This window comes from Limanda limanda, chromosome 17 (genome assembly GCF_963576545.1).
Source record: "Limanda limanda chromosome 17, fLimLim1.1, whole genome shotgun sequence".
Taxonomy (NCBI): domain Eukaryota; kingdom Metazoa; phylum Chordata; class Actinopteri; order Pleuronectiformes; family Pleuronectidae; genus Limanda; species Limanda limanda.
This window is the reverse complement of record NC_083652.1, coordinates 19,485,194-19,557,282: the sequence shown is the minus strand read 5'-3', so window position 1 is coordinate 19,557,282 and position 72,089 is coordinate 19,485,194. Positions and strand designations below refer to the sequence as shown.

Genomic DNA, 72,089 nt, shown 5'->3' with positions numbered 1-72,089 from the left:
AACATGTAAGTACAACAACTTGATTACATTATATTCACCAGTAAATGTATTATGAAGATACTACATCAAACAGTGTGTGTAGAAACGGGCTGTACTCTTTTGTCACTGCTTTGCTTTGACAAACGAATCAATAACTAATGAAACATAAAACCTAGTTCTGTTTTAGGTGAGTAACAGAAGACCACCCTGTCTCCTCCTGTATAACCTGTATAGTTTAACATTATTAATTAATATAATTATTTCCCCTCTGAACTACACGTATAATGTATCTGATTTAACTGATCACCGTGATGCAGCTCTTCACTGTAAACGAAAGTTAAGTATCATGCGATGTTGATGGATGACCAGTAGGGGCTGCTCAAATTAACTGAGTGTAGCTGTTTTCAAGGTGTTTAGGTTCTGTTCTGTTTGCATGCTATATCCTCTAAGTTATGTCCAACCTTTCTGGCGATGGTCTAGTTGTGAGTATGATTTAAAATATGTTGAAACCTCACAGACAATATCACACACAGGTGCAGTTTAAACAGTTGGTTATTTGGGTTAATGTACTTTCCAATGGATTTTGTTTTCACTCATCAATATTTAATTGGATACGTTTCAGTAATGTCAAACCAACAATGACCGATTCACTATTTGTTTTTCCTTTCAGTATCTTTTCTTGGACATGGATGATTTTGTTCGTAACATACTCAGTGAGTGGGGTCTCAGCACATTGATAGAGACTTTTAAAGGTAAAGTATAACCATGTATCTTTGGGGGGCACAGATATATTAATGAATCACCGACTAACACAGACATAAAAATGCTGCACCTTTGTTGAGGAGTTTAAAACATATTAAGACATATTAATCTCAGTGCACACATAGTCTGTGTTCACAACGTATGAGAAGTTCCAGCAGTAAAAACCCTTTTAATTTTCACACACTAAAGGACACATTCATTCACTTGATAGGAATGATTGTTCTGTAGGTGTGTGTGGAATTGAAAGAATTGTCTGACTACAATAAGCTATTAAATCAAGTCCAACAAGAATTCAAATATGCAATGACCTAATCCAACCATGTTAACTCTGTGGGACTGACATATCCTTTAAGATTAAACCAACAAATGTGCCAACACCTGTTTCGCCCCTAATGAAATAATATCAATTTATTTTTATTTCCAGATAATGAAATCGATAAGGACGAATTTGACAAACTTGAGGATGAAGAGATCAAAGAATTGATCCCAAAAATTGGACCAAGGAGAAAATTCAAGCGACATTTCAAGTTGTTGAAGGTAATAATCCGCACTGTAAAGACGATTTAAACTAATACCAGTGGATATGACAGGAAAAGGAGCATGAACTTGTGTTAAAGGTGCTGATGCCACTAGATGGACACAAAGAGTTTTATGAAAATGTCTCTGCTGTTATCGATTAGCGAATGTTTCCTATAATTACTATAAAAAATATAACACATCTGCAACAAATCAGGAAATCGTGAATTCAGCTACTCAAGTATGTTACGTACAGTTTTGCACAGTTAAATGTAATGTTTATTGCAGTCAATAATTATTTTACAAGTAAAAATAAAAAAATTCTTCTTTCTGTTGGATGTTTCATGATTTATGTTATAAGAGTCAAATATATTTGTTCATTCTCAGGTTTTGCCATCCGCCAGTGAAGCAAATGATACAAGTGAGCTATATTAAATCTTATCGTATTATTATCAACACAGACACCACATTTCAATATTTTGAGAACCTTGTGACAACCTTTTTCTTGCTTCCTTTCTTATACATGTATATACAAAACAATGAAACATAGATACAGATCCTAGAGAGGGGTCCAGCCAAATCCAGGCACCAAAACTTAAACGTAAACGGCCGAACTCTGCAGCAGGTATTTATGTTATATCCTCAACATTAGCAACCTTCAATATGCAAAATAAAAATATGCAAAAATATCTTTGATATGAAAATGTCCTTGTAGAGCAATTACCTGTTTTTAAATCTTTACCACAAAAAAACTTTGTCAGACTGCACTGCAAAAAAATTATCCTGTATCAAGCCGACAAATAAAAGAGGAAAGATCCTTTCAGACTTGAAGGAAGTTGCCTCTTTTGTAGAGGAGGAAATGTTTGATAGTTGTTGACTGTACTTACATCTATTGTTATTAAAAGGTGTTTCGGAGTTTCTAAAGAAACAATTATCTCCAGCGAACTTCTTATTTCTTAATACCTAAAAACATTTTTTTCATTACTGTTAAAAAGTTATGACTTGTTTTTATTTAATACTCAAATAATATATTTTTTTCTCATTGAATCAAAACTGTATTCTTGTAATATTATGCTATTATTCACGAAATCTATTAAATTTAGGTCAAGTAAAGTTAAATCAAGATGATCTAGTGGGAACCCCAAGAAACAATATAACACATTTTAAAATTTATTTTAAGGCTTTGGTAAGAATATATATTCCTGAAGGAGCAGAATTAAAAAATATATAACTGATGTAGGATTCAGAATCTGCCTAATAAGTCTTAAAATAAGACACAATTTCTTCAAAGACAACAACTTTGTCTTAAATTAAAATCAAAGAAACATTCTTACTTTAGTTTTTTTTTTTAATTAAAACATAACAAAAATTCAGCTTCTTTGAAAAGTCAGAACCATCTATCGTCTCTCATTCAGGATGATACCACTTTCTACATTGTCAATCATTGACAGACTAAGAAGCAATTTTTTGACAGAGTAAGGGCTTTTTCAAAAACAGTCAAAAAATGGTCAAAAAACAAATACTCCAGTTATTCTAACCGTATAACATAACAATTATTATTTCTATTTTGCTCTGCATGAATTACGTTGACCTGACCTCGCCCTCCGGTTTGAAATGTGGCAGTCTGGCAGCACTCATTTTCAATGAATAGAAAAATATACAATTATTTGATGTTTGATTTTAAAATGATGAATTTGTTCAAATGGCCTTACCCCTAAAATAAAGGAAACAAAGGAGTTTGTGGTAAAAATTTGCTCAATACTCGCTGGATATCTTTTTAAATTAAAGTTATCATTCTTAAAATAAGATTACTTTTCTAAAGCAATACATGCTAAACAAGATAACTGTTCTTTTTTTAAATTCCTTTTTTTGCAGTGTGGCCCGTGTCAAAGTCTGATGAGGCACTTTGTTTTCTCATTGTGCACATTTTGGAAACAATAGTTCATGGGTCCTGCTTAATAGTTATTTACTTTGTATTTGGCAGAGGAATCCATAAAGTGTAAAGTGAAAAAGATAATGGAAGATGTCGAAAGGAAACTTCAAAAGGAAAAGAAGACGGAGCTCAATGATTTCCTGAAGTAAGTAATTTATATCTCTTACAACTGGAATGAAATGGACACCAAAAGTAGCAACTCAACAGGCACAGGCAGCACTCCAGCATGTTGACATTGTGGGGCATGTTCAACAAGGAAGGGGCGGTTTAGGCCTAGGCCAGAGTAGTCCTTTTTGGTACCAGGTACCACCATCAGAATGCCAAAAGTTGGTAGGACTGGTGGTCCGGCAGGAGGAGGCAACAAGATGTGCTCAGGCTGTCACTCAGGCAAAACAGGGGCAATGGGAAATGGAAACAGGCAGAAGCTTCCTGCTTTCTTTCCAAAACCTCCAGCAGTGGCTGAATGAAGATCCATCCTGCTCACTATGCTCAACCAGATCTACCCTCAAACAAATCCTCACAAGTTATAGAGCTGGTAGTCTGGTCCAAAACCATCCGTGTTGTCTACTTAATAGAATTGACAGTACCATGGGAGGATGCTGTTGATAAAGCGAATGAGATGCCAGATTCCATACATGCCAGAAATGGCATCTATGGCAGAGCAACGAGGCTGGAAAGCAATAGTTCGCCTTGTGGAGGTCGGCTGCAGTGGTCGTAATGCAACATCCACCATCACGTTGCTCAAAGATCTGGGAATCCTCGAACAGCTTGTGCAGAAGACCTTCAAACACACAAGGGATATTCACAATTCTGTCCTATGTTCTAAAACTATTGTCCAGTACAGTAACCCATTAAATTTAAAGCAGTAAGAATATTATCTTTCATTTTCATTTGGTCGTGAGTAGAACTATTGAGCACGTACTGAGTCAACACACATCCATGATTAATTAAGACAATGAGTACTAAGTACTACTTTTTTGAACTATGTGCTTGGTGCTGCAATCATTTTTGTGATGGTAGTAAAACTGGATTCCCTCTGGAACTCTCTCCCTTTCCATCATCCGATCCTCCCCTGAAACTTGTAATAGTAATCTGAAAACACGTTTTTATTCATTAGCCTTTCAATGTGCCTAAATGGTTGTGCATTATTATTGTTACTGGTGTAGGTGGTGATTATTAAATTGACAATATTTTTGTTCTTGTTTTTAATTTCACTGTTGTTTTTTGTGTTGTAAAGCACTTTGGATCAATAATGTTGTGTTTCAGGTGCCATTTGATTAAAGTTGAAGTTATATCTAGTAAAGCCAATTAACCCATAATTAAATTTATGTACAACAGGAATAAAATCTCTGATTTGGAGACAAAAAAAAAGGATGCTGGTCGGTGTCTTTGGAAAAACCGGGGCTGGAAAGAGCTCTTTGATAAATGCCATCGTTGGAGAGAAGAATCTTCTGACCTCTGGAAGCGTCTGTGCATGCACCTCAGTCATGTTCAAAGTGGAGGCAAACAACAACAGTGAAGAGTATGAGGCAGAAATTGAGTTCATTAAAAAAGAGGTGAGTATGTTAATCTTTACTTTTTACAATTTGAAAATGTACAGTGTAGCTGCAAATATCCAGTTGCCAGACATTATATGCCATTTAATTCAACTATCCTGATAATGAATGTCTTTATTAGGACTGGAAAAATGAGTTGTGGAATTCCAAGAATCTTCTGGATGATGATGATGATGATGATACTCGTAAAAAGATGAGAGCACTGTACAGAGAAGATTGGAAATCAAAATCTGTTGAAGAACTCATGGACAAGAAATATTTCAAAGGAATTCCTGAATTCCTCAGTTCGGAAAAGAAAACGTTGAAATGTCAATCTGTAAGTAACATGAAAAAGTATTTATATTGATTTACAGGTGTGTTCATAATCACTTAAAATGTTACTTTTGTCTCGTCTTCAGGTTTAATTATCAAATTTGAGACCTTTACTTTTATTTATTTCAATGATAGTGTTTCACTGTTCTTCATACTTTGAAGGTGTGTATAAATGTAATTATTTGCATTGTTTTACTCAATTTTTTTACATCAGGCTGAAGAGCTACGTGACAAATTTGTCAGATATGTAAGTGCATCAAACCAGGAAGAAGATGGAGTGAGACAGTACTGGCCCTTAGTGGAATGCGTGACTGTCAGGTTGCCTAACAAGGAACTTCTCCAGCATGTCACGCTTGTGGACCTTCCAGGAAATGGAGACCGTAACAAGAGCAGAGACAACATGTGGAAAAAGGTCACTTATTCACATTTACTACTGTTTGTTGTATTTAATATTGCATTTATGTATTATCTGGAAACTGTCAAATGTATTCCAAAGCACTGATAGTTAATTGTTCATAATTAACTTGATATTATGCCTCGTCAGATTGTTGGAAGTTGCTCTACTGTGTGGATTGTGGCTGACATTAATCGACCAGTAGCAGAGAAAGACGCTTGGGAGATCCTGCAAAATGCCAGTAGCCTGATAGAAAATGGTGGCGAGTGTCAGCGCATTCACTTCATCTGCACCAAGTCTGATAATGTTGATGATTCCGATGATCAGTAAGTCATTTAAGATTCCAAAAGTATGACTTTCTTTTGACCTCGTGCTGCTGTTGAGCAGACCCTGGTGTCGGCATTGAGAATAACTGTAAACGATAAAGCAACAGAGTAGTTCAGAATCTACCTTGCAGATAAAATCCAGAGTTTATATCCAGATGGTCACAAAGCTCTTAACAAAAGTTCCCCAATTCCAAAGACTCAATTCATTTACTCAAACTTTTCTTGTAGGTCAGTTTGTGATCTTGTGCTCAAAAGAAACCAAGAAGCCAAGCGTGCAGTGAACAGAGAATTCCAAAATGAATACCCACAATGCAGCGTGAGTTTCTGCAGAGCAACAGAAAATCTGATCAACAAAGATTGTCCTGAATCCAAGCCTGCCTCATCATCAAACCCTTATTCTTTGCAGGCACAATTCTCCTTCGAAGTGTTCACTGTGAGCCGCAAGGAGTTTCATAATGGCGTAAATCTACAGCCAGATGACACTGGTGGGTAAAGTGTTTCTTCATGTCATGACAAGTGAATGACGAGTTTAAAGTATGATCCAAAACTGTGGGTTTTTTTTAATAGAAATTCCCAAACTTCGGGATGTTCTGCAAAGTCTGAATAACAATCACTCAGAGGCATTAAACTATGTGTCTGGAGCTCGTGGGATTCTCTCTCTGATTCAAGGGACAAGATTCAGGGACGTGGTAAGATCGAGTAACGAAACCTCTCTCCTTGTGTTAAATCCTCCTCATTGGCATTTATGTTCCCTGAAAATAACATTGACATCAAATAGGTATATGCTTAAATCCAGTTTAAACATGTAAAAATTAAATAACTTTGTTTGATGCCAAATCAATATTGAAAGAGTCTACAGGTCCTTCCTACCCCAACTGATTTTTGTTTTCTTCAAAAATTGTCAAAATCAAGACTACTGTAAATGTCATCAATTCAAATGAATTTGTGTTTTATTTAAGGCTGACAGTAAAAAGCAGGCTTGCACAGACCTTGAAAAAAAGATGCAGCATGAACTCGAACAGCTCCAAAAAACAATCAATGAGATTTACTCGACATTTGAACGATGCCTCACTGAGGGGGTTGGAAAATCACAAGATTCATTCAAAGAACAGATGGACTCCATTTTAGATCCTGTATGTATTTATAATTATATTTAACAACTTAATTCACAATTTATATCTATTTTAATAATATTTATAATAAAATATTTGTTCTCCTCTCAGCGTGGAGAAAATGGTAGTGCCTTCCACAAGAGATTGAAGTTTGCTGTTAACAACGATGGCGTATTCAAAGCAAAGAATGGAAGGAAAAAGAACATCAACACGACTTTAAGTTCAGAACTGACTGGCAGCATTGATGAGGAATTCAGGATGACCTTCCCGTGAGAAATTACTGAATGATGACATCAATTTTTCAAAGTTTAATTGACTAAAGGGTGTATTATATAATGTAAGCATTTCAACTTCTTCAGAAATGAAGATAAAAGTGGACCATTCAAGGGCGCCATTGAATCGTTTTCACTGGACACAGAGGGGATGATTAACGCCTACAAAGATGTTCGTCTGCAACTGCATTTTCTCAAGACAGAGGTGTGTGTGTGTGTGGGGGGGGGGGGGTGAGACACTTGTGTCGGGTTAAAGGCTATCAATTTTTTTATTGTGCTGAGCTCTACTTTTTATTTTTATATTTTTTTTGAGGTTTACAATAACACTCTGTCTCTCTCTCACTCTGTCTCTCTCTATCTCTCTCAGGAGGACAATCTCAAGAAAAAACTAAAAAAAATCATCCGGGAGGATAAGAAAACAGTCTACAGCAGTCTGACAGAGACAATCGAGGAAAACATGCAGAAATGCTATACAGGTGATAATGAAGATCACAGCATGTACAACCTGTGGTTAAAATAATGCACATTTGCATCATGATTGTACAGAAACATGGGTTTGACAACAGTGTTCTATTGTAGACGCAGCTAAGATTACAGGAGAAGGCTCCTTGGAAAACATGAGGCGCACTATTAACGACCATGTGCATGATCAAAAGGACACCATGTTTAAGATGGCAAAAGACAACATGCTGGGGCAACTAAATGAGTTGAGGGTATGTCAGATTTCATATCTTTATCTACAATTCAAGGTAAAAATATTGAAGTGGTGTGTGTATCATTCAGAAAGATGCTTTTCCTCCAGTCACTGTCTGAATCTAAATACACATCTAAACTGTTAATGCATGTATGAGTCAGCAAATCTTCAACACATAATTTGGCTGTGTGAGTGAAAAGTAATACCGATGGTTTTGATTTAGGGGAAAATCTTGAAAACGCTAAAGGAAACCCTGATGGAATCAATCCAGCTGTCACTCGGGACAGATGACTGCTCATTCCCAGGTAGAAAACATATCATGATAGAATTATTCATCATAGCGTCATTGATAATGTGCATATTTTACACAATAAGCTTTTGTTTGTTTGCTTTTTAGATGTTTCAGTAGAGCTTGCCAGGGTGGGGAAATTCTACAATCAACTTGAAGCCAACACAAATCCATACTGAGCTTTCAAACAGATGTTCCTTACTGTCAATGAAAAACAATGACAACACATTACGAGAATAACACAACAAACATACACATTACACAACTATAATACACATTTTCATCAAGATATTATTCTTGTTCTCTTTGAGTGTACTTTTGACTTTTTTTTTTTGTTCATTTAATGCAGCGATTTTAGTGTTTGTTTTGGCATCGGGCGTTTTCATCATGAACTCATCATAGTCCAAAGGAAGGTGGCTGACATGCAGAGGTCCACAGTCTCGTTCAAACCAGGAACATTGTGGTGAAAGTGCTACAGATCTTTGCCACTTGGCCCGAATGGCTTTGTCTTTTCAATGATAATAATTGTAGTGAAAAATTTCTAAGTGTGGCTAAAACCTATGCTTTAGTTGAAAAGTAAGTTTTATGATCTATATCTAGATATATATGTAACCTGTTTAATTGCTGTATGACCTATGTCTACATACATATACAACCTGTCAAAATACTTTATGACTTGAACTGTTTCAATGGTCTGAATTGTGTATGACCTGAAAACGGTCAGACCCTTCTTTATCGTTTGTTTATTCTCCAAGTAACTGAATGTATGGTTGCTTATCTTCAAAGGAAACATACTTATGTTTAGATTCCTCGCCTCTCCGTCGCCTACTCGGAGAGACAGCTTTTAGTCCTCCTAAATAAGATACTTGCATTTGACTGTTCTGCATCTTCACTCTGAGATCCTTGATTAGTTTGTTTGAATTGTCTTTGTTTGACCAACCGGGTTACACCATTATTGGTTATATCGTTTACAGATATATATATGGTTATATTCTTAAATTTCCATATCATTTGTTTGAGTGCAGCTTAGTGCCACACTGTTGTGAGGCTTGGCACTCCGGGCGAGGTCACCACGTAATGCATGTGAGTGAGAGCACTGGGACTAGAGTGTTGTATCATTGTTGCTGTGATACACCTGAGGTGAGTAACTGTTGGCACCCCTGGGCCCTCCTTCGGTTAGACTGCCTATGTGGTCTCATCTCACAATCTATTGTTTGTTATGCTGGCTTTTATAGTTAACAGATTTGTTATGCAGATTTTTAGAGTAATGTAATTAAGGTGGTGATTGTGATATTATTAGATACAAATTTGACTGTATTCACCTGTAGTGTCTCTACATTAAGCACAACAAGTTAGTAAATCATGTGTGTACATTAACAAAAGGAAACTATATTTGTGTTTGTGTTTGGCCGAATTAGCTGTAAACTTGATGCCCCGGTACCTTAGTCCTTTGAAAATCACCACTCAGCTCCACCAAAGAGAAGAAAAACCAGCATAACTAGCACAGGAGCTGGGAGATGCTGCCATCCTGTCTGACATGACTGTGATGACTGGCTGCTCACTAGTGCACCTTCACTAGCCTCACGATTACATTACGATTCAGCAGTCAATGATTCAAATGCACAACGATGCATCTCGGTGTAGCACATCCACAATTTCCTAGATTATTGGTTGCGTTTTCATCAGTTAATAAAAGCAAAATTGACAAAATAAGGTTATGAAAAAAAAAATCTGACTACAACAGAAAGTCTATGAGTTTGTCAGTGCTCTTCACACTGATTTGACATTTATATAGTTTAGACTTGTGTGCTGCACCTGAAGTTTAAAAGGACAAACTGTGATTTAGCCTTTACTGTATCAAAAATCAAAAATATAAGGTAAACAGAGGTTTTTTTTACATGCTTTTATCTTGAAAGTGAAGTTCTTGTATAGACGGGGACTTACTTTTATTAATCTGTAACTTCACAAAGGAAACTTTTGATATTTTAGCGCCCTATGACAGGGCACAAGCTCTTACGGTGTTGTTTAGGACAGTTTCAAATAAACCTGAAAACAACAGTTGAAAGTCTTGAGCATTTTTTGGGGGAATATGCTACAGATTGATAAAGGATAGTTTTAATTTTTGTCCATTATTCAAATATTCCGTTAGTGTAATCTATTTTATTTCGTGGCTTTATTATGGCAGATACATGTGTAGTTCCTGTTATAAGAAGGGTGTCGGTTAGGACTCTTGTTTTGAAAGGGGTTCTAACGGAAGAGGGATCTGACAATAGCAATATTTTGAGGTGTGACTGAGAGTAAACGGTTGTGATGCTCGACTCAATAACCATCTCTCTTCCTGTTTCCTCCTCCTCTCGCCTGCTGACCTGCTCTCACGTTAACTAATGAACACTCTTCACCCGTTATCAGGATCTGATCTGAACATGGAGTTTATTTAGTGTTTGATTCGCTCCAGAGTTTATGAGGCTGCAGTTTTTTTATCATCCTGAAAAATAGATAGATAATGAGTGAATTTTCATTTTTCAGTGAGCTCTTCCTTTAAACTTGCTGAATCTGCTTTGTGGGCGGAGGGGCGGAGACTGAGCTTGAAGAGTTGTTCAACTGGAATCCTATCGGTGCATTAAAGAGGATCTGGGAACATGTAAGTACAACAACTTGATTACATTATATTCACCAGTAAATGTATTATGAAGATACTACATCAAACAGTGTGTGTAGAAACGGGCTGTACTCTTTTGTCACTGCTTTGCCAAACGAATCAATAACTAATGAAACATAAAACCTAGTTCTGTTTTAGAAGGTGAGTAACACAAGATCAGCCTGTCTCCTGTATAGTTTAACATTAAATAATATAATTATTTCTCCTCTTAACCACACGTATATGGTATGATTTAACTGATCACTGTGTTGCAACTCTTGACTGTAAACGAAAGTTAAGTATCATGCGATGATGATGGATGGCCAGTATGGGTTAGTCAAATTAAATGAATGTAGCTGTTTTAGTTCTGTTTTGTTTGGATGCTATATCCTCAAAGTTATGTCCAACCTTTCTGGCGATGGTCTAGTTGTGAATATGATTTAAAATATGTTGAAACCTCACAGACAATATCACACAAAGGTGCAGTTTAAACAGTTGGTTATTTGGGTTAATGCACTTTCCAATGGATTTTGTTTTCACTCAATATTCAGATACGTTTCAGTAATGTCAAAGCAACAATGGCTGATTCACTATTTTTTTTCCTTTCAGTATCTTTTCTTGGACATGGATGATTTTGTTCGTAACAAACTAAGTGAGTGGGGTCTGAGCGATTTTATGGAGACTTTTAAAGGTAAAGTATAACCATGTATCTTTGGGGGGCACAGATATATTAATGAATCACCGACTAACACAGACATACAAATACTGCACCTTTGTTGAGGAGTTTAAAACTGACATATTAGTCTCAATGCACACAGTCTGTGTTCACAACGTATGAGAAGCACCAGCACTAAAAACCCTTTTCATTTTCACACACTAAAGGACACGTTCATTCACTTGATAGGAATGATTGGTCTGTAGGTGTGTATGTAATTGAAATAATTGTCTGAGCTTTTCATTCAAGTCCAACCAGAAATCAAATATGCAATGACCCATCCGACAAACATGTCAACACCCAAATGTGCCAACACCCCTTTTCTCCCAATGAAACAATAACTATTTGTTTCACCTGAATATTTGTACAGATCAAGGAATCAATAAGGACCACTTTTACAACCTTGAGGATGAAGAGATCAAAGAATTGATCCCAAAAGTTGGACCAAGGAAAACATTCAAGCAATATCTCAAGTTGTTAAAGGTAATATTTCACTGTAAAGACGATTTAAACAACCACTAGGGGATACAGTGCATCTGGAAAGTATTCACAGCGCTTCACTTTTCCCACATTTTGTTATGTTACTGCCTTATTCCAAAATGGATCAAATTATTTTTTTCCCTCAATTCTACAAACAACCCGTACTGATAAAAAATTTAGCAAATTTATTCAAAATAAAAAGCCTTGTCCATGACACTCAAAATTGAGCTCAGGTGCATCCTGTATCCACTGATTATTCATGAGATGTTTCTACAACTTGATTGGAGTCCACCTCTGGTAAATTCAGTTGATTGGACATGAATTGGAAAGGCACACACCTGTTGATATAAGGTCTCACAGGTGACAGTGCATGTCAGAGCACAAACCAAGCCATGAAGTCCAAGGAATTGTCTTTAGACCTCCGAGACAGGATTGCATCGAGGCACAGATCTGGGGAAAGGTAACGAAAAATGTCTGCCCCATTGAAGGTCCCAATGAGCACAGTGGACTCCATCATCCGTCAATGGAAGAAGTCTGGATCCACCAGGACTCTTCCTAGAGCTGGCTGCCCGGCCAAACAGAACGATTGGGGGAGAAGGTCCTTAGTCAGGGAGGTGACCAAGAACCTGATGGTTACTCTGACAGAGCTCCAGTGTTGCACTGTGAAGAGAGGAGAACCTTCCAGAAGGACAACCAGCTCTGCAGCACTCCAGCACTTCAGGCCTGTCTGGCAGAGTGGCCAGACGGAGGCCACTCCTTAGTAAAAGGCATATGACAGCCCTTCTGGAGTTTGCCAAAAGGCACCTGAAGGACTCTCAGACCATGAGAAACAAAATGATCTGGTCTGATGAAACAAAGATTGAACTCTTTGGCCTGAATGCCAAGCGTCATTTCTGGAGGAAACCAGGCAACGCTCATCACCTGGCCAATACCATCCCTACAGTGAAGCATGGTGGTGGCAGCATCATGCTGTGGGGATTTGTTTCAGGATCAAGGGAAAGATGAATGCAGCAATGTACACAGACATCCTTGATGAAAACTTGCTCCAGAGCGCTCTGGACCTCAGACTGGGGCAAAGGTTCATCTTCCAACAGGACGACGACCCTAAGTACACAGCCAAGATAACAAAGGAGTGGCTTCAGGACAACTCTGTGAATGTCTTTGAGTGGCCCAGACCTGAACCCGATTGAACATATCTGGAGAGATTTGAAAATGGCTGTGCACTGATGCTCCCCATCCAACCTGATGGAGCTTGAGGTCATTATCGGGTATTGTGTGTAGAATTTTGATGATAAAAATTAATTTAATCGATTTTGGAATCAGGCTGTAACAGGACAAAATATGGGAAAAGTGAAGTGCTGTATGACAGGAAAAGTAGCATGAACTTGTGCCAAAGGTTCTGATGATGCCTCTCGATGGACACATAGTTTTATAAAAATGTCGCTGCAAAATGTTTCCTATTATTACTAGAAAAAATATAGCACATCTGCAACAAAACAGGAAACCATGAATTCAGCTACTCAAGTAAGTTACATACAGTTTTGCACAATTAAGTGTAATCTGAACCGTTAATTTTAGTCATACAGATTATATTTATCGTGTTTGCTGAATAATGTCTTTACAAATAGATTGCCTCACTCAATTTCAAGTAAATATATATAATTTCTTCTTTCTGTTGGATATTTCCTGATTAAATGTTTTAAGAGACAAATATATTTGTTCATTCTCAGGTTTTGCCATCCACCATAGAAACAAAGGATACAAGTGAGCTATCTTAAATCTTATAATGTTATTATCTACAAAGAGTTCTAATTTCAATGTTTTGAGAACTTGTACCAACTTTTTTCTTGCTTCCCTTTATATACATGTATATAAAAAACAAGGAAACATGGATATGGATCCTAGAGAAGAGTCCAGCCAATGCCAGTCACCAAGTGTTAAACGTAAATGGTACAACTCTGCAGCAGGTATTTATGTTAGATCCTCATTGTCACACCCCGCCTCGGGTGAAGGTAATGTAACCTTAAAAAGACTGGACTTTCAAACCCAAAGATGGCAAGGCACACAGTTGCAAATTGGTTTATAACAACATTTATTCTCCCAAAGTGTCAAAATAAGTGCACAACATACATAGGAGGCCAAAACCCAAACATCTGCAAATAGTCAAATAAAAACATATTCAAAACCAATTCCACAATCAAATAATTCAATCAATTCAAATAATCAATAATCAAATATTCTCTATAATAAATCAAAGCATATTCAAAATCAAATACCGGTACTTCAAATAATCAATGTCAATAAATCAAATAATCCATTAGCAAAATAAATGCAAATTAAACTCAATTACAACATAATAGAATAATCACCTCAGTAGATATTCCGTGGAGAGCTGAGCACCCTGCTGAGCACCCTGCTGAGCACCCTGCTGAGCACCCTGCTGAGCACCCTGCTGAGCACCCTGCTGAGCACCCTGCTGAGCACCCTGCACAACACCGACAACCTCCTCCGGCAACAGCATGCAGCAGACTGTCAGAAGGACAGCAGCTCACCCCTTATATACCCCATGGCCCCTCCCACTAGACAGGCCCAATCAACAGGGGGATTATAATACTGAGCATTTTGCCAACCAACCATGAATACACTCATCAAAAAATACAGCATGCATGTTAATGTTACTTTCATTTAGCAGATTAGTGATTTTCACTAGTACATTTAAAATTGTCACTCATTAATGTCCAATGTCAATGTCCAGTGTCCCTCTTTGACACAAGGGAAAATGGTTTGGCCCAAACATGGCCAATCAGTCCAATCAGTTGCAGCAGGTATTTCCTGACACCATATTTAAAGCCCTCAGCCCCGCCCTGACTCTTTTAGTCTGCAGTACAGAGCCGTGGTGAGCGGGTAAGATTGTTTGTGAGTGTTTGAACAAAGAGAATGTATGCTTGAGGGCCTTGCCGCTCACACCATCCATCAATGCGCGCCGCCGACAGGCAGCCGAACAGGGACAGTGGTCTAAACTGTCACACTCATTAATAGTAACCTACGATATGCATATTAAAAATATGCAAAAATCTTGTACCCTTTTTTAAATCTGTCACAAAAATACTTTGTCATTGGTTGCAAAAAGATGTTACGGCCAGGCTTTGGACACAGAGTCAAAGGCTGAGACAGAAGTAAAGTCTAAACTGAGGTTTAGTGGAATTTCCAATAAAGCACGCAGGCAGGCAGGCAGGTAGAACTCTGGAGCTGGAGTCGGGGGAATTATTCAGCTGCTGGTCCCGAGCAGGGAGACAGACAAAGTCAGGACACGGAACCAACAGGATCAGAATCTTAAATGTTACGATTCTTTGGCTGCTAGAACTAACATGAACTTAGTCTATAGTCCGGCGCAGACTGAGAGCAGGAGTGAAGCTTTTAAAGGCAGCTGGACAATCAAGGCCCCAACTCCAGCAGACCAGGTTCTCATCTGCAATTAGTCACGTCACCTACACACACAACAAGAGAGAGAGAGAGAGAGAGAGAGAGAAAGAGAGAGAGACTAGTAGGCAGGTGAGGCAGAGGGCATGACAAAAGAGCCCTGTTGGAAATATATCAAATATTGTTACATTTAATCCAATAATCCTGTATCAACAACTAACAAATAAATACAAGAGGAAAGATCCTCTCAGACTTGAAGGAAGTTGCTTCTTTTGAAGAGGAGGAAATGTTTGCTGGTTGTTGACTGTAAGGTATCATCACTTACATCTATTGTTATTAAAAGGGGTTTCGGAGTTTCTAACGAAACAAAGAAGTTCCAGATTTTAGATGTTAAATGAGTCGATCTCCAGCGAACTTCTTACTGCTTGATACCTAAATACATTTTTTTCACTACTTTCAAAAAAGTTATGACTTTTTTTTATTTAAGTCTCAAATATTATGTTTTTTTTCCTCATTAAAGCAAAACTGTATTCATTTCATATTATGATATTATTCATGAAATATATTAAAATTTAAGTAAAGTAAAGTTAAATCAAGACTGAGGAAAAAATACCAGTTGATCTAGTGGGCACCCCAAGAAACAATATAACACTTTTTCAATTTATTTTAAGGTTTTCTGAAGAATATCTATTCCTGAAGGAGCAGAATTAAAAAAATATAACTGATGTCAGATTGAGAATCTGCCTAATAAGTCCTAAAATAAGACACAATTTCTTCAAAGACAACAACTTTGTCTTAAATAAATAGATCAAAGAAACATTCTTACTTTAGAAACATTCTTACTCTAGGTTTTTTTATTTAAATTTTTTCTTTCACTTGGTCCTCCATGAGTGCGACCAAAGGAGAAACCACAATGACCACTGGGTTTTCATTGTGTCCCATCTTCTTCGCGACCATAGGGGCCAGCTGATAAATTAAACTTTTTCCAAATCCCGTAGGGAGGACGGAAAAAACGTCTTTTCGATCTACAAATGCCTTGATCGCGTTTCTCTGTTACTCTTTCAAAATGAATGCGCTGTCGATGTCTTCTAAAACAGACTCAATGGCAGCATCTACACATCTCAGCTCTCCAGACAATTTGATTGGTCCGAACAGCTTCTGTTCGGGCATAGCTTCTCTCCAACGGAGCAATGCCAGACCGAACTTCCCGACCTCAAATGTTGTGGGCGGGGCTAAGTTCGTCTGGCACCCAGGCTAGGCTTTTTGAAAAACAGAAAATCAAATACTCCACTTTTTCTAACCATATAACATAACAATAATTATTTCTATTTTGCTCTGCATGTATTATGTTGACCTGACCTCACCCTTCTGTTTGAAATGTTGCAGTCTGGCAGCACTCATTTTCAATGAATGGAAATACATACAATTATTTGATGTCATTTTAAAATTATGAATTTTTTCATATGGCCTTACCCTTAAAATAAAGGAAACAAAGGAGTTTGTGGTTAAAATTTGCTCAACATTCGCTGGATATCTTTTTTAATTAATGTTATCATTTTTATAAAAAGATACATTTTCTAAAATCAAAACATTTTTTTAAATTCCTTTTTTTGAAGTGTGGCCAGTGTCAAAGTCTGATGAGGCATTTTGTTTTCTCATTTAGCAAATTTTGGAAACAATACTTCATGGGTCCTGCTTAATAGTTTTTTACTTTTTATTTGGCAGAAGAATCCATAATGTGTGAAGTGAACGACATAATGAAAGACGTCAAGATGAAACTTCAAAATAAACAGAAGACAGAGCTCAAATATTTCCTGATGTAATTATTTTCTATCTCTGACAACAGGAATGAAATGGACACCAAAAGTAGCAACTCAACAGGCAAAGGCAGCACTCCAGCATGCTGACGTTGTGGGCCATGTTCAACAAGGAAGGGGCAGTTTAGGCCTAGGCCAGAGTTGGCGTTTAGGGAACAAGGTACCACCATCAGAATGCCGAAAGTTGTGCGGCCTGGAGGCCCGGCAGGAGGAGGCAACACGATGTGCTCAGGCTGTCACTCAGGCACAACAAGGGCAATGGAAAATGGAAACAGGCAGAAGCTTCCTGCTTTCATTCCCAGACCTCTCGCATTGGCTGAATGAAGATCCATCCTGCTCACTATGCTCAACCCGAGCTACTCTGAAACACATCCTCACAAGCTGTGGAGTAAGTTTCACACAAGGTAGGTATACGTGGAGACACGACCACGTACTCAAATGCCTGGCAGGAATTATTGAAACAAAGGTAATCGCCACCAATGCCTTGCCATCCAAAACACAGAGCCCAGTTCCAAAGACACCTTTTGTCCAATCAGGGGAACAGGGACAGCGAGGGCCTCCTCCACTCACCAGGAGTGGGCAGTTGGAGCATGCCCGAGACTGGGAAATGCTGGTGGATTTAGACAAGCAGCTAAAAGTCCCATCACACATTGTGTCCACCACCCAAAGACCAGACCTGGTACTCTGGTCCAACACCATCCGCATTGTCTACTTAATAGAATTGACAGTACCCTGGGAGGATGCTGTTGACAAAGCAAATGAGAGGAAAAGGCTTCGGTATGCAGAAATGGCATCAATGGCTGAGCAACGAGGCTGGAAAGCAATAGTTTGCCCTGTGGAGGTTGGCTGCAGGGGTCGTAATGCAACATCTACCCTCACGTTACTCAAAGATTTGGGAATCCAGGAACAAGCCCTGCACCAGACCATAAATGAAACTGCAGAACGCTGCAGCCAATGTCTCTGGACCAGTAGGAACGATCTTAACTGGGCCCCAAGATGGTAGGAACATACAACCAGGTCTGGTCAACCTGTGGTAGGCTGCCTTAGAAGATAGGCTCTTGTGATTTTAAGGCCAAAACAGCTGTTGATGCTAGGTACACTACTGACGATCTGTCCCTGACAACTGTTGGTGGTCACTAAAGGCCGGAGCATGCTTCTGCATTTTCACGGGCCCGGAAGCGCAAGAGCCGTGCGTCGGCCAATTTTTCTAACTAGACGGCAAAGCCCCGCAAGCGTCACCCGCCCGCAAGGGCTGTGATTGGTCTGCTAACTACATTATTTCCGTAGTCGCGTTTCCGGTTCATGCCCGGAAACCACGGAAGATTTAGACGAACGAATATGGACCAAATAGAAGAGCACTTGGCTTTGACAAAAAACATTACTCCGCCTAGTGTTCTGGCGGGGAATTGCATGGCAACACGCGCAACGGTTGGAAAACCATGAATGAGAACGAGTCCTGCGTTACAACTGGGTGCTTGCGGGCCCCTGACAACGCAGACGCATGCTCCGGCCTTAACATCTGCTTGCAACTTCTGGCAGTTGGTTTCTTCACTTGTGCAGAAGATCTTCAAACATACAAGGGATATTCTCAATCCTGTCCTATGTTCTAAAACTATAGTCCAGTATAGTAACAAATTATATTTAAAGCAGTAAGAATATTATCTGTAATTTTCATTTGGTCCTGAGTAAAACTAATGAGCACGTACTGAGTCATGTTTTTTATGACAATTACATGATGGCAATCCACCAAGGTACAAGTGCATGAGTCCTTTTAAAGGAATGTGAGATGGTAGTCTAACTGGTTGATGTTCCATCCAAAACACGTCCATGATTATTTCCGACACTGAGTACTAAGTACTACTCTTTTGAACTATATGCTTGGTGCTGCAATTATTTTTTGGCGGTAGTAAAACTGGATTCCCTCTGGAACTCTCTCCCTTTCCATCATCCGATCCTCCCCTGAAACTTGTAATAGTAATCTGATAACACGTTTTTATTCGCCTTTTAATGTGCCTAAATAGTTGTGCATTATTATTGTTACTGGTGTAGGTAGTGGTTATTATAATGACAATATTTTTGTTCTTGTTTTTGATTTCACTGTTGTTTTTGTGTTGTAAAGCACTTTGGATCAATAATGTTGTGTTTCAAGTTCCATTTGAATAAAGTTGAAGTTATTTCTAATAAAGCCAATGAACCCATAATTAAACTTATGTAAAACATGAACAGTGTTGCCACAGTTACTTTGAAAAAGTAACTTAGTTACTTTACAGATTACTTGATTTTTAAAATGAACTTAGTTAGATTACAAGTTACTTGATTTTAAAAGTAACTAAGTTAGATTACAAGTTACTTTATTAGTTACATTCAGAAGCTGCCGACAACACCCCCGTCGCCTCAACTTAAAAAGGACAACTGGGTTAGCCAACACTCACTTTATTAGAAGTGCATTTTTAACAGTAATGTACACAACAACAATGTACAATGTATCTCCTGACATTTGAGGTTGAACTTAAAAGCTATTTCCTGAAAAAATACATGTTTTTATAAAAATAAAATAAATACAGTCTTTCTTGACTTCACTTAACATAGATACTTGTTTTTCTAAAATAAAATAAAGACAGAATTTCTTGACCTGACATATTCAACTGTTTACACTGTAATGGCAAAACTAACTATTTATGATCTATATTGTTTATAAATGTAACTATTAAATTCTTTTCAACATGTTTTATGAACATTGTACCTGTTGTTCACAGCATTAGCGAAGCAAGGAGTGGTTTTGCAAAACAAAACAAGAGTATAACACCACATGTAGGCTGATATCATGTCTACATGTGTAACTTTGGCCTAATCTTATGTAGTAATCGCATGTTATGAGTGAAACAGTGGAGTGGGGCGAGTGGTCCGCACCAGTTCTCAGTCAGCTGCTAGGCGCATCGCCGGGGGGGGAGGCCCCACGCGAAGGGGGGGTTCTCCCAGCGGGTTTTCGTAGCTGAGGTGATCCGCGAGAAGGGCCCGACACACGGCCAGAGTCGCCGCCGCCGACCGCAGTACCCGGTCCCCTCCAACCGGTCCCCGCCTATCGCACCGGCGACGGACACAACCCCTCGGTCCAAGAGAAAGAAAGCCCTGCACCAGAGACGCCGTGAGGCGCCGCGGACGAGGACCTCCTCCCCCAAAATACGTCGAGGCGAGCCGCACACCGAGCCCCCGGCTGCGTGGAGAGGAGAGCGCCGGGGCGACTGCTCCCCCAGCCGCGATAATAATTTGCCACGGCACACCTGACGATCTCTCAATCAAATATATATTTTACAATTAATGACAAAATAGTAACGCACAGTGACTTGGACAAGTAACTTTAATCTGATTACTGGTTTGGAAATAGTAACGCGTTAGATTACTCGTTACTGAAAAAAGTGGTCAGATTAGAGTAACGCGCATTACCGGCATCACTGAACATGAATTAAATCTCTGATTTAGAGAGGAGAAAAAGGAAGCTGGTCAGTATCTTGCTCGTGAAAAGCTGACAGCACTGTACAGAGAAGTATGGGAATTAGGGATGGGACTTTACAGGAGTTTTCATGTTCGACTATTTATAACGTTATTGAACAATGAATCGATTATTTGCTAAGGCATGACGCCAGATTCAAGTGTGTTGCGCTCTCCACTCTCTTTCCCCTCCTCCCCTCGTGTCTCCTCCCGTGAGTACTCTGCAGCTGACTTTCTCCATGGCAGCACTGGGCTTGAAGTTAGCTACAGCTACAGCTACAACGAAACATCTCCCCTACCGGGTGCCTGATAAGTGAAATGGACACTGTTGACTGACTTTACAGAGCGAAGTGCGCAGCACGAACTCTAGGGACAATTCCATTGCGCTTTCTGGACTTCATGCCCACCGTGGTGCAGTGCACTTAAATGACGTGTTGAAGTAATATTTGGTTAGTCTCTGTTCGCTGATACTAAATTCAAATATATACTGAAGTTCTATTTCGTTGCTTGAATTGAATTGTGTTAAAGAGGCTCACTGTGAAAATATATGTTACATTATCTGAATGATAAATGTGAAAGGTGATTATTATTATTATTATACTGTCGGGGAAAATAAGTTCTGGGTCTAGCTAAAATAAATGTTTATTTTTCAGTTAAGGAACCCTGGTCTGTGAGTTTACGGGAAGGGATGGGGCGGTTAGAATGAATACATATTTTCTTTAGTAGATGTACACATCACTGACCTGAACTAATAGTCCTTTAAGATATCTGACGCGGATTTAGCAACCGTTACACTCATCTGCTGTAGGAAGTCGCGCTCGCGTAAGATACTGGAGGATGTTGTTCTCATAATGTGCGGGACTAGAACGATTATTCATTAGGCTTGGATTTTTATTCGAATGAATTCTTAATGACGAATAATCGATCAGCGATTATTCATTACCAACCGTCATGGAAACAAAATCTGTTGAAGAACTAATGGACAAGAAACATTTCAAAGGAATTCCTCAATTCCTCAGCTCGGACGAGAAAACTTTGAAATGTGAATCTGTAAGTAACATGAAAAAAGTCTTTACATTCATTTATATGTATTTTATTTATATTTTGCCTAATGAATCAGAAGTTTGGATTTTTTGTTGGCCTTTTAACAGTTAAGTTATTAAGTCAGGTCATTACCTTTTAACTAATAAAAAGTGTATTCTTAGTTCTACTCAAAAGCATTAACGCAATTAAAACCATTAAAACTGTTAAGGTTGTGATAATGTTTGGACCCCAAAGCAGACATGGACGAGTAGTTGTAGAATGAAGGAACAGAGTTTATTGGCAGGAGAAGCAGATGCAGGCTGGTGCGGCAGGGTGCTGGCTGGCTTGGAGATCCAGGATGAGATGAGGCTGAGAAGTCAAGCAGTAAGGCACACAGAGGTTCTGGGTAGATGAAATGAAACACAAGAGTTTAGCAGCACTACAAGTAGACACAAGGGTCGAGAATAACTGCGCGCAAGATCTACCGGACTAGACGGAATAATCTGGCGCTGTCGTGGTGAGCAGACCAAGCTTTTAAGGCTCCAGTATGCTTCTCCGTGTCCGTGGCGCGGAGAGGGACGCACGGATACCACAGACTCTTTTGGATTCATGCTTCTCGGACAACTTTTCACCGCCAGAACAGCAGGTGGCGCAACGGCAACAGGAAGCCTGCTATTTTGCATTTAGTGGCCATTTTGGCCATATTCCACATTTTTACTTTGATGTACTTGTACCAGGGCTTTCATCGGATCAACTTAAACTAAGATGAGTGTCATCACAACAAGATGGAGATAAAAACTGACTGAGGGATTTTTTTTTGGTCACACGGTGTGACCGTGGCGTGGCGTCAAAGTTTGATTACACGCCATTAAAACACGATGTTCTGTAACGCGGACATACATGGACCATGAATCCTTTGATGCTGAGCCGTACACAAACAACTCCACTCCTGCAGTGTCAGTCTTCCTAGATCAAAGGAAACTTTATGCAACGCTTCAAAATGCATGTGCTCGGGCCCGCCCAGTGCTGCTTTGCAGCCCTAGAAATTTTAGTTATGGTTATTTTTTATCATATATTTTAAAGTGTCCTTATCTAGAAAGGTGCCATTAAACAAAATGTTATTTTATTATTTTGCTAAAAAGCCAAATTGAGTGAACACATGCTAGAGATGAGTGGTTACCTGAAAATCTCCAGCATCTTCTCTTGTTAAAATTGTTTTTGTAATAGAGCTTATGTGTAACTTAAATAAATTATGTGTGTGTCAGTAAAGAAAAGTTCTGATCTATATTTGTACACTATAGATTTGTGAGAGAAGCCTTATACAATTTTATTTTACCTGAGTATAATGACAATAAAGATCTTTGAATTTGAATTTAACTGAATTTTTAAACACAGTGCTCCTCAAAGGAACAGGGGGATTTGGATATGTCCTCCTCTACGGTCCCTAAACTTCTTTAAAGTGTTGTGAAAAGGAATGGCAACATTACAAAGTGTAAATGCTTTACTGTCCCAATTTTTTTAGAAATATGTTACAGTGTTTATTTTGAAAAAAGCAATTAAAAAATAACATTTATGAGGTCCAACATCAAATAATGTGCTTTTAATTTTAAGTGTAACATACCGTTCCAACTTTTCTGATTTGGGGTTGTATGTTTCAACATTATGCTTAAACTAATAAAAGTCACAATGACGAGATTATAACCAAGTATTATCAAAATGTATCGAAAGGAAAAACTTTGCAGAAGCAGGTCTGTCATTATATTTTGACATTTTCAGGTGATCCTGTAATGGCTGCAAATCAGAAAATCTTTAGTGAGTTCATCGTGATGGTGAAGGTTCTTCCTCCTGTGGGGTCAGCACTGAACAGGACTGGCTACATGCGACAGGCATCTACTGCCTTACCGCCTGGAGCAGAGCACTCGATTTGATTATACAAATATCCATGGAAATTAAGAGGCTCTGTGCATGTGCTGACTGCTCCAGCTGACGTGGAGACATGCCATCAATGCAAATGATGTTTGAACACAAAGTCTGGAAATCATTCTTTCCCAAAACAAAGCCCCACCCCAAAAAACGCACACATGCACACACACTGTCCATTCTAACCCAGCCCCTCTGATCTATGTGCCCACTTACCTTCATTAAATACTTGATATTTGTATTATTCAGCTGCAACATGTTTCACCACTAGATGTCACTAAATTCTACACACTGAACCTTTATGGCAAATTCTGACCAGAAAGATGGGCTTGTTGGCTGCGGAGTGGGACAAAGAGCTGGTTCCATTGAGCATGGAGTGGACGAGGTTGTGAAGGTTGTTGACCGAGTCGTCCGGTTCTCCGTCGGGTTTTTCGTACCCTTCAAGTGCATTTCTGTGGGTTGCAAGGTGCAGCGTGTCGTCAGGGTGAAGGAGCAGGTATGAATTTTAATTAGGGCCCGAGCACTGACATAAAAGGTCATTATTATTATTATTCAGGCAAATGAATTGGCTTTTTGAGGGCTTTACCATGCTCAAATTCTTACCAAAATTTGCAGAAAGTTAGAAAGTGGTGAAAATGTACGTATTCTGAAGGAATTTTCAATGGGTGTCGCAAAATGGCTAAACGGTGCCCCCCGAGACCCCTGGAACGTGTTCACATTGACCGATCTACAAAACACAACAGAAAGCCTGCTATTTTGCATTTAGTGGCCATTTTGGCCATATTCCACATTTTTACTTTGATGTACTTGTACCAGGGCTTTCATCGGATCAACTTCAAATTGAGATGAGTGTCATCACAACAAGATGGAGATAAAAACTGCCTGAGGGATTGCTTTTTCGTCACACGGTATGACCGTGGTGTGGCATCAAAGTTTGATTACATGCCAATAAAACACGATGTTCTGTAACGCAGACATACATGGACGATGAATTCTTTGATGCTGAGCCGTAAACAAACAACTCCACTCCTGCAGTGTCATTCTTCCTAGATCAAAGTAAACTTTATGTCTTGCAAAGGTCACATCTCTTTCTCTCTCAGAACTGGGACATTTCCTCAAACTGTGTCAACGGCGAAGGTTCATCCTTCGCCAAAGGAGACGATGTTGTCATAACTCCACCGTGCATTGTCCTATCACCACCAAACTTCGGTCTCATGATCAGAGTCCAAGCCTGAACAGCTCTATTTGTCAATATTTTTCATTATTTATTTTTTTCAGGCAAAACGCATGCAACGCTTCAAAATGCATGTGCTCGGGCTCGACAAGTGCTGCTTTGCAGCCCTAGAAATTTTAGTTATGGTTATTTTTTATCATATATTTTAAAGTGTCCTTATCTAGAAAGGTGCCGTGAAACAAAATGTTATTTTATTATTTTGCTAAAAAGCCAAATTGAGTGAACACAAGCTAGAGATGAGTGGTTACCTGAACACAGTGTTGGGAAGGATACTTTCAAAACGTATTCCGTTACAGAATACAGAATACATGCCCAAAAATGTAATCTGTAACGTATTCCATTACATTAACTAATCTGAGTAACGTATTCTGAATACTTGGAATACTTCCGGTTTGTAGTGCATTTTTTAAGTGTATGATTATGTGATTATTATGTGTATGCGTTGTTATAGTCAGTGGAGCAGCAGCAGCAGTTTAAACTCTCTCTCCGCAAGATGCGGCGGGGCAGCTGGATGTCCGGCTCCCATCCACTCCACCTCAGTGCCGGCCCCACCGGAGGCTGAACCCCCCCCCCCCCTGCGCCAAGGCTGCCTCGCGCCGTGCAGCGATCGTTTCGTCGAGTCTATTTTTTGCGCTTGACGCGAGCGTATCGCTCCATGAAACACACTGAAAAATGATTTTAAACGATATTGATGACATATTATATGATACAAATGATAAAGTATGCATCCCATAGTTTGTATTCCCCTTCTGTTGTCCTGGAGTTTTAATTTTACCAATTTTACCGATCACATTATTCAATGCCCCCCTCTGCCCCCCCACTACAGACACACAAGCAGTCATAAAGATAAAAAGAGAGGGGGGGGGCGGAGAATACGTAATTTACCCTCGACACCCGACATTGAACGGAGCAAACAGCGGAGAAGTTCTTGAAGATAGATGACATTAAATTGGGACGCTGTTGCAGTTAATGTTGGAGAAACAAGTGACCATATGCTACTGGGTCAACGGGTGATATTATTAGCGCTGCCCGGCGCTTCAGCGTCCGGTGTGAACCCGGCGTGCCTCGCTGGCCTCCTGCAGAGCCATGACAGCGGAGCTCTGGGAGCGCAGGTCGGTCTTCTCTCACCGGGCGCTGGAAGGGCAGCTTGCGGATCAGCAGCTCCGTAGATTTCTGGTAGCGACGGAACTCTCTCAGAGCCTCGGCCCCGGGCCTGTAACGGTCCCGAGCCGGTAGCGGTGAGGCTCCTTCACGCCGCCGGGGTCCGGGCGCTCTTACGGCAGCCCTGGTCTCCAGCTGCTTCCTGGGGGCTTTGCCGCCAGTGGATTTACGAGAGAGTGAATAAACTCGAGAAGTACCGTCATGTAATCCACTGATTTCAACAATGTAACTGTATTCTGAATACCATCTATTTAATTTGTAACTGTAACGGAATACAGTTACTCATAATTTGTATTCTAAATACGTAACGCCGTTACATGTATTCCGTTACTCCCCAACACTGCCTGAACATCTCTAGCATCTTCTCTTGTTAAAATTGTTTTTGTAATAGAGCTTATGTGTAACTTAAATAAATTATGTGTGTGTCAGTAAAGAAAAGTTCTGATCTATATTTGTACACTATAGATTTGTGAGAGAAGCCTTATACAATTGTATTTTACCTGAGTATAATGACAATAAAGATGTTTGAATTTGAATTGAACTGAATTTTTAAAAAACAGTGTTCCTCAAAGGAACAGGGGGATTTGGATATGTCCTCCTCTACGGTCCCCAAATGTCTTTAAAGTGTTGTGAAAAGGAATGGCAACATTACAAATTGGTAAATGCTTTACCGTCCCAATTTTTTTAGAAATATGTTACAGTGTTTATTTTGAAAAAAGCAATTAAACAATAACATTTATGAGGTCCAACATCAAATAATGTGCTTTTAATTTTAAGTGTAACATACCGTTCCAACTTTTTCTGATTTGGGGTTGTATGTTTCAACCTTATGCTTAAACTATTTAAAGTCATAAGGTCGAGATTATAACCAAGTATTATCAAAATGTATCGAAAGGAAAAACTTTGCAGAAGCAGGTCTGTCATTATATTTTGACATTTTCAAGTGATCCTGTAATGGCTGCAAATCAGAAAATCTTTAGTGAGTTCATCGTGATGGTGAAGGTTCTTCCTCCTGTGGGGTCAGCACTGAACAGGACTGGCTACATGCGACAGGCATCTTCTGCCTTACCGCCTGGAGCAGAGCACTCGATTTGATTATACAAATATCCATGGAAATTAAGAGGCTCTGTGCATGTGCTGACTGCTCCAGCTGACGTGGAGACATGCCATCAATGCAAATGATCTTTGAACACAAAGTCTGGAAATCATTCTTTCCCAAAACAAAGCCCCACCCCAAAAAACGAACACATGCACACACACTGTCCATTCTAACCCAGCCCCTCTGATCTATGTGCCCATCATTAAATACTTGTATTATTCAGCTGCAACATGTTTCACCACTAGATGTCACTAAATTCTACACACTGAACCTTTATGGCAAATTCTGACCAGAAAGATGGGGTCGTTGGCTGCAGAGTTGGACAAAGAGCTGGTTCCATTGAGCATGGAGTGGACGAGGTTGTGAAGGTTGTTGACCGAGTCGTCCAGTTCTCCGTCTGGTTTTTCGTACCCTTCAAGTGCATTTCTGTGGGTTGCAAGGTGCAGCGTGTCGTCAGGGTGAAGGAGCAGGTATGAATTTTATTTATTAGGCCCCAGCACCGAATGGTGAGAGGATTTTTCTTATTATTATTTCCCTTTGGGGGAGTTTTTCAGGGTCTAGACATGCTCAAAAAGTTATGAAACTTTGCAGGAAATTCAAGACCTACGGATATTTTACTATACTGGAGTAATTTGAAATGGGCGTGGCAAAATGGCTCAACAGCGCCCCCTGGAAGGCTAGGTTTCCCTTTGACCGATCTTCACGGAAAATTGATACACAGGTGTATAATGTTCAGACGCACAAAAAAGTCTCAAGGAGCATTATGAAAAACGCAACAGGATGCCCGCCATTTTGGATTTAGTGGCCATTTTGGCCATATTCCACATTTTTACTTTGACGTCCTTGTCCCAGGGCTTTCATCAGATCAACTTAAAATGTAGATGAGTGTCATCACAACAAGATGGAGAAAAAAACAAGTTATCAAAATATCAACTTTTGTGACCGTGGCGTCAAAGTTTGATTAAAAGCCATCAAAACATGAGGTTCTGTATCTCGCACATACACGATCCAATCGAGTCCAAACTAGACATGTAAGACAAAAGTCCAGCCCTGATGACATCTACACAGAAATCATTACTTTAAATCACAGCGCCCCCTGGTGGCAACAGGAAATGTCTTGTTTTTTGCATGTCTTACACTTGGATGTGTTCCTCCTCATCCACTGACCTCAACCATGTCAAACTGTATCAAATGGGTCTCAAGACATTGATAATGGAGATATAAGATTACTGTAACTTTTCGTTTTAAGAAATGGGCGTGGCAAAAAAACTGACTAGCCCCTAGGGATGAGCGAGTACAGCATTATCTGTATCTGTATCTGTTAACCATATGAATTATCCGTATCCGCATCCGTACTCGGAGTGGGCGGTGCCTAACCCGGAAGTTGGTGTGATTTAACCCGGAAGTGGGCTGGTTCAACATAACTTTCTTTATTAACTTTGAATTTTTTTTATGATTTTTTAATTATTTTTTTTTTTTTATTTATTTCCACACCAGGGGTGTGTGTGTGTGTGTGTGTGTGTGTGTGTGTGTGTGTGTGTGTGTGTGTGTGTGTGTGTGAGTGAGTGAGATGCGAGGGACGTTCACTGTCTCCCGGAGAAATGAACACTGTGTTTTTAGTATAGAAAGACGTGAATTATATTCGTTCACAAGTCATACAGACTGGTCCTGCTATTTTCACCCTACATAACCACTTAAAGTTTAGTGCAGTGTAATTGTTTGCCGTGATAATTAAATGCCAGTGTGATAATAGATGACAATTTCAAACCATACAAACTGTCATGTTGTACTGTATTTAATAGAGGTTTACTTTACTGTAAAGTAAGTGTAAATGTAAAGTGAAAATAACAAAACCAGTCATTATGACTTGTGAACAAATATAATTCACGTCTTTCTATACTAAAAACACAGAGTGTTCATTTCTCCGGGAGACAGTGAACGTCCCTCGCATCTCCAGCGCTCCTCTACTGATCCAATGCAGGTCTCGTGAAAATTTTTCCAAAGATTCGTACCCGAAGACCCAGTCGGGAAATGAACGAATCATTTCTGCTTCCTTGACTGAGCCTATGGAGCAGTCCCGATGCGCAGTGAACCTGAGTGACTGAGAGACAGAGAGCTGTTCTGTGAGTGAGTGAGCAGAGCCGTGTGTGACGGGAGGAGCGCTGTGACGCTGTGTGAGGATTTTCATTCAGTCCGAGCACAGATAATGACTCTGATTACTCGTATTATACTCGTAATCGGCAAAAGTGCTTTATCCGTACCGGATACTCGTTTCAGCCGAGTATCCGGCTCATCTCTACTAGCCCCCCCTAAAGGGCAGCCCCGGCACTACGATTGGCCGACATGTACAAAAATCAATAAGGGCATGTGTCTTTTCTTAACAAACAAATAAGTCTCATGGATCAATATGTTAGACCAAACAGGAAGCCCGCCATTTTGGATTTAGTGGCCATTTTGGCCATTTTCCACATTTTTACTTTGACATACTTGTCCCAGGGCTTTCATCAGATCAACTTCAAATTCAGATGAGTTTCATCACAACACGGTGGAGATAAAAACTAATTTGGGGATTGATTTTTCGTCACACCGTGTGACCGTGGCGTGGCGTCAAAGTTCATCAACTCGCAGTGAAACACGAAATTGCTGTTACTTCAGTGTTCATGGTTCCATCTCACTCAAACTACATGTGTGTATCAACAGCCCCCCCCCTGAAGAAATTCATATGGTTTTAAGGCCGTGTGACCGTGGCGTTGAAGTTTGATTAAACGCCATCAAAACATGTGGTTCTGTATCTCGGACATATATTGTCCAATCGAGTCCGAACTAGACATGTAAGACTAGAGTCCCGGCCTGATGACATCTACACAGAAATTATGACTTGAAATCACAGCGCCCCCTGGTGGCTACAGGAAGTGAAGTGTTTATCCTTGCCACAGAGACGAAAACGCATCCAACGCGGAGACGTGCGCTTGGTCATCGATCACTCTCTCCCCTGACCGCAACAGGCTTCAACGTGCAGGTGCTCGGGCCCGCAAGTGCTACAACGTAGCCGTAGTTTCATAATATGTCCCTTTTTAAATTAAAACGCGAACGAGCTTAAGCCCCCCTGAAATCTATGTGTGCACCTGCCAGATCAGACGGTTGGTTCGTACTGAGCTGGAGTTTCCTGTGTCCTCCTCTCTCCTGCTGAACTGCACTCACGTTAACTAATGAACACACTTCACAAGTTATAAGGACCTGATCAGTACATGAAGTTTATTTAGTGTTTGATTTGCTACAGAGTTTATGAGCCTGCATTTAAACATCCTGAAAAATAAAGAGATGAGTGAATTAGAAATTTTTAGCTTCCTTTATACTCGCTGAATCTGCTTTGTGGGCGGAGGGGCGGAGACTGAGCTTGAAGGGTTGCTCAACTGGAGTCATATCTGTGCATTAAAGAGGATCTGGGAACATGTAAGTACAACAACTTGATTGCATTATATTCACCAGTAAATGTATTATGAAGATACTACATCAAACAGTGTGTGTAGAAACGGACTGCACTCTGTTGTTTCTGCTTTGCTTTGACAAACGATTCAATAACTAATGAAACATAAAACTAAGTTCTGTTTTAGAAGGGGAGTAACAGAAGATCAGCCTGTCTCCTCCTGTATAGCCTGTATAGTGTAACATTATTAATTAATATAAATATTTCCCCTCTTAACCACACGTATATGGTATCTGATTTAACTGATCACTGTTTTAGAACTCTTGACTGTAAACGAAAGTTAAGCATCATGCGATGTTGATGGATGACCAGCAGGGGCTGCTCAAATGAACTGAGTGTAGCTGTTTTCAAGGTGTTTCGGTTCTGTTTTGTTTGCATGCTAAATCCTCAAAGTTATGTCCAACCTTTCTGGCGATGGTCTAGTTGTGAGTATGATTTAAAATATGTTGAAACCTCACAGACAATATCACACACAGGTGCAGTTTAAACAGTTGGTTATTTGGGTTAATGTACTTTCCAATGGATTTTGTTTTCACTCATCAATATTCAATCGGATACGTTTCAGTAATGTCAAAGCAACAATGGCCATTTTTTTTTCCTTTCAGTATCTTTTCTTTGACATGGATGATTTTGTTCGTAACAAACTCAGTGAGTGGCGTCTCAGCAAGTTGATAGAGACTTTTAAAGGTAAAGTACAACTTTCTATCTTTAGGGGGCACAGATATATTAATGAATCACCGACTAACACAGACATAAAAATGCTGCACCTTTGTTGAGGAGTTTAATACTGACATGTTAATCTCAGTGCACACAAAGTCTGTGTTCACAACATATGAGAAGCACCACAAATAAAAACCCTTTTAATTTTCACACACTTAAGGACACATTCATTCACTTGATATGAATGATTGTTGTGTAGGTGTGTTTGGAATTGAAAGAATTGTCTGACTACAATAAGCTATTAAATCAAGTCCAACCAGAATTCAAATATGCAATGACTTAATCCAACCATGTTAACTCTGTGGGACTGACATGTCAACACCCAAATGTGCCAACACCCGTTTTGCTCCAAATGAAACAATAACTTAATTTGTTTCACCTGAAAATTTGTGCAGATCATGAAATCAATAAGAACCACTTTTACAATCTTGTGGATGAAGAGATCAACATATTGATCCCAAAAATTGGACCGAGGAAAACGTTCATGCAACAATTCAAGTTGTTAAAGGTAATATTCTGCACTATAAAGACAATTCAAACAAATACTAGTGGATATGACAGGAAAAAGTGTGTTAAAGGTTCTGAAAATGCTGATGCCACTAGATGGACACAAAGAGTTTCATAAAAATGTCGATGCTGTTAACGATTAGCGAATATTTCCTATTACTTTAAAAAATATATAAACATAACTACAACAAAACAGGAAACTGTGATTTCAGCTTCTCAAAGAAAATTACACACAGTTTTGCACAGTGTGTGATCTGAACCGTTTATTGCAGTCATACAGATTTATATATTTCGTGTTTGCTGAAAAATGTTTGGACAAATGAATTGCCTCACTCAATTTCAAATAAAGAAATGTCTTCTGTCTGTTGGATGTTTCTTGATTGATGTTTCTCGACTAATGTTTTAAGAGTCAAATATACATGTTCATTCTCAGGTGTTGCCATCCACCAGTGAGGCAAATGATACAAGTGAGCTATCTTAAATCTTATCATGTTATTATCTTCACAGAGACCACATTTCAATATTTTGAGAAGAACTTGTAACAACCTTTTTCTTGCTTCCATTTATACATATGTATATAAAAAACAAGGAAACATGGATATGGATCCTAGAAAAGAGTCCAGCCAATGCCAGTCACCAAGGGTTAAACGTAAACGGCCCAACTCTGCAGCAGGTATTTATGTTAAATCCTCGTTAATAGCAACCTACAATATGCTAAATAAAAATATGCAAAAATATATTTGATATGAAAATGACCTTGTAGAGCAAATACCTGTTTTTAAATCTTTGCCACAACAAATACTTTGTCAGTGAGTTATCTTAAATCTTATCGTATTATTATCTAAACAGAGACCACATTTCAATATTTTGAGAAGAACTTGTGACAACCTTTTTCTTGCTTCCATTTATATATATGTATATGAAAAACAAGGAAACATGGATATGGATCCTAGAAAGGAGTCCAGCCAATGCCAGTCACCAAGTGTTAAACGTATACGGTCCAACTCTGCTGCAGGTATTTATGTTGTATCCTCATTAATAACACAATATGCAAAAATATCTTTGATATGAAAATGTCCTTGTTGAGCTAATACCTGTTTTTAAATCTTTGCCACAACAAATACTTTGTCAGTGAGTTATCTTAAATCTTATCGTATTGTTATCTACACAGAGACCACATTTCAATATTTTGAGAAGAACTTGTGACAACCTTTTTCTTGCTTCCATTTATATATATGTATATGAAAAACAAGGAAACATGGATATGGATCCTAGAAAGGAGTCCAGCCAATGCCAGTCACCAAGTGTTAAACGTATACGGTCCAACTCTGCTGCAGGTATTTATGTTGTATCCTCATTAATAACACAATATGCAAAAATATCTTTGATATGAAAATGTCCTTGTAGAGCAAATACCTGTTTTTAAATCTTTGCCACAACAAATACTTTGTCAATGAGTTGTCTTAAATCTTATCGTATTGTTATCTACACAGAGACCACATTTCAATATTTTGAGAAGAACTTGTAACAACCTTTTTCTTGCTTCCCTTTATATATATGTATATGAAAAACAAGGAAATATGGATATGGATCCTAGAAAGAAGTCCAGCCAACACCCGTCACCATGTGTTAAACGTAAACGGTCAAACTCTGCAGCAGGTATTTATGTTATATCCTCATTAATAGCAACCTACAATAAGCAAAATAAAAATATGCAAAAATATCTTTGATATGAAGATGTCCTTGTAGAGCAAATACCTGTTTTTAAATCTTTGCCACAAAAAACACTTTGTCATTGACTACACTGCAAAGAGAGCCCTGTTGGAAATATATCAAATATTGTTACATTTAATCCAAGTATCCTCTTTCAAGCCAACAAATAAAAGAGGAAAGATCCTCTCAGACTTGAAGGAAGTTGCTTATTTTGTAGAGGAGGAAATGTTTGATGGTGGTTGACTGTAAGGTATCATCACTTACATCTATTGTTATTAAAAGGCGTTTCGGAGTTTCTAACGACACAGTTATATTGGTTCAAGACTTTAGATCCTAAATGAGTGGCTCTCTAGCAAACTTCTTGCTGCATAATATCTAAAAACATTTTTTTTCATTACTGTTAAAAAGTTATGACTTTTTTTATTTAATTCTCAAATAATATGTTTTTTTTCTCCTTGACTCAAAACTGTATTTTTGTAATTTTATGATATTATTCATGAAATCTATTAAATGTAAGTCAAGTAAAGTTAAATCAAGACTGAGGAAAAAACTACCAGCTGATCTAGTGGGAACCCCAAGAAACAATATAACACATTTCTAAGGCTTTGATAAGAAAATATTTTCCTAAAGGAGCAGAATTTAAAAAATAAAACTGATGTAAGATTGAGAATCTGCCTAATAAATCTTAAAGGGCACATATTATGAAAATTCCACTTTTGTTGGGCTTCTACACGTTAATTTGGGTATCTAGCATGTCTACCGTCCCAAAAACAACTTCCGCGATTTGTTGTGGTTCCTCTATGTCAGCAACGATACGCTCGATGGTGTCGAATGGGATTACGACCAAAAAATACGTCATGTTCCAACCATGCCCATGTAGGGAGTCTCCACCGTCATTCCCCGGCGAGACGGTGGAGCCCGAGCGTGTTGCCGATCGTCGAGGCGGAGACCCCCGGGACACCTCTAAACGTTGACTCAACAATGTGGAAGGATGATGCTGCTGCGCCAGCTCCAGCTCCCACTGCGGGTGCGGGCTGGGGAGCTGGGGCACTGGGGCTCTCACAGCCAGGCTTCGGCCCACCTGACTCTGGTTGCAAGATTGTATCTTGTCTCCAGTAGCCATATTTCTACAGAGTTACAGGATAGCTAAAAATCTAGCGCTTGTATCTCGTGGAGGAGGGGTGAGGGGGGCTGAGAGGGGGGCGGGCACTCAAAACAGGTCAATCTGAGGAGGGCTGTTTTAGACAGGGTAAAAGGGGTGCTGTTTTAAATGATCCTTGTGGTATTTGGACCAAAATATGCTACAGACATTTCATTAAGACCCCAAGGAACCATATCAACTGTGATAATATGGGCATAATATGGGTCCTTTAAAATGAGACAATTTCTTCAATAACAACTTTGTCTTAAATAAAGACCCGAGAAACATTCTTACTTTAGGTTTATTATTTTATTAAAACTTTACAAAAATTCAGCTTCTTTGAAAAGTCATAACCATCTATCGTCTCTCATTCAGGACGAGACCATTTTCTACATTGTCAATCATTGACAGACTAACAAGCAATTTTCGACAGAGTTACGGCTTTTTGCAAAAATAGTCAAAAAAGAAATATTCCAGTTATTCTAACCGTATAACATAACAATTACTATTTCTATTTTACTCTGCATGTATTATGTTGTCCTGACCTCGCCCTCCTGTTTGAAATACTGCAGTCTGGCAGCACTCATTTTCAATGAATAGAAATAGATACAATTATTTGATGAAATTTTAAAATGATGCATTTGGTCAAATGGCCTTACCCCTAAAATAAAGGAAAGAAATGAGTTTGTGGTTAAAATTTTCTCAATATTTGTTGGATATCTTTTTAAATTAAGGTTATCATTCATGAAATAAGATTACTTTTTTAAAGAAAAACATGCTAAACAAGATTACTGTTCTTTTTTAAAATTCCTTTTTTTGCAGTGTCAAAGTCTGATGAGGTGCTTTGTTTTCTCATTGTCCAAATTTTGGAAACCATGGTTCATGGGTCCTGCTTAATAGTTTTTTACTTTGTATTTCGCAGAGGAATCCATAACGTGTATAGTGAAAAAGATAATGAAAGACGTCAAGATGAAACTTCAAAATGAAGAGAAGACAAAGCTCAATGATTTCCTGAAGTAAGTAATTTCTATCTCTGACAACAGGAATGAAATGGACACCAAAAGTAGCAATTCAACAGGTGAAGGCAGTACTCCAGCATGCTGATGTCGTGGGCCATGTTCAACAAGGAAGGGGCGGTTTAGGCCTTGGCCAGAGTAGGGCTTTTGGGAACAAGGTACCCCCATCAGAATGCCGAAAGTTGGTAGGCCTGGAGACCCGGCAGGAGGAGGCAACTAGATGTGCTCAGGCTGTCACTCAGGCAAAACAGGGGCACTGGGAAATAGAAACAGGCAGAAGCTTCCTGCTTTCATTCCAAAACCTCCAGCAGGTGCTGAATGATGATCCATCCTGCTCACTATGCTCAACCCGAGCTACTCTCAAACACATACTCACAAGTTATAGAGCTGGTAGTCTGGTCCAACACCATCCGCGTTGTCTACTTAATAGAGTTGACAGTACCCTGGAAGAATGCTGTTGACAAAGCGAATGAGATGCCAGATTCAATATATGCCAGAAATGGCATCTATGGCAGAGCAACGAGGCTGGAAAGCAATAGTTCGCCCTGTAGAGGTTGGCTGCAGGGGTCGTAATGTAACATCCACCATCACGTTGCTCGAAGATCTGGGAGTCAACGAACAGGCCCTGCACCAGACCATAAAAGAAACTGCAGAACGCTGCAGCCACAATCTCTGGACCAGTAGGAACGACCTTAACTGGGCCCCAAGATGTTAGGAACATACACCGAGGTCTGATCAACCTGTGGTGGGCTGCCTTAGAAGAGGGGCTCTTGTGATTTTAAGGCAACTGTTGATGCTAGGTACACCACTGACGATCTGTCCCTGACAACTGTTGGTGGCCACTTACATATGCTAACAACTTTTGGCAGTTGGTTTCTTAACTTGTGCAGAAGACCTTCAAACAAACAAGGGATATTCACAATCCTGTCCTATGTTCTAAAACTATAGTCCACTACAGTAACCCATTATATTTAAAGCAGTAAGAATATTATCTTTCACTTTCATTTGGTCCTGAGTAGAACTATTGAGCACGTACCGAGTCAATACACGTCCATGATTAATAAAGACACTGAGTACTAAGTACTACTTTTTTGAACTATGTGCTTGGTGCTGCAATAATTTTTGTGATGGTAGAAAAATGGATTCCCTCTGGAACTCTCTCCCTTTCCAAATCAAATCAAATCAAAGTTTATTGTCACATGCACCAATGTCAGTGTCATCGGAGCAGTGAAATTCTTGTGACATGACAGGCAACATCTACGCAGTAGACAGGCTTTTTACAAAATGACATGCTATATAACATATAACATATAACCTATAGCAGAACGAAGCAGCAACATATCAAAATGAAGCAGCAGATTGCAAAAAGAAGCAGCAGTAAGTGTTCACCAGGTGAAAGAGTGGGGAATATTAAATTAAATAATATGAATATGAATATATGTGTAGTAAGTGTATTTGTATGGGTGGTGGAGCAGAATGTGCATGGTAACTGTTCAGAGGGTCAGTGTTGATTGTTCAAAAGCCTTACGGCCTTGGGGAAGAAGCTGTTTTTGAGTCTGGTAGTCCGTGCTCGGATGCTCTGATAGCGTTTCCCAGACGGCAGCAGAGTGAGAAGTCCACAGCCTGGGTGGCTGAGGTCCTTGATGATCTTCCGTGCTTTTCTCAGGTATCTTGTGCTGTAGATGCCTTGCACGGAAGGGAGATGGCAGCCAGTGATCCGCTCTGCTGTCTTTACCACCCTCTGCAGGGCCTTGCGATCAGCAGCAGAGCAGCTACCAAACCAGACAGTGATGCAGCCTGAGAGGATGCTCTCGATGGTGCATCTGTAAAAGTTTGTCAGTATTTTTGCAGCCATGCCAAACTTCTTCAGTCGCCTTAGGAAGTAAAGTAGCTTTTGTGCAGTTTTCACCGCCGAGTCCACTTGTTTAGACCAGGTCATGTCATCTGTGATAAACACACCGAGGGACTTGAACTCGGAGACTCTTTCCACCAAAGCTCCATCGATATGTATGGGATCATGACTCCCCCTCTGCAGCTTCCTGAAGTCAACGATCATCTCCTTGGTCTTGCAGACGTTGAGGGACAGGTTGTTCTCTTGGCACCATGTAACCAAGCCCCTGACCTCATCTCTATAGGCGGTCTCATCGTTATTAGAGATGAGGCCCATGATGGTGGTGTCATCTGCAAATTTGAGGATGATGTTTGAACTGTGTGTTGCTACACAGTCCTGCGTATACTGGGAGTACAGGAGGGGGCTGAGCACGCAGCCCTGAGGGGCCCCGGTGCGCAGGGTCAGTGAGGAGGATGTGCGGTTGCCCATTCTCACCACCTGGGGTCTGCTCGTCAGGAAGTCCAGGATCCAGTTGCAGAGGGGGGTTTTAAGACCCAGGCTCCTGAGCTTAGGGACGAGCGTGGCAGGCACAATCTTATTAAATGCTGTGCTGTAATCCACAAACAGCATCCTCACGTATGTGTTGGCCTTTTCCAGGTGGGAGAGGGTGGTGTGTGTTGTGAGGGCGATAGCATCATCCGTGGACCTGTTTGTACAGTAAGCAAACTGCAGGGGGTGAAGGGTGTTCGGAAGGGTTGAGCAGATGTGGGTTTTGACCAGCCGCTCAAAGCACTTCATGATGGTGGAGGTCAGTGCTACAGGGCGGTAGTCATTTAAACAGGTGATGGATGGTTTCTTGGGTATGGGGATGATGGTGGCCTGCTTGAAGCAGGTGGGGACTGTTGACAGTTGAAGGGAGAGGTTGAATATGGAGGTGAAGACCTCCGCTAGCTGGTCGGCGCACCCCCTGAGAACACAGCTTCAAAGCAGTCCTGGAGAGTGCTAATGGATTCAGCACTCCAGCGTTGAACTGCCCGAAAAACCGGTTTTTCCTGTTTTAGGCGCTGTCTGTAGGTTGGGATGAGCATAATGGAGGTGTGATCCGACTTCCCAAAAGCGGGGCGGGGGAGGGGTTTGTGGCTGTTCCATATTTGCGTGTAACAATGGTCAAGAGTCTGGTCACCCCGGGTGAGAAAATTAATGTGTTGATGATATTTTGGCAAAACTTTCCTCATATTGGCCCTATTGAAGTCACCAACAACAATAAAGACTGCCTCAGGGTGTGCATCCTCAAGTCTATTAATAACTCCGTACAGATCGTCTAACGCGCACGTTTTTTCTGCCTGCGGTGGAATGTAAACAGCAGTGATGATGACGGAGCTGAATTCACGGGGCAGGTAGAAGGGGCGCACTTTTATCGCTAGCAGCTCCAGGTCTGGTGAGCAGCGTGTAGAAAGCACAACAACATCCGAGCCCCAGCGAGAGTTCACCATCAAGCACACCCCTCCACCTCTGCTCTTACCCGACTCGGAGGTTCTATCCTGCCGGTAGATGGAAAAGCCGGCCGGAGTTACGGCCGCGTCAGGCACCATGGGATCCAGCCAGGTCTCCGTGAGCGATATCCCGCTGGAAGTTAATCCGTGCATGTAGCTCGTCCATTTTATTGTCCAGGGATTGAACATTCGCGAGCAGAATGCTCGGCAGCGGGGGATTGTAGCATCTCGTCCGAGATCTGCACAGGATACCGGCGCGCTTCCCTCTCTTCTTTCTCCTCCGTCGGCGTATTGGTAAACACAGCGGCGGCAGAACAAAGGAGCCGCAGCAAACACTCCGGTAAGTTGAGAAAAACTCCGTATTTAGCGACGAACGTATATAAAAAAGTGCGAGTCGATCATACTGTATGAGCGACAGTGCAGTGTGTACAAAAAAACAAACAAGAAAAAGTGAAATAAACATAAAACTGCGTAGTGCATGCGGAGCCATTGTCAGTGCGACCTTTCTCTACGGCGTCATCATCTGATACTCCCCTGAAACTTGTAATAGTAATCTGAAAACACGTCCTCATTAGCCGTTCAATGTGCCTAAATGGTTGTGCATTATTATTGTTGTTAGTGGTGAAGGTAGTGATTATTATAATGACAATATTTTTTTTCTTGTTTTTAATTTCACTGTTGTTTTTGTGTTGTAAAGCACTTTGGATCAATATTTTTTGTGTTTCAAGTGCCATTTGAATAAAGTCAAAGTCATTACTAATAAAGCCAATGAACCCATAATTAAACTTGTCTACAACAGGAATAAAATCTCTGATTTGGAGACAAGAAAAAGGATGCTGGTCGGTGTCTTTGGAAGAACCGGGGCTGGAAAGAGCTCTTTGATAAATGCCATCGTTGGAGAGAAGAATCTTCTGCCCTCTGGAAGCGTCTGTGCATGCACCTCAGTCATGTTCAAAGTGGAGGCAAACAACAACAACAAAAAGTATGAGGCAGAAATTGAGTTCATTAAAGAAGAGGTGAGTATGTTAATCATTACTTTTTACAAGTTGAACATGTACAGTGTAGCTGCAAATATAAAGTTGCCAGCCATTATATAACATTTAATTTAACTAACTTGATGATTAATTCCTTTATAAGGACTGGAAAGAGGAGTTGTGGAATTACAAGAATCTTCTGGATGATGATGAGGATGCTCGTGAAAAGATGACAGCACTGTACGGAGAAGATTGCAAATCAAAATCTGTCGTAGAACTCATGGACAAGAAATATTTCAAAGGAATTCCTGAATTCCTCACTCCGACCAAGAAAACGTTAAAATGTGAATCTGTAAGTAACATGAAAAAAGTCTTTATATTGATTTATATGTAGTTCATTTATATTTTGCACAGTAAGTCAGAAGTTTGGATTTTGTGTTGGTCTTTTAACAGTTGTATTAAGTCAGGTCATTACGTTTTAACTAATGCAAAGTGTATTCTTAGTTCTACTCAAAAGCATGTATGCAACTAAAACCATTAAAGCAGGACCTAATTCATGTATCTACACTTGTTTACCCGTGTAAGGTTTTTTAAGTTTAAATATATATATATATATAAATATATATATATATATATATATATATAAATAATGAAATACCTAAGTGTTCATAATCAGTTAAAATGTTGCTTTTGTTTCGTCTTCAGGTTTAATTATCAAATTTGAACACTTTATCTTTATAACTTTCGATGATAGTGTTTCAGTTTTCTTCATACTTTGAAAATGTGTATAAATATAATTATTTGCATTGTTTTACTTTTTTTTCAGGCTAAAGAGCTAAGTGAAAAAATTGTCAAATACATAAGTGCCTCAAACGAGGAAGACGATGGAGTGAGACAGTACTGGCCCTTAGTGGAATGCGTGACTGTCAGGTTGCCTAACAAGGAACTTCTCCAGCATGTCACACTGGTGGACCTTCCAGGAAATGGAGACCGTAACAAGAGCAGAGACAACATGTGGAAAAAGGTCACTTATTCACATTTACTACTGTTTATTGTATTTAATATTGCATGTATGTATTATCGGGAAACTGTCAAATTTATTACATTGATAATTAATTGTTCATAATTAACTTGATATTATGCCTCTTCAGATGGTTGGAAGTTGTTCTACTGTGTGGATTTCGGCTGACATTACTCGAGCAGTAGCAGAGAAAGACGCTTGGGAGATCCTGCAAAATGCCAATAGCCTGATGGGAAATGGTGGCGAGTGTCAGCGCATTCACTTCATCTGCACAAAGTCTGATAATGTTGATGATTCCGATGATCAGTAAGTCATCTACGATGCCAAAAGTATGAGTTTCTGTTGACCTTGTGCTGCTGTTGAGCAGACCCCGGTGTCAGCATTGAGAATAACTGTAAACGATAAAGCAATAGAGTAGTTCAGAATCTACCTTGCAGATACAATCCAGAGTTTATATCCAGATGGTCACAAAGCTCTTAACAGAAGTTCCCTAATTCCAAAGACTGTTTAATTTACTTAAAATTTTCTTGTAGGTCAGTTTGTGATCTTAAGAAGCTCAAAAGAAACCGAGACGCCAAGCGCAAAGTGAACGCAGAATTCCAAAAAGAATACCCACAATCCAGCGTGAGTTTCTGCAGATCAACAGAAAATCTGATCAACAAAGATTGTCCTGAATTCAAGCCTGCCTCATCATCAAACCCTTATTCTTTTCAGAAACAATTCTTATTCAAAGTGTTCACTGTGAGCTGCAAGGAGTTTCACAAAAGCAGACATCTACAGCCAGATGACACCGGTGGGTAAAGTGTTTCTTCATGTCATGACATGTGTATGTCAAGTTTAATTTATGATCCAAAACGCTTGGGAGATCCTGCAAAATGCCAATAGCCTGATGGGAAATGGTGGCGAGTGTCAGCGCATTCACTTCATCTGCACAAAGTCTGATAATGTTGATGATTCCGATGATCAGTAAGCAGGGCTGGACTGGGAGAACAAAACGGCCCGGGCATTTTTTGGCTCAGACCGGCCCACATAATTAGCCGAGCACATCTGCCATTAAATTGACGTAACTTATGTCTTCTAAATGTCTTAAAGTAGCTCATATTAAAAGTACTTAAGTATCAAAAGTATCTGGTGTTGAAATGTACTTAAGTATCAAAAGTACAAGAACTAAAATTAAAAATGCAAAGTGCTTTTTATAGTAGGTCTATACAGACACAAAACAACCCAAAATGTTTCTCCTCAAGATTTATCTCAACTGACTGAAAAATTACAACAACAATATGCATATAATGTATAATTTTACCAATTTTGAACCCTAGATGCTGAGGTTGAAATAGTAATGGACCAGTGCATCTGAACTTCTAATTAACTATAAACAAGTGCCTCTTGTGTCTGCCCAAGAACATTAATAAACCACAGTATAACCACTATACTATAGGCACACAAAATAAGACACTATCTCTTATCCTATTCTAGAGGAAGTAAAAGTCGTAACAAGATTTCTGAAGGTGAACCTTTGGAGCGCTGCACCCCCCCCCCCCCCCCCCCCCCAACGGCAAACACGCCACCGGACCTGCACATCTCAGGAGGGAGGGGGCAGCGAGAGAGAGTGAGAGAGAGTGAGAGAGAGAGAGGGGGGTGCGCCGTGGGTAGAGGCGTGCGACGCCAACCTCCGCTGCTCAAGTAACGAGCCAGTTTTGAGAATGTATTGCAAATTGAAAATGCGCGCTCACATGTCTGCCTCCACTCGCTCATCTTTGTCGAGTCCTCCTCGCTCGTCTCCCGGCGCACCTGCTGCTGCTGGGCTGGTGAACCCGGCACCACATAGGTCCGTCAGTTTGGCACATTTAGCAGCCTCCACCTCCAGAGACTTCAGCTTTTTTTCCCGATGCTTCTCAGCGCCACCCGGGCGTTTTTTTACTCTTATTATCCATTAAATTAAGTTTCTGTCTCAGCAGCAGCCCGTCCCGCGACTCCCTCCGCCAATGCCATGAGGTCCCGCCCCCCCCGCCCCCGGTTTGTGATGTGATTGGCAGCACTGTCGGGGCTCTCTGAGCCTGTCAGCCCATGATTGATTGACAATGACAAACAATAGACCAATAATATGTGTCGATGCTGGCAACACACTGCTAGCCCTCTGTAGCCAATTGGCCGGCCCAATTGGAGGGAATTTAGAGAGGAAGAAGAGAAAAAAAACAAAACAACAACATAGCGGACCAGACCGGCCCACATTGGGTCAACGGCCCACCGGGATTATGCCCGGTATGCCAGATGGCCAGTCCACCCCTGTCAGTAAGTCATCTACGATGCCAAAAGTATGAGTTTCTGTTGACCTTGTGCTGCTGTTGAGCAGACCCCGGTGTCAGCATTGAGAATAACTGTAAACGATAAAGCAATAGAGTAGTTCAGAATCTACCTTGCAGATAAAATCCAATTCACTGTGAGCTGCAAGGAGTTTCACAAAAGCAGACATCTACAGCCAGATGACACTGGTGGGTAAAGTGTTTCTTCATGTCATGACATGTGTATGTCAAGTTTAAATTATGATCCAAAACTGTGTTTTTTTTAATAGAAATTCCCAAACTCCGGGATGTTCTGCGAAATCTGAATAACAATCACTCAGAGGCATTCAACTATGTGTCTGGAGCTCTTGGGATTCTCTCTCTGATTCAAGGGACAAGATGCAGGGACGTGGTAAGATCGTGGAATGAAACCTCTGTCATTGTGTTAAATCCTCCTCATTGGCATTTATATTCCCAGAAAATAACATTAGCATCAAATAGGTATATGCTCAAATGCAGTTTAAACATGGAGAAGTGAAATAACTTTGTTTAATGCCTAATCAATATAGAAATCTCGAAGTCCTTCCTATCCCACCTGGTTGTTGTTTTCTTGAAAAATGAAAAAATCAAGACCAGTGTAAATTTCATCAATTCAAATGAATTTGATTTTTATTTTAAGGCTGACAGTAAAATGAAGGCTTGCAGAGACCTTAAAGAAAAGATGCGGGATAAACTCGAAGAACTCAAGAAAACAATCGCCAGGACTTACAGGACTTTTGAACAATGCCTCACTGAGGGGGTTGAAGAATCACAAGATTCATGCGAAAGGCAGATGTACTCCATGTTACATCCTGTATGTATTTATACTTTAATTCAACATCTTATTTTACACTTCATATCTATTTGAGTAATATTTACGATAAAATATTTTTTCTCCTCCCAGCGAGGAGAAAATGGTAGTGCTTTCCACAGGAGATTGAAGTTTGCTGTAAAGAACAATGGCGTCTTCAACGCAAAGAATGGAAGGAAAAAGAACATCAACACGACTTTAAGTTCAGAACTGACGCATTGATGACGAATTCAGGATGACCTTCCCGTGAGAAATAACTGAATGATGACATTCATTATTTCAAAGATTAATTGTCTAAAGGATGTATTATATAATGTAAGCATTTCAACTTCTTCAGAAATGAAGATAAAAGTGGACCATTCAAGGGCGCCATTGATTCGTTTTCACTGGACACAGAGGGGATGATTAACACCTTCAAAGATGTTCGTCTGCAACTGCGTTTTCTCAAGACAGAGGTGTGTTTGTGTGTGTGTGTGTGTGAACATGGGGATTCAAAGCTGCTCTGGCATCACTTGTTGGCTGAAGACCTGTTAGGAATTTCAAACTTTTAACTATAGGTTGTGTCTGAAAGAACTCTTAATAATAAAGCTAGAGGTAGTTTTAGCTAGATATAATGCACATACAAATTAATTTAATAACCGTTGCTGTTTAGTGCCAATAATGTATCTTTTAGTTGTCCTCATAATTAACTTCTTGGATATTAAAGCATATTTTCATTAGCTGTATTCAACATCAGACAGAATTCAAGGAACTGTCCTTTCTGGGGCAAAGTCAGTATGACATTGTTTAGTTTCGAGGATGCGAATGTTTACACATTCACAGTCAAGATTGTTTTGATGGAGCAGACACACACAATAATAGGTTCTCAAACCATAATGGCACAGACTCTTTTCATAAAGGCGGAAGGGGAGGTAGGAGCAGTGGGTCAATAACATTACCTTATACAAATCATTATTTTCAACCTTTCGCTTGTCATATTTAATATTGGAATTTGCTAATAATGTTTGTACGTCACAAGGATGGCCAGTCTAACAGCTGTCCTGATAGGAGAGTCGTAGGTTTGTTATGGTTAAGTTGGTGCAGCCAAGATGGCTGGACCAAAACACTTTCTACTCAAGGCTGAATTACGAGACAACATCAGACTGTCAGGGTAGATAGAGTTGCCCTAGCAACCGGTAGAGTAGCGTAGGTGCATGACGGAGAGCTGCTCCCTGTCACTTCCTGGATTCGGTGACAAGAGGCGTGGGACTGCGGCTGGACCAATAAGGGAGATCCAAAGTGATTTGCGGTGACTCCCCTCCAAATATTCATAACCAATCACATCAAATCTACTGTTATAACTATACCAACCCCCTGCTGTTCGGGGCCATTTTCATCTTCCTACTGCTAACTTAATTAGCATAGGCTGTGATAATTGTCCATAGCTATGAATAACTTTTCATTGTATCTTTAAATAAAACATTTGATTGAACCAAAATCTTGGATCGGCTTCTCTCATTATATAGGATAAAAAAACACGCCTTAACAGACCTCAATGTGACACTTGTGTTGGTTTTTACTTTTGAAAGTATATACATATTTCTTTTTTTATATTGTGTTGAGCTCTACTCATTTTAAATATATTTTTTGATGTTTACAATAACACGTTGAAGATTCTCTCTCTCTCTCTCTCACACACTCTCTTTCTCTTTCTCAGGAGGACAAACTCAAGACAAAACTCAAAAAAATCATCCGGGAGGATAAGAAAACAGTCTACAGCAGTCTGACAGCGACAATCGAGGAAAACATGCAGAAATGTTATACAGGTGATAAATAAGATCACAAAATGTACAACCTGTGGTTAAAATAATGCACATTTGCATCATGATTGTACAGAAATGGGTTTGACAACAGTGTTCTATTGTAGACGCAGCTAAGATTACAGGAGTCGGCTCCCTGGAAAACATGAGGTGCAAAATCAAGAAACATGTGCATGATCAAAAGGACACCATGTTTGAGACGGCGAAAGACAAAATGCTAGGGCAACTAAATGAGTTGAGGGTATGTCAGATTTCATATCTTTATCTACAATTTGAGATAATAATATTCAAGTGGTGTGTTTATCGTTTTGAAAGATGCTTTTGCTCCAGTCACTGTCTGAATCTAAATACACATCTAAACAGTTAATGCATATATGATTCAGAAAATCTTGAACACATAATTTGGCTGTGTGATTGAAGAGTAACCGATGGTATTGATTTAGCGGAAAATCTTGAAAACGCTGAAGGAAACCCTGATGGAATCAATCCAGCTGTCACTCGGGAAGGATGACTGCTCATTCCCAGGTAGAAAACATATCATGATAGAATTATTCATTGTAGCGTAATTGATAATATGCATATTTTACACAATAAGCTTTTGTTTGTTTGCTTTTTAGATGTTTCAGGAGAGCTTGCCAGGGTGGGGAAATTCTACAATCAACTGAAAGCCGACCTAAATCCAAACTGAGCTTTCAAACAGATGTTCCTAACTGTCAATGAAAAATAACGACAACACATTACAAGAATAACACAACAAATATACTCATTACACAACTATAATACACATTTTCATCAAGATATAATCCTTGTTGTCTTTGAGTGTACTTTGACTTAGTTTTTTATTCATTTCATGCAGCGATGTTAATGATTGTTTTGGCACTGGGCGTTTTCATCATGAACTGATCATAGTCCACAGGAAGGTGGCTGACATGCAGAGGTCCACAGTCTCGTTCAAACCAGGAACATTGTGGTGAAAATGCTACAGATCTTTGCCACTGGGCCTGAATGGCTTTGTCTTTAAATGATAATACGTTTTTATGTCAATGATTTTATATAGTTTCTTTTGTATTGCTTGATTGGCACATGAGTGCTCCTGATTTTAAGGATGTTTAACGTGAATCTTTGATCTTGAATACCAGTTTTAATTATAGGCTGGATTAGACAGAAACTCTTAGCTTTTCAAGTAATGATCTCAGATGACTGTTTAATTTTACTTTTTTGATCTTACTAAATATATTGGATAAATGATTGTTGGTTTGTTCTGGCAGGCAGAAAAGGAAGTGTTAAAAATGTCACCTGCACTTATGTCAGCTCTAGCTTTGTTCTTGTGTTACTGGTTGGACACCAAAAATCTGTTATTAACATTGTCATTATAAATCAATTAAAACGTTATTGAATTTAAATGTTTTCTGTTTTCAGGCCAAACCATCTCAGTACAGGAAAGTTGGAGGTATAGAGGCTGTGCAGGTTATCAAACGCAAGAATGCTTCATGCAAGAAAACTGAGCATGCAGACACATGGATGGTCTATAAATGGGGATAAAATTTTTTTGTATTACTTATAATAAATAAATGATCAAACTGATTTCTCTGTGATTCATGAAGCATGTTACTAAAGGTTTTTGCATTGGTGTTACTCCAGTGGGAATGTGGGTTGAAAACAAATGAGAACATTTTGATTCATGCAGAAAGCACAATAACATAAGTGGCATCTAATGAGTCAATTGTGCCAGCAAACTGTGAGAGGCCCTTTGAGAGATAATTAATACTTAGGCTCACACAGACCATCATACTCTCTCACACACTCTCTCTTACATGTACCATCAAACTCTCTCACACACACAACTTTACTCTCTTACATGTACCATCATACTCTCTCACACACACAACTTTACTCTCTTACATGTACCATCATACTCACTCACACACACAGTATTAGTGCCTCGGGACAACCAGTGTGTCCCCAGGTATAACCCTGCTACATTGTAATGTGTGTATCTGTATATTTACATGATCATAATATTATATTTATTATAATACAGTATTAATATATATATAGTATGTGAGAGAGTATGATGGTACACGTAAGAGAGAATAGTAGGGTGTGTAAGACATTCATTTTGGGGGTGGTGGTCGCTTTATTGCTGCCGGAAACTATTTTTCTTGACAAGCTTAGGGAAAACATCAACATTCAGTTCTAAGAAAAAACAATAGAAATCAAAGGGCTCTGCTCAGTGGAGAAATGGAATGGAAAAATGATCAACATCAGAACATTTTTTCTGTGGATAATTCTTTGAGTATTCTCCATACTCAGACACTGAGGTTCTCTAGTTCTTTCAAACTTTTAAATGACGGCAGTGACTAACACTAAGTCTATGACATTGGTCAGTGCTCTTCACACTGATTTGACATTCATATAGTTTAGACCTGTGTGCTGCACCTTAAGCTTAAAAGGACAAACTTTGATTATAGAATTTACTGTATCAAGGTGAGCCCTACCGGCCCCCCCCCCTTAGCAGCGCCACTGCACTTTGGCGCATTACTCCGCAAGTCAACCAGTGACTCTTCTTACTTCACTCAGGATTGATCTTTACCTACCAACTCCACACCAGCATAACTGATACAGGTGTGGGAGATGCTGCCATCCTGTCTGACGTGACTGTGATGACTGGCTGCTCACTAGTGCACCTTCACTGGCCTCACGATTCCATTACGATTCAGCAGTCAATAATACAAATGCACAACGATGCATCTCGATGTATCACATCCACAATTTCCTAGATTATTGGTTGCTTTTTCATCAGTTAAAAAAATGAAAATTGACAAAATAAGGTTATGAATAACAGAAAGTCTTTGACTTTGTCAGTGCTCTTCACACTGATTTGACATTCATATAGTTTAGACTCGTGTGCTGCACCTAAAGCTTAAAAGGACAAAACTGTGATTTAGCCTTTAATGTATCAAAAATATAAGAAAAACTTGTGTTTTTTCATGCTTCTATTTTGAAAGTGAAGTTTCTGTATAGATGCGGACTTACTGTTAAGAATATGTTACTTCACCAAGGAAAAGTTCTATGTTTTAGCGCCCTATGACGAGGCACAAGCTCTTACGGTTTTGTCTAGGACAGTTTCAAATTAAACCGATCAGTTGAAAGTCTCAAGCATCTTTCGGGGTATGCTACAGATAGATAAAGGATAGTTTGCATTTTTGTTTATAATTTCAATATTTCGTTTGTTAGTGTAAACTATTGTATTTAGTGGCTTTATTATGGAAGATTGATGTGTAGTTCCTGTTATAAGCAGGGTGTTGGTTGGGACTCTTGTTTTGAAAGGGATTCTAACGGAAGAGGGATCTGACAGTAGAAATGTTTTGAGGTGTGACTGAGAGTAAACGGTTTTGATGCTCGACTCAATAACCATCTCTCTTCCTGTTTCCTCCTCCTCTCTCCTGCTGACCTGCTCTCACGTTAACTAATGAACACTCTTCACTAGTTATCAGGACCTGATCAGTAAATTAGGTTTATTTAGTGTTTGATTCGCTCCAGAGTTTATGAGGCTGCATTTAAACATCCTGAAAAATAGAGGGATAATGAGTGAATTTTCATTTTTTAGTGACCTCTTCCTTTAAACTTGCTGAATCTGTTCTGTGGGAGGAGGGGCGGAGACTGAGAGTGAAGAGTTGCTCAACTGGAATCCTATCGGTGCATTATAGAGGATCTGGGAACATGTAAGTACGACAATTTGATTGCATTATATTCACCAGTAAATGTATTATGAAGATACTACATAAAACAGTGTGTGTAGAAACGGACTGCACTATTTTGTCACTGCTTTGCTTTGACAAACGAATCAATAACTAATGAAACATAAAACTAAGTTCTGTTTTAGAAGGTGAGTAACAGAAGACCAGCCTGTCTCCTCCTGTATAACCTGTATAGTTTAACATTATTAATTAATATAAATATTTCCCCTCTTACACACACGTATATGGTAACTTATCACCGTGATGCAGCTCTTGACTGGAAACGAAAGTTAAGTATCATGCGATGTTGATGGATGACCAGCAGGGGCTGCTCAAATGAACTGAGTGTAGATGTTTTCAAGGTGTTTAGGTTCTGTCTTGTTTGCATGCTAAATCCTCTAAGTTATGTCCAACCTTTCTGGCGATGGTCTGGTTGTGAGTATGATTTAAAATATGTTGAAACCTCACAGACAATATCACACACAGGTGCAGTTTAAACAGTTGGTTATTTGGGTTAAGGTACTTTCCAATGGATTTTGTTTTCACTCATCAATATTTAATTGGATACGTTTCAGTAATGTCAAAGCAACAATGGCCGATTCACTATTTTTTTTCATTTCAGTATCTTTTCTTGGACATGGATGATTTTGTTCGTAACAAACTAAGTGAGTGGGGTCTCAGCAAGTTGATAGAGACTTTTAAAGGTAAAGTATAACCGTGTATCTTTGGGGGGCACAGATATATTAATGAACCACCGACTAACACAGACATAAAAATGCTGCACCTTTGTTGAGGAGTTTAAAACTGACATATTAGTCTCAGTGCACACAGTCTGTTTTCACAACGTATGAGAAGCACCAGCAGTAAAAACCCTTTTAATTTTCACACACTTAAGGACACGTTCATCCACTTGATAGGAATTAGTGGTCTGTAGGTGTGTGTGTAATTAAAATAATTGTCTGAGTACAATAAGCTATTAAATCAAGTCCAACAAGAAATCAAATATGTATTGACCTAATCCAACCATGTTAACTCTGTGGGACTGACATGTCAACACCCAAATGTGCCAACACCCGTTTTGCTCCAAATGAAACAATAACAATTTGTTTCACCTGAATATTTGTACAGATGAAGAAATCAATGAGGACCACTTTTACAATCTTGAGGATGAAGAGATCAAAGAATTGATCCCAAGGGTTGGATCAAGGAAAACATTCAAGCGACAATTCAAGTTGTTAAAGGTAATATTCTGCACTGTAAAGACGATTTAAACTAATACCAGTGGATATGACAGAAAAAGGAGGATAAACTTGTGTTAAAGGTTCTGATAATGCTGATGCCACTAGATGGACACAAAGAGTTTTATAAAAATGTTGCTGCTGTTACCGTATAGCGAATGTTTCCTATTATTACTATAAAAAATAAATCTAACTGTAATCTGAACCTTTCATTGCAGTCATACAGATTATATTTTTCGTGTTTGCTGAATCATTTTTTGAAAAATAAATTGCCTCACTCAATTTCAAGTAAAAAATAGCAAATTTCTTCTTTCTGTTGGATGTTTCTTGACTGATGTTTAAGAGTCAAATATATATGTTCATGCTCAGGTTTTGCCATCCACCAGTGAAGCAAATGATACAAGTGAGCTATTTTAAATCTTATCGTATTATTATGTACACAGAGACCACATTTCAATATTTTGAGAAGAACTTGTGACAACCTTTTTCTTTCTTCCTTTTATATATGTATATAAAAAACAAGGCAACATGGATATGGATCCTAGAGAGGAGTCCAGCCAATGCCAGGCACCAAGTGTTAAACGGAAACGGCCCAACTCTGCAGCAGGTATTTATGTTACATCCTCAGCAATAGCAACCTTCCAACCTTTGGATCCTAAATGAGTGGATCTCCAGTGAACTTTCTGCTGCTTAATACCTTTTCTTTACTGTTAAAAAGTTATGACTTTTTTAAATTTAATTCTCAAATATTATGTTTTCATGTTCTCATTGAATCAAAACTGTCTTCTTGTAATAATATGATACTATTCAGGAATTCTATTAAATGTAGGTCAAGTAAAGTTAAATCAAGACTGAGGAAAAAATACCAGATGATCTAGAGGGAACCCCAAGAAACAATACAACTAATTTTTCAATTTATTTTAAGGCTTTGATAAGAATATCTTTTCCTGAAGGAGCAGAATTAAAAAAATCTAACTGATGTATGATTGAGAATCTGCCTAATATGTCTTAAAATGAGACACAATTTCTTCAAAAACAACAACTTTGTCTTAAATTAAGACCAGAGAAACATTCTTACTTAAGGTTTTTTATTTTAATTAAAACATTACAAAATTCAGCTTCTTTGAAAAGTCAGAACCATCTATCATCTCTCATTCAGGGCGAGACCACTTTCTACATTGTCAATCATTGACAGACTAAGAAGCAATTTTCGACAGTGTTAGGGCTTTTTCAAAAATAGTCAAAAAACAAATACTCCAGTTATTTTAACCGTATAACATAACAATAATTATTTCTATTTTGCTCTGCATGTATTATGTTGACCTGACCTCGCCCTCCTGTTTAAAATGTGGCAGTCTGGCAGCACTCATTTTCAATGAATATAAATATATACAATTATTTGATGTCATTTTTGAAATGATGTATTTGTTCAAATGGCCTTACCCCTAAAATAAAGGAAACAAAGGAGTTTGTGGTAAAAAAAATTCTCAATATTCGCTGGAAATCTTTTTTTAAAAAGTTATCATTCATGAAATACGATTATTTTTCTAAAGCAAAGCATTCTAAACAATATTACTGATCTTTTTTGGAAACAATAGTTCATGGGTCCTGCTTAATAGTTTTTTACTTTGTACTTGGCAGAGAAATCCATAATGAAGGAAGTGAACGACATAATGAAAGACGTCAAGGCGAAACTTCAAAATGAAGAGGAGACAGAGCTCAATGATTTCCTGCAGTAAGAAATTTCTCTCTCTGACAATAGGACTAAAATGTGTTAAGGATTGTTGTTATGTTGGGCCCAAAAGCAGACACCGATTGTCAGATCTGAACAAAAGGAGAGTTTTATTTGAACAAATAAACAAAGGCAGGCTGTGGCGGCAGGGTGCTGAAAACGAAGATGATGACGAGCGGCAAGGCACACGGGAAGTCTGGGTACATGGAGGAAGGAAAAATACACGGATTAGTAATTCTCAAAGCAAAGAACACGAGGGCCGAGAGAATCATGTGAGCGTGCTCTACCGAACAAGACAGAATAATCTGGCAGCCTAGTGGAGTGAAGACCAGGCTTTTATTGAGAGGTGATTAGATGAATGAGAGCAGGTGTGCCTTGTCAGCTGCAGCGGTGAAGCCAGCAAACGACCTGCAGGGGAAGAACAGAAAGGGGAGGGAAAGAGAGAGAACAACAAAACAACAAATAGAATCATCACGAAAATAGACAACAAAAATAACAACTCAACAGGCAAAGGCAGCCCTCCAGCATTCTGTCGTGGGGCATGTTCAACCAGGAAGGGGCGGTTTAGGCCATAGCCAGAGAAGGCCTTTTGGGAACAAGGTACCACCATCAGAATGCCGAAAGTTGGTAGGCCTTGAAGTCCGGCAGTAGGAGGCAACAAGATGTGCTCAGGCTGTCACTCAGGCAAAACAGGGGCAGTGGGAAATGGAAACAGGCAGAAGCTTCCTGCTTTTATTCCAAAACCTCTAGCAGGTGCTGAATGAAGATCCATCCTGCTCACTACACTCAACCCGAGCCACCATCAAACACATCCTCACATGTTGTAGAGTAAGTCTCTCACAAGGTAGGTATACGTTGAGACACAACCAAGTACTCAAATGCCTGTCAGCAACTATTGAAACAAAGAGAACTGCCACCAATGCCTTGAAGGTGGAAGTCCAAGAAAGGGGAACAGGGACAGTGAGGGCCTCCTCCACTGACCAGACTGGAAAATGCTGGTGGATTTAGACCAGCAGCTAAAAGTCCCATCACACATTGTCACCACCACCCTATGTAGACATCTGCGTTGTCTACTTAATAGAATTGACAGTACCCTGGGAGGAGGCTGTTGACAAAGCAAATGAGAGGAAAAGGCTTTGCTATGCAGAAATGGAACCTATGGCAGAGCAATGAGGCTGGAAATCAATAGTTCGCCCTGTAGAGGTTGGCTGCAGGGGTCTTAATGCAACATCCACCATCACGTTGCTCAAAGATCTGGGAATCCACGAAGAAGCCCTGTACCAGACCATAAAAGAAACCGCAGAATGTGCAGCCACAATCTCTGGACCAGTTGGAACGATCTTAACTGGGCCCCAAGATGTTAGGAACATACACCCAGGTCTGGTCAACCTGTGGTGGGCTGCCTTAGAAGAGGGGCTCTTGTGATTTTAAGGCCAAAACAACTGTTGATGCTTGGTACACTACTGACGATCTGTCCCTGACAACTGTTGGTGGTCACTAACATCAGCTTACAACTTCTGGCAGTTGGTTGCAGAAGATCTTCAAACATACAAGGGATATTCACAATCCTGTCCTATGTTCTAAAACTATAGTCCAGTACAGTAACCCATTATATTTAAAGCAGTAAGAACATTATCTTTCATTTTCATTTGGTCCTGAGTAAAACTAATGAGCACGTACTGAGTCATGTTTGTTATGACAAATACATGATTGCAATCCACCAAGGTACAAGTGCATGAGGCCTCTTAAAGGAATGTGAGATGGTAGTCTGACCGGTTGATGTTCCACCCAAAACACTTCCATGATTAATTAAGACACTGAGTACTAAGTACTACTTTTTTGCTTGGTGCTGCAATACATTTTGTGATGGCACTAAAACTTGATTCCCTCTGGAACTCTCTCCCTTTACATCATCCGATCCTCCCCTGAAACTTGTAATAGTAATCTGAAAACACGTTTTTATTCATTAGTCTTTCAATGTGCCTAAATGGTTCCATATTGTTATTGTTAATAAGCTGTTCTTCTGTCAAGTACACATCTAAGATCTGGGAACACTGGCATGAGTGCCTTTTTTAGCCCTTCTTTCCTTGTATATTTCTATGTAATGTATTGTTTGTATGTATTGTTGTTTTATTTACCATGTAGGCCTTGCGCCTGTAATAAAGATTATATAATAAAGTTGATTTATTGTTACTGGTGTAGGTAGTGATTATTATAATGACAATACTTTTGTTCTTGTTTTTAATTTCACTGTTGTTTTTGTGTTGTAAAGCACTTTGGATCAATAATGTTGTGTTTCAAGTGCCATTTGAATACGGTCAAAGTCATTTCTAATAAAGCCAATTAACCCATAATTAAATGTATGTACAACAGGAATAAAATCTCTGATTTGGAGACAAGAAAAAGGATGCTGGTTGGTGTCTTTGGAAAAACCGGGGCTGGAAAGAGCTCTTTGATAAATGCCATCGTTGGAGAGACGAATCTTCTGCCCTCTGGAAGCGTCTGTGCATGCACCTCAGTCATGTTCAAAGTGGAGGCAAACAACGACAACAAAAAATATGAGGCAGAAATTGAGTTCATTAAAAAAGAGGTGAGCTTGTTAATCTTTACTTTTTACAAGTTGACAAGTTACATGGCAGCTACAAATATCCAGTTGCCAGACATTAAATGCCGATAAATTCAACTAACCTGATGATTAATTTCTTTATAAGGACTGGAAAGAGGAGTTGTGGTTTTACAAGAATCTTCTGGATGATGATGATAATGATGCTCGTGAAAAGATGACAGCACTGTATAGAGAAGATTGGGAATCAAAATCTGTTGAAGAACTCATGGACAAGAAATATTTCAAAGAAATTCCTGAATTCCTCAGTTCAGACAAGAAAACGTTGAAATGTCAATCTGTAAGTAACATGAAAGTCTTTATATTGATTTGTATATATTTTATTTAGATTTTGCACACTGAGTCAGAAGTTTGGATTTTGTGTTGATCTTTTAACAGTTAAGTTATTAAGTCAGGTCATTACATTTTAACTAATGCAATGTGTATTCTTAGTTCTACTCAAAAGCATGTATGCAACTAAAACCATCAAAACAGGACTTAATTTCTCTACAATCGTTCAACCGTGTAACATTGTTTATGTTTAAAATATTGATTTATATATATATATATATATATATATATAAAAATAATAAATACCTAAGTGTTCATTATCGCTTTAAATTTTACTTTTGTTGAGTCTGCAGGTTTAATTATCTAATTTTAACTCTTTTTTATTTATTTCAATGATAGTGGTTCAGTTTTCTTCGTAATTTGTATATGTGTATAAATATTATTATTTGCATTGTTTTACTCAATTAATTTATTTTATTTCAGGCTGAAGAGCTACGTGAAAAGATTGTCAAATACATAAGTGCCTCAAACAAGGAAGACGATGGAGTGAGACAGTACTGGCCCTTAGTGGAATGCGTGACTGCCAGGTTGCCTAACAAGGAACTTCTCCAGCATGTCACACTTGTGGACCTTCCAGGAAATGGAGACCGTAACAAGAGCAGAGACAACATGTGGAAAAAGGTCACTTTTTCACATTTACTACTGTTTGTTGTATTTAATATTGTTTGTGTGTATTACCTGGAAATTTATTACAAAGCACTGATAATTAATTGTTCATAATTATCTTGATATTATGCCTTGTCAGATGGTTGAAAGTTGTTCTACTGTGTGGATTGTGGCTGACATTAATCGAGCAGTAGCAGAGAAAGAAGCTTGGGAGATCCTGCAAAATGCCAGTAGCCTAATGGGAAATGGTGGCGAGTGTCAGCGCATTCACTTCATCTGCACCAAGTCTGATGATGTTGGTGTGCAGTAAGTCATTTAAGATTCCAAAAGTATGAGTTTCTGTTGACCTTGTGCTGCTGTTGAGCAGACCCGGTGTCAGCATTGAGAATCACTTTAAACGATAAAGCAATAGATTAGTTCAGAATCTACCTTGCAGATAAAAATCGAGAGTTTATATCCAGATGGTCACAAAGCTCTTTGCAGAAGTTCCCCAATTGCAAAGACTGTTTCATTTACAATTTGTTCTCTTGTAGGTCAGGAGCTGATGTCCGTGATCTTGTGCTCAAAAGAAACAAAGCAGCCAAGCGCCAAGTGAACAAAGAATTCAAAAAACAATGCCCAAAATGCAGCGTGAGATTCTGCAGATCAACACAAAATCTGATCAACAAAAATTGTCCTGAATTCAAACCTGCCTCATCATCAAACCCTTATTCTTTTCAGGAACAATTCTCATTCGAAGTGTTCACTGTGAGCTGCAAGGAGTTTCATAGTAGCGTACATCTAAAGCCAGATGACACCGGTGGGTAAAGTGTTTCTTCAAGTCATGACAAGTGAATGTCAAGTTTAAATTATCACCCAGAGTTTGAAATTTAAAAGTTTTAAAGGAAAACTGTGTTGTTATTTTTTATAGAAATTCACAAACTTCGGGCTGTACTGCAAAGTCTGAATAACAATCACTCAGAGGCATTAAACTATGTGTCTGGAGCTTGTGGGATTCTCTCTCTGATTCAAGGGACAAGATGCAGGGAAGTGGTAAGATGTAGTAATGAAACCTGTGAAAGTGTGTTAAATCCTCCTCATTGGCATTTATGTTCCCAGAAAGTAACATTAACATCAAATAGGTGAATGCTCAAATGCAGTTTAAACATGAAAAAGTGAAATAACTTTGTTTAGTCCTTCCTACCCCCAACTGATTTTTGTTTTCTTCAAGCATGTTCAAAATCAAGACTCATGTAAATTTCATCAATTCATGTGAATTTGTATTTTATTATAGGACGACAGTAAAATGCAGGCTTGCAGCGACCTTGAAGAAAAGATGCAGCATGAACTCGAAGTACTCCAAAAAGCAATCCACGAGATCTACACGACCTTTGAACAATGCCTCACTGAGGGGGTTGAAGAATCACAAAATTCATGCGAAGGACAGATGAAGTCCATGTTAGATGCTGTCTGTATTTATACTTTAATTTAACTACGTATTTTGCACTTCATATCTATTTGAATCATATATTTATATTAAAAAAAAAAACTCCTCCCAGAAAAAAAAGGGGAGTGGTTTCCACAGGACATTGAAGTTTGCTGTTAAGAACCATGGTGTCTTCAAAGCAAAGAATGGAAGGAAAAAGAACATCAACATGACTTTAAGTTCAAAACTGACTGGCAGCATCGATGAGGAATTCAGGATGACCTTCCCGTGAGAAATTATAGTGACGACATTCATTATTTTCAAAGTTTAATTGTCTAAAGGATGTATTATATAATGTAAGCATTTCAACTTTTTCAGAAATGAAGATAAAAATGGACCATTCAAGGGCGCCATTGATTCGTTTTCACTGGACACAGAGAGAATGATTAACACCTACAAAGATGTTGATCTGCAACTGCGTTTTCTCAAGACAGAGGTGTGTGTGTGTGGGGCGGAGGGGGGGGGGGGTGAGACACTTGTGTCCGTTTTTCCTTTACAAAGGCTGTCCATTGTTTTATTGTGTTGAGCTCTACTATTTTTTATTTGTATATCTTTTTTGAGGTTTACAATAACACTCTCTCAGTCTGTCTCTCTTTCTATCTATCACTCTCTCTCTCTCTCTTTCAGGAGGACAAACTCAAGACAAAACTCAAAAAAATCATCCGGGAGGATAAGAAAACAGTCTACAGCAGTCTGACAGCGACAATCGAGGACAACATGCAGAAATGCTATACAGGTGATAAAGAAGATCACAGCATGTACAACCTCTGGTTAAAATAATGCACATTTGCATCATGATTGTACAGAAACATGGGTTTGACAACAGTGTTCTATTGTAGACGCTGCCAAAATTACAGGAGTCGGCTCAATGGAAAACATGAGGCGCACTATTATGAACCATGTGCATGATCAAAAGGACACCATGTTTCAGATGGTGAAAGACAACATGCTGGAGCAACTAAATAAGATGAGGGTATGTCAGATTTCATATATCTACAATTCGAGGTAATAATATTCAAGTGCTGTGTGTATCATTCTGAAAGATGCTTTTTCTACAGTCACTGTCTGAATCTAAATACACATCTAAACAATGAATGCATGTTTGATTCAGCAAATCCTGAATACATAATTTGGCTGTGTGAGTGAAAAGTAATACCGATGGTTTTGATTTAGGGGAAAATCTTAAAAAATCTGGAGGAAACCCTGATGGAATCAATCGAGCGGTCACTCTGGACGGATGACTGCTCATTCCCAGGTAGAAAACATATGATAGAATTAGTCATTGTAGCGTAATTGATAATGTGCATATTGTACACAATAAGCGTTTGTTTGCTTTTTAGATGTTTCAGGAGAGCTTGCCATGGTGGAGACATTCTACAATCAACTGAAAGCCAACCCAAATCCAAACTGAGCTTTCAAACAGATGTTCCTTACTGTCAATGAAAAACAATGACAACACATTACAAGATAACACAACAAAAATACACATTACACAACTATTATACACATTTTCATCAAGATATTATCCTTGTTCTCTTTGAGTGTATTTGACTTTTTTGTTCATTTCATGCAGCGATTTTAATGTTTGTTTTGGCATCGGGCGTTTTCATCATGAACTGATCAAAGTCGAAAGGAAGGTGGTTGACATGCAGAGGTCCACAGTCTCATTCAAACCAGGAACATTGTGGTGAAAGTGCGACATATCTTTGCCACTGGGCCCGAATGGCTTTGTCTTTTCACTGATAATAAGTTTTCATGTTTTTCTGTCAATGATTTTATTTAGTTTCTTTTGTATTGCTTGATTGGCACATGAGTGCTCCTGATTTTAAGGATTTTTAATGTGAATCTTAGATCTTCAATACTAGTTTTAATTATAGGCTGGATAAGACATAAACTCTTAGCTTTTCGAGTAATGATCTCATGACTTTGTTGTATTCTACTTTTTATGATCTAATTAAATATATTAGATAAATGATTATTGGTGTGTTCTGGAAAGCAGAGAAGGAATTGTGAAAAAGTTCACCTGCAGTAAGCGATTCTCAACTTATTTCAGCTCAAGCTTTGTTCTTGTGTTCCTGGCTGGACACCAAAAATCTGTTGGCTTATGCGACATTAACATTGTCATAATAAATCAATTGAAACGTTTTTGAATTTAAATGTTTTCTGTTTTCAGGCCAAACCATCTCAGTACAGGAAAGTTGGAGGTATAGTGGTTGTGCAGGTTATCAAACGCAAGAATGATTCATGCAAGAAAACAGAACATGCAGACACATGGATGGTCTATAAATGGGGATGAAAATAAAACTTCTGAAAACAACAAGTAAACTAACATAAACGACTGATATATTTTAAAAGGCCCAATTTTATGTATCACTGAAGTCCGAGCTGAGATCTACTCTCTTCTTTTAACCAAAACACACAATCAACTCTCAGGAAACTGACCTGAGAGAAAACACGTTTATACATGTGTAATAAATTTACCAGAAAAACCCTGAACCAGCGGAGACATCAGGTTCCTACAGTTCATTCTCCTCTGCAGTCATTTCACAAGTTTTTACTCTTAATACTTGTCTTAAACTACAACTTGTATAACACATACAATCTTATCCTGCTATTTACTACATCCAACTGTTCATCCTTCTCAAATTCGTAAAACTGTAAACCAACAATGTTCAATCTCTATACCTCACGGACACAGGACAAGTTGTCCTGAGGAGGTCTAGAAACCGAATAACCTCTCCCTTCTCTCCCAGGAGAATACTAGGAATAAAAATGATAACAAAGCCTCCAAAATGGCAATGTCCAGGTATGCCAAGACAATTTCCTAAACGTAATGTTAATCAGCTTACAGGGAAATAAACTCACAATAAACTGAAAGGAGGAACTGTTGCCGCCTCAGGAGAAGTATTACTATATAAGTTAGAAATAAACTCAAGACAAGCTCCCCTACGAACAGTTGTCTTCTACCAGAATGGTAAAAATCAAGACCTGTGTAGATTTCAATTCAAATGAATTTCTGTTTTATTTTAGGTGGACAGTAAAATGCAGGCTTGCAGAGACCTTGAAGAAAAGATGCAGCATGAACTCGAAGTACTCCAAAAAGCAATCGACGAGATCTACAGGACTTTTGGACGATGCCTCACTGAGGGGGTTGATGAATCAAAAGATTCATGTGAAGGACAGATGCACTCCATGTTACATCCTGTAAGTATTTATACTTATATTTGACAACTAATTTCACACTTTATATCTATTTGAATAATATATTTATGATAAAATATTTGTTCACCGCCCAGCAAGGAGAAAATGGTAGTGCCTTCCACCAGAGATTGAGGTTTGCCGTTACGAACAATGGCGTCTTCAAAAAGAAGAATGGAAGGCAAACGAACATGAACTCGACTTTAAGTTCAATACTGACTGGCAGCATCGATGGCGAATTCAGGATGACCTTCCCGTGAGAAATAACTGAATGACGACATTCATTATTTTCAAAGTTTAATTGTCTAAAGGATGTATTATATAATGTAAGCATTTCAACTTTTCAGATATGAAGATAAAAGTGGACCATTTAAGGACGCCATTAATTCCTTTTCACTTAATGATGATTAACACCTACGAAGATGTTGATCTACAACTGCAACTTGTCACGGAACAGGTGTGTGTGTGTGTGTGAACATGGGGATTCAAAGCTGCACTGGTATCACTAGTTGGCCGAAATACCTTACTGATACACTTGTGTTGTATTTTCCTCTACTTTTTTTTTTTATGTTTACAGTAGTTTGTGAAGACTCTCTCTCTCTCTCTCAGGAGGACAAACTGAAGAAAAACCTCAAAAGAATGATCTGGCATGATATGGAAACTGTCTGCAGCGGTCTGACAACGACAATCAAGGACAACATGCAGAAATGCTATACAGGTGATAAAGACGATCACAGCATCTACAACCTGTGGTTAAAATAATGCACATTTGCATCATGATTGTACAGAAACATGGGTTTGACAACAGTGTTGTATTGTAGACGCAGCAGTGATTACAGGAGTCGGCTCCTTAGAAAAAATGAGGAGCACCATTAACGACCATGTGCATGATCAAAAGGACACCATGTTTCAGATGGCGAAGGACAACATGCTGGAGCAACTAAATGAGTTGAGGGTATGTCAGATTTCATATCTTTATCTACAATTCGAGATAATAATATTCAAGTGGTATGTGTATCATTCTGAAATATGCTTTTGCTCCAGTCACTGTCTGAATTTAAATACACATATAAACAGTTAATGCATGTATTATTCAGCAGATCTTGAACACATAATTTGGCTGTGTGAGTGAAAAGTAATACCGATGGTTTTGATTTAGGAGAAAATCTTGAAAAAGCTGGAGGAAACCCTGATGGCATCAATCAAGCGGTCACTCAGGACAGATGATAACTCATTCCCAGGTAGAAAACATATCATGATAGAATTACGTAATTGATAGTGTGCATATTTCCCACGATAAGCGTTTGTTTGTTTGCATTTTAGATGGTTCAGGAGCAGTGTTGGGAGTAACGGCGTTTAAGTATAACGGAGTAATCTAATTAATTACTTTTGTCATCGTTACAACGCCGTTATCGTTATTGATAATGTAAAATGGCGCGTTACTACAATTTGGTTGAATGAAGCGTGCGGTGTCATATTACACCCCAGCTGCGTGGAGAGAGCAGGGCGTGGGGATGACGACACCGTTGCAAACGCGATGATGATTGGCTGGGTGGGCGCGCGGATGCCCTGCTCACGCTGTCTCACTGCACGCTCTGACTACAGCTCAAGACAGCGACAATGGCGACGAGCCAGGGAAATTCAAAAGTAGCGTTCAATAACTGGAAGTACCGGCACTACTTCTCACTCTTGGAAATTAAAGGCAAAAATGTCTATGTATCATGCACGCTATGCCCAGGGAAAAAAACTTTATCCACGTCTGCCACAAGTAATTCAAATCTAATAAAGCACCTTACATCAACCCATGCGAACATGACACTTGTTGCTGCTGCAGCTGCTAACCCAAGCCCGAAATGCAGCTAGCGTGAGCTCCAGAGAAGGAAACGGAGACACTCAAACAACCCTCGATTTTTCGGGTCAGCAACAGGTGACCAAGGCCGAGCTGAACACACTGATTGCAGGGTATGTTGTTGGAAACATGCTACCCCTATCCACTGTGGAGTCAAAGTCATTCAGAGCTATCCTTGCAAAAATACCAATACGAGGAGGAGGACAGGGGGTTGCCCCATGCCGAAACACTTTTGCTGAATTCATCGACAGTGAATACGAAAAAATGAATATTGAGCTCAAAAAGTCATTGGAGGAATTAGAGTACATTTCAACTACAGCAGACATCTGGACTGCCCACAATAAAAGTTACATGGGTGTGACAGCACATTGGATCAATCCAAATAACATGGAAAGAGAGAAAGCAGCTCTTGCCTGCAGACGGTTTAAGGGGCATCATACTCATGACGCCATTGCAGTTGAGCTTGACAATATACACTCAACATATGGGATAACACACAAAATCACAGCAACAGTGACTGATAATGGCTCTAATTTCGTTAAAGCATTTAAGAGGTACCAGCCACTTGAGAGTGATTCTGACGAAGATGAAGATGAGGTGACATTTACAGACATTAATGATGCTCTACATGCAACTGCTGATGATCCTGATGTTGTGATCACTTTGCCCCCCCACAAGAGATGTGCATCACACACACTAAACTTGATTTCATGCACAGATGTTGACAAATGGCTGCTGTCGCAACCTGCAACAAAGGCTGTTTACAGAAGTGCTACTGCCAAATGTACTGCCCTATGGAACAAGACTAGTGGATCATCTTTGGCTGCTGAAACAGTTGATGAGTTGGTGTCAAAAACGATACGGTACAACACGATGGAATTCCTTCTATGATGCCCTGGCTCGAATCTGTGGAATATCCATGGCAGACCTTAACACCATCTCCTCCAAATTAGGACTGACAGCGATAACAGAAAGGGAACGCCAGTTTTTAAAGGAGTACTGTACTGCGATGAAGCCCCTTACAGTTGCTTTAGATATACTTCAGGGAGAAGACAAATGTTTTCATGGTACACTCCTACCAACGATGGAGACATTAATGCTGAAGACAGAAGCCCTTAAAAGTGGCCTGCAAATACTGAGGGACCTTCCTGACGCCATAGTCAAAGTAAGAACCCATGAATTGAATACTTTTTATTTATTAAGTGAACATTGCTGTAGTACTCATAATAATAATTACTACTAATTATAATAATAATAATAATAATAACACTGATTTGTGTTGATCCATACATTTAATGTGATTATTTTTTATAATTTCAGGCTATCAAAACCAGATTTGCTGATGTCCTGGGAAATGAAGAGGCGATACTTGCTGCCGTAACTCTTCCAAAATTCAAACTTCGCTGGCTGCGGTCACAGGAGTTAAAGGATAAGGCTAAGGCAAGTTTGCTGGCAGAGTGCCGTAAAATTGTCCATGAAGAACCACAGCCAGGTACCAGCAGCACATGTTCACATCACACAGATTCAGCCAAAGAGAGCGATTTCTTTGCTTTTGAGGAGGATGAGGACACCTCTTCAGCAGAAAACCAGGTGGCAGACTATATTAGATCTTCAGAACAAAACTTAAACTCTCTGTGTGGATTTTCTCTCATCAAGAAAATTTCACTACGTTACAATGCTGCTACTCCATCTAGTGCACCTGTTGAGAGACTGTTCAGCCTGGGCAAACTTGTTTTCTCTCTGAAGAGGAACAGGCTGTCGGACAAAAGATTTGAAAAGCTTCTCCTTCTACGTTACAACCACTGGTTTAATTGTTAGATGAGGAGTATTTCAGTATAGATAGATTAATGCATTGATCATTTTCACTGAGAATGAACAACATGTTAAGCTACATTGAGAGTTGGATAGTGCTCTGTTTATTGTGCAATAATATACAGGTTCAGAGAATTGCACTACTTAAAGGTCAAATTTTCGATTGTTTCTTTTACAGAGATTTGCACTATACTTAATGGCCAGATCTTCCTTTGTTACTTTTTACCCAAGTTTACATTTGCGTGTTTTGCACTTGATTGCAAAGTGTGAATAGCTGAATATTATTTATTTTTAACATTTCATTTTGTTACTGTTCTGAATATTTAAGAGTTGGATAGTGTTCTGTTTATTGTGCAATGGTATACAGGTTCAGAGAATTGCACTACTTAAAGGTCAAATTTTCGATTGTTTCTTTTTTACCCAAGTTTACTTTTTTGGGTATTTGGTTTTGTACTTGAATGCAAAGTGTGTGAATATTATTTTATTTTCAATATTTAATTTTGTTACTCTACTGAATATTTAAGAGTTGGATAGTGTTATGTTTATTGTGCAATGGTATACAAGTACAGATAATGGCACTACTTAATGGCCAGATTTTCCTTTGTTTCTTTTTACCCAAGTTTACATTTGCACTTGAATTTTATTTTCAATATTTATATTTATATGTTTTAATTCTATGCAGGCTGCAATCTATTGAGTTCAAATAAATACCAAATGTTCTAAAATACTGTATATAGTGTTTTTATTCTTCAATCAGTTAATATAAACATCTTTGACGTTAAAGATGTTACAGAACGTAACAGCGTTATAAAACATGAAAAATAACGCCACAGTTACTTTGCTGAGTAACTAATTACTCTAACAATGTGGTAACTGAGTTACTAACTCAATTAATTTTTGGGAGAAGTAATTTGTAAATGTAACTAATTACTTTTTAGAAGTAACTTGACCAACACTGTTCAGGAGAGATTGACATGGAGGAAGACGACCAAATGCAGACGGAGCTTTCATACAGTCTTTCCTTACTGTCACTATCAAACAATGACAAAGCATTACAAGAATAACACAAAAAAATACACATTCCACAACTATAACACACATTTTCATCAAGATATTATCCTTGTTCTCTTTGAGTGTACTTTGACTTTTTTTGTACATTACATTACATTGTTCAGTAAATGATTTTATTTAGTTTATTTTGTATTGCTTGATTGGCACATGAGTGCTCCTTGTTTTAAGGATTTTTAATGTGAATCTTAGATCTTCAATACCAGTTTTAATTATAGGCTGGATAAGACATAAACTCTTAGCTTTTCGAGTAATGCTCTCATGACTTTGTTGTATTCTACTTTTTATGATCTAATTAAATATATTAGATTAATGATTATTGGTGTGTTCTGGAAAGCAGAGAAGGAATTGTGAAAAAGTTCACCTGCAGTAAGCGATTCTCAACTTATTTCAGCTCAAGCTTTGTTCTTGTGTTCCTGGCTGGACACCAAAAATCTGTTGGCTTATGCGACATTAACATTGTCATAATAAATCAATTGAAACGCTTTTGAATTTAAATGTTTTCTGTTTTCAGGCCAAACCATCTCAGTACAGGAAAGTTGGAGGTATAGTGGTTGTGCAGGTTATCAAACGCAAGAATGATTCATGCAAGAAAACAGAACATGAAGACACATGGATGGTCTATAAATGGGGATGAAAATGTTTTTATTACTTAAAATAAACAAATGATCAAACTGATTTCTCTGAAATACATGAAGCATGTCACTAAAGGTTTTTGCGTTGGTGTAACTCCAGTGTGCAATGTTGGTTAAAAAACAAATGAGAACATTTTGATTCATGCAGAAAGCACAATAACATAAGTGGCATCTAATGACTCAATTGTGCTGACAAACTATCATGTCACAAACAGTTCAGACCATAAAACAGCTCAGGCCATAAAAGACTTTAGACAGAGCTGCAAAAGTTTACTCTCAAATACAAAACAGTTTCAAACACACTTAGTTAAGTTTTCCAATACACCTCATATGCCAGAAGTTCAGTTCCACTTTGCAATAAACAGCAGGCATTCACTTTGGGGGGTGGTGGTCGCTTTATTGCAGCCGGAAACTATTTTCTCGACAAGCTTAGGGAAAACACCAACATTCAGTTTTAAGAAGAAACAATATAAATCAAAGGGCTCTGCTTAGTGGCACAAATGATCAACATCAGAACATTTTTCCTGAGGATCCTTCTTTGAGTATTCTCCATACTCAGACACCGACGTTCTCTAGTTCTTCCAAACTTTTAAATGACGGCTGTGACAATAGCAGTAAGTCTATGACATTGGTCAGTGCTCTTCACACTGATTTGACATTCATTTAGTTAAGACTTGTGTGCTGCACCTAAAGCTTGAAAGGACAAACTTTGATTATAGCATTTACTGTATCAAGGTGAGCCCACCCGGCCCCCCCACCCCCCTTAGTAGCGCCACTGCACTGAGGCGCATTACTCCGCAGGTGAACCAGTTACTCTTCATACTTCACTAAGCACTGATCTTTATAAAAAACCTGCTGAATTCATTTTATATTCCTGGATTAACAGGGCGTTGCTTGTTCTGCAACAGTGAAGTTGACGTCCTGACTCTGTGCGTCACGTTATGTCTTGTGTTGTGTAGCAGGTTAAAACATGTTTCTCAAAGTCTGGAGTGAATCAAACAAACACAAAGTAAACGTCAAGCCTGTACGTGTCCTAATAACTTGGGATCAGGGAAATCGTCAAAGTCAGATTTTATTTATTTTATTAAATCACTATATTTATCGGAATATAATATTAATTTATTTAAAGGGGACATATTTTGCCCATTTTACCACAAGTTGATATGGTTCCTTGGGGTCTTAATGAAATGTCTGTAACATATTTTGGTCAAAATACCACAAGGATCATTTAAAACATCACCCTTTTTACCCTGTCTAAAACAGCCCTCCTCAGAGTGACCTGTTTTGAGAGCCTGTTCCTTTAAAAGCTAATGAGCCAGCTCTTGTGTCTTCTGAGGCTTGGACGTTATGTATAGATCTGTGCGGATCTGTGCAGCCGAACACAGCGCATCTTGAATGCTTCATTTGCTTCATGATGCTAGTTAGCTATTCCAGGTGTATCCGAGATTTGCAAAAAGTGAAGTGCTTTGGCAAATATCGTATCTATAATGAGTGTAGGGGGGCTGGAGGATGAGAGGGGGGGGGAGACTCCCATTTCATTGTGACAAGAGACTGATAAGGAAGCGCATTCGCAGTCACTCAAGCATGAGGTTTCTGACATACATGAATCATAGCAAATCACAGGTGTTGTTTTTTTCCAGTGTTTTTGGGTCGGCAGACATGACAGATACCCATATTAACGTGTAGAAGCACTAATAAAGTGGTATTTTCATAATATGTCCCTTTTACATTAAAAAGGGAACGAGCTTAAGCCCCCCTGAAATCTATGTGTGCACCTGCCAGATCAGACAGTTGGTTTGTACTGAACTGGAGTTTCCTGTTTCCTCCTCCTCTCTCCGGCTGACCTGCTCTCACGTTAACTAATGAACACTCTTCACAAGTTATCAGGACCTGATCAGTACATGACGTTTATTTAAATAGAGGGATAATGAGTGAATTTAAATTTTTCAGTGAGCTCTTCCTTTAAGCTCGCTAAATCTGCTTTGTGGGCGGAGGGGCGGAGACTGAGCTTGAAGAGGTGCTCAACTGGACTCATATCTGTGCATTAAAGAGGATCCGGGAACATGTAAGTAAGTACGACAACTTGATTGCATTATATTCACCAGTAAATGTATTATGAAGATACTACATCAAAAAGTGTGTGTTGAAACGGACTGCACTCTTTTGTCACTGCTTTGCTTTGACAAACAAATCGATAACTAATGAAACATAAAACTAAGTTCTGTTTCAGAAGTTGAGTAACAGAAGATCAGCCTGTCTCCTCCCGTATAGCCTGTATAGTTTAACATTATTAATTAATATAAATATTTCCCCTCTTAACCACACGTATATGGTATCTGATTAAACTGATCACTGTGTTAGAACTCTTGACTGTGTAAACGAAAGTTAAGTATCATGCGATGTTGATGGATGGCCAGTAGGGTCTGCTCAAATGAACTGAGTGTAGCTGTTTTCAAGGTGTTTCGGTTCTGTTTTGTTTGCATGGTAAATCCTCAAAGTTATGTCCAACCTTTCTGGCGATGGTCTAGTTGTGAGTATGATTTAAAATATGTTGAAACCTCACAGACAATATCACACACAGGTGCAGTTTAAACAGTTGGTTATTTGGGTTAATGTACTTTCCAATGGATTTTATTTTCACTCATCAATATTCAATCGGATACGTTTCAGTTATGTCAAAGCAACAATGGCCAATTCACCATTTTTTTTCCCTTTCAGAATCTTTTCTTGGACATGGATGATTTTGTTTATAACAAACTAAGTGAGTGGGGTCTCAGCAAGTTGATAGAGACTTTTAAAGGTGAAGTATAACTTTCTATCTTTGGGGGGCACAGATATATTAATGAATCACCGACTAACAAAGACATAAAAATGCTGCACCTTTGTTGAGGAGTTTAATACTAACATTTTAATCTCAATGCACATATAGTCTGTGTTCACAACATATAAGAAGCACCACAAATAAAAACCCTTTTAATTTTCACACACTTAGGGACACATTCATTCACTTGATAGGAATGATTGTTGTGTAGGTGTGTTTGGAATTGAAAGAATTGTCTGAGTACAATAAGCTATTAAATCAAGTCCAACCAGAATTCAAACATGCAATGACCTAATCCAATCCAATGTTAACTCTGTGGGACTAACATATCCTTTAATATTAAACCAACAAATGTGCCAACACCCGTTTCGCTTCAAATGAAACAATAACTATTTGTTTCACCTGAAAATTTGTACAGATCATGAAATCAATAAGGACCACTTTTACAATCTTGTGGATGAAGAGATCAACATATTGATCCCAAAAATTGGACCGAGGAAAACGTTCATGCAACAATTCAAGTTGTTAAAGGTAATATTCTGCACTGTAAAGACAAGTTAAACAAATACTAGTGGATATGACAGGAAAACTTGTGTTAAAGGTTCTGATGATGCTGATGCCACTAGATGGATACAAAGAGTTTCATAAAAAACTACAACAAAACAAGAAACTGTGAATTCAGCTTCTCAAAGAAAATTACACACAGTTTTGCACAGTGTGTGATCTGAACCGTTTATTGCAGTCATACGGATTATATTTTTCGTGTTTGCTGAAAAAGTTTTGGACAAATAAATTGCCTCACTCAATTTCAAGTAAAAAAATGTCTTCTGTCTGTTGGATGTTTCTTGATTGATGTTTCTCGACTAATGTTTTAAGAGTCAAATATACATGTTCATTCTCAGGTGTTGCCATCCACCAGTGAGGCAAATGATACAAGTGAGCTATCTTAAATCTTATCGTATTATTATCTACACAGAGACCACATTTCAATATTTTGAGAAGAACTTGTTACAACCTTTTTCTTGCTTCCATTTATATATATATGTATATGAAAAACAAGGAAATATGGATATGGATCCTAGAAAGGAGTCCAGCCAATGCCAGTCACCAAGTGTTAAACACAAACGGTCCAAATCTGCAGCAGGTATTTATGTTATATCCTCATTAATAGCAACCTACAATAAGCAAAATAAAAATATGCAAAAATATCTTTGATATGAAAATGTTCTTGTAGAGCAAATACCTGTTTTTAAATCTTTGCCACAACAAATACTTTGTCAGTGAGCTATCTTAAATCTTATCGTATTATTATCTACACAGAGACCACATTTCAATATTTTGAGAAGAACTTGTTACAACCTTTTTCTTGCTTCCATTTATATATATATGTATATGAAAAACAAGGAAATATGGATATGGATCCTAGAAAGGAGTCCAGCCAATGCCAGTCACCAAGTGTTAAACACAAAAGGTTCAAATCTGCAGCAGGTATTTATGTTATATCCTCATTAATAGCAACCTACAATAAGCAAAATAAAAATATGCAAAAATATCTTTGATATGAAAATGTTCTTGTAGAGCAAATACCTGTTTTTAAATCTTTGCCACAACAAATACTTTGTCAGTGAGCTATCTTAAATCTTATCGTATTATTATCTACACAGAGACCACATTTCAATATTTTGAGAAGAACTTGTTACAACCTTTTTCTTGCTTCCCTTTATATATATGTATATGAAAAACAAGGAAATATGGATATGGATCCTAGAAAGGAGTCCAGCCAATGCCAGTCACCAAGTGGTAAACACAAACGGTCCAACTCTGCAGCAGGTATTTATGTTATATCCTCATTAATAGCAACCTACAATATGCTAAATAAAAATATGCAAAAATATCTTTGATATGAAAATGACCTTGTAGAGCAAATACCTGTTTTTAAATCTTTGCCACAACAAATACTTTGTCAGTGAGCTATCTTAAATCTTATCGTATTATTATCTACACAGAGACCACATTTCAATATTTTGAGAAGAACTTGTTACAACCTTTTTCTTGCTTCCATTTATATATATATGTATATGAAAAACAAGGAAATATGGATATGGATCCTAGAAAGGAGTCCAGCCAATGCCAGTCACCAAGTGTTAAACACAAACGGTCCAAATCTGCAGCAGGTATTTATGTTATATCCTCATTAATAGCAACCTACAATAAGCAAAATAAAAATATGCAAAAATATCTTTGATATGAAAATGTTCTTGTAGAGCAAATACCTGTTTTTAAATCTTTGCCACAACAAATACTTTGTCAGTGAGCTATCTTAAATCTTATCGTATTATTATCTACACAGAGACCACATTTCAATATTTTGAGAAGAACTTGTTACAACCTTTTTCTTGCTTCCATTTATATATATATGTATATGAAAAACAAGGAAATATGGATATGGATCCTAGAAAGGAGTCCAGCCAATGCCAGTCACCAAGTGTTAAACACAAAAGGTTCAAATCTGCAGCAGGTATTTATGGTATATACTCATTAATAGCAACCTACAATAAGCAAAATAAAAATATGCAAAAATATCTTTGATATGAAAATGTTCTTGTAGAGCAAATACCTGTTTTTAAATCTTTGCCACAACAAATACTTTGTCAGTGAGCTATCTTAAATCTTATCGTATTATTATCTACACAGAGACCACATTTCAATATTTTGAGAAGAACTTGTTACAACCTTTTTCTTGCTTCCCTTTATATATATGTATATGAAAAACAAGGAAATATGGATATGGATCCTAGAAAGGAGTCCAGCCAATGCCAGTCACCAAGTGGTAAACACAAACGGTCCAACTCTGCAGCAGGTATTTATGTTATATCCTCATTAATAGCAACCTACAATATGCTAAATAAAAATATGCAAAAATATCTTTGATATGAAAATGACCTTGTAGAGCAAATACCTGTTTTTAAATCTTTGCCACAACAAATACTTTGTCAG

General features: G+C 38.8%; 2 protein-coding genes, 1 long non-coding RNA gene and 2 pseudogenes across 3 annotated transcripts; all 5 read left to right on the top strand.

Annotated features, from left to right (window-relative positions):
* Positions 1-10,196, top strand: part of LOC133023441 (nuclear GTPase SLIP-GC-like) — a 10,275-nt pseudogene extending 79 nt beyond the window's left edge.
* A 525-nt stretch (positions 10,197-10,721) lies between these two features.
* LOC133023446 (uncharacterized) lies at positions 10,722-13,747 on the top strand. The gene is made up of 4 exons (XR_009683060.1): positions 10,722-10,786; positions 11,393-11,474; positions 11,869-11,981; positions 13,709-13,747. It is a non-coding gene; the product is annotated as an uncharacterized LOC133023446 (long non-coding RNA).
* A 17,489-nt stretch (positions 13,748-31,236) lies between these two features.
* LOC133023709 (nuclear GTPase SLIP-GC-like) lies at positions 31,237-46,750 on the top strand (annotated as a pseudogene).
* Positions 46,751-49,612: 2,862 nt separating this feature from the next.
* On the top strand, positions 49,613-59,854 carry LOC133023439 (nuclear GTPase SLIP-GC-like). Its single transcript, XM_061090467.1, has 20 exons — positions 49,613-49,700; positions 50,338-50,419; positions 50,844-50,956; positions 51,323-51,356; positions 51,477-51,560; positions 52,595-52,688; positions 55,059-55,275; positions 55,397-55,588; positions 56,062-56,259; positions 56,384-56,550; positions 56,778-56,874; positions 56,965-57,043; positions 57,155-57,276; positions 57,518-57,691; positions 57,783-57,937; positions 58,028-58,145; positions 58,337-58,445; positions 58,549-58,682; positions 58,883-58,964; positions 59,050-59,854. Exons 2-20 carry the CDS (start codon positions 50,353-50,355, stop codon positions 59,118-59,120), a joined length of 2,307 nt encoding a protein of 768 aa, XP_060946450.1. The 5' UTR covers positions 49,613-49,700; positions 50,338-50,352; the 3' UTR covers positions 59,121-59,854.
* A 3,791-nt stretch (positions 59,855-63,645) lies between these two features.
* On the top strand, positions 63,646-64,807 carry LOC133023444 (uncharacterized). Its single transcript, XM_061090472.1, has 2 exons — positions 63,646-63,921; positions 64,077-64,807. Exons 1-2 carry the CDS (start codon positions 63,676-63,678, stop codon positions 64,572-64,574), a joined length of 744 nt encoding a protein of 247 aa, XP_060946455.1. The 5' UTR covers positions 63,646-63,675; the 3' UTR covers positions 64,575-64,807.
* Positions 64,808-72,089: the final 7,282 nt, after the last annotated feature.

Bases quoted from the DNA above. Each gene is read 5' to 3' on its own strand.
- LOC133023444 (XM_061090472.1), top strand. From the start codon at position 63,676: ATGGCAGACCTTAACACCATCTCCTCCAAATTAGGACTGACAGCGATA. The intron at 63,922-64,076 runs GTAAGAACCCAT...TTATAATTTCAG, and splicing joins TTCCTGACGCCATAGTCAAA to GCTATCAAAACCAGATTTGC.
- LOC133023439 (XM_061090467.1), top strand. From the start codon at position 50,353: ATGGATGATTTTGTTCGTAACAAACTAAGTGAGTGGGGTCTCAGCAAG. The intron at 50,957-51,322 runs GTAATATTCTGC...GTTCATGCTCAG, and splicing joins GACAATTCAAGTTGTTAAAG to GTTTTGCCATCCACCAGTGA. The intron at 51,561-52,594 runs GTATTTATGTTA...TGTACTTGGCAG, and splicing joins ACGGCCCAACTCTGCAGCAG to AGAAATCCATAATGAAGGAA.